The following is a 71,878-nucleotide window of genomic DNA, read 5'->3' on the forward strand; positions in this document are numbered from 1 at the left end:
CAAAAAATAAGAAGAATTGAAAATGTGGACGAAGAGTTTAATCATTTGGTTCAAGCAAGTAAAATGTCAAAGTAAGTTAAGCATCCTTGGTAAAAAAATTTTGAAACCAAAGCACATGCCTTTGTTGATTTGTGTTGATTGCTTCATTTCAGCTGTTAACTGGGATGAATATTATCATGTTTTTATGCACCTGTCCTTTTGGTAAATACATATTCCGCATTTACGTTAAACTTGTGTGTGTGTGTGTGTATGCAATATAAAAGGAGTGGGGTTGAACATCACATCTATCACGTGCCATCCACACCCCTCCTAACAATAGATCGAAACAAGAGGGACCATCATTCTCTTTCACTCCTATTTAGTTTCTTTATCTTGGTTTCTTTCCAATAGTTTTTTTTATTTATTATTTTCTATGAATTCAGATGTCAATTACGTAGTTACTATTGCAGAGAGTAACTGTTTTGATGATTCATGTAACAAAGACGTCGAGTTCATTAAGATCATAAAAGAATTTATTATATGTTATCCTATGAGAATGTGTAAAGAGCAAACTATACATATGATGCTCATGCCATTTTTCAAGAGAAAATGGTTAAATTTATTTTGTATTATTTAACGTTGAGCAATTTTTTTCTCTCGATTTAACTCATTCTTGTAGTAGGAGATTTTTTTATTTTTACCCTTGTACCCTAATGGAGCTCAACCTGAGGGTAATTGTAAACCACAATAGAAAGTTGAATTCCGGTACATAGAGTTCACCCATTTTACGTAAATGGCAAGGACGAATTTTGCTAACGAAAAAAGTATGAACGAACCAAAACTTAACTGCAAGCAAAATTGAGCTATTTCTTATATTAATGGAGAAAATTTGAACTTTTCCCATTTTTCTATGATTAATTTAGTCAAACGGAGTGGTGAAAGAATTTAGAGATGAGGTATTCGAACTATCAAGAACATTTTCATTGAGTTTTTAAAATATATTCAGTTACCTGGTTATAATTTCCTCTCAAGTAAATCGTTATTTGACTTGCGTTGACAGTTTGAAAAGGTATTTTGCAAGTCCAGCACATAATGATTGATCTTCATCAATTAAAAGAATTCCTAAAATCCAGTTTCGAAAGATCTTTAAGATTTCATCGGAGGGGGAAGAAACACTGCTTACATCACTTTGTAATACTGTTTGGTTTAATGGATTGTTGGTACAGAATATGACCTTCAAGCTCATGTCAAACATTGCCAAGACATAGGAATTTAATTGTGATATGACCCTAAAGTTATATTTGAAGGACCATAATTGACTCCAAGCAGTGTGGTGGGGGCACCAAATGGTCCTTAACTATTCATTGATGATATTAAGCAAAAGAGGATATGGTAGTTTTTGATTGATGTCTACATTATACTCTAGTTGAAGGGACATTTCATTTTCAAACCAGCTATATTGCTGAGGCTAGGGTGGTCCATCTTTTTATCTAGGACTAGGAAATTACAGATAATTTTTTTGGTATGGAAGTTCCATAATGTTGTCCCTGGATTTCTACGACAAAGGAGATCTTCCTACACTAATGCTATGCCATTTTTGATTGATTAAAGTTTTATGCTGCTCACCACCCACTCCTCCAGGCCAAGGATGGGTCAAACCGTCATTTCAAGATCTGCAATCCGATACATTTTCATTATGTACCTAGCAAACCCGTCATCTCATGTGCCAAAATCAAACAGTTGTTCTTCCTTCTCCGCTCCTTTGTTATCTACATATATGCAGCGACGGGTTACCAGAAAAGAGGCCACAACTTCATTCTCCTTTGCCTTTGCTCAATCTTCTTTTCTCAAGGAAAGTAGCAAGCCACTCAACTATTGGTACACAAGACAGATAGGAGGTTGCTCATCCAGCCAAGCAGTCCATTATTTATGTGCCAATGCAACGGGGTCGAAATACATACTCAACGTTCAAGTTTTTTTTCAAGAAAAAAAAAAAAAAAATAGTCTACGTTCAAGTTTTTCAAAATAAATATTCTTAATCACCTTTTTCATTTTTCTGGAGGGTGGGGGCTTTTAAGGTTCATTTCTTACCCCGCAACCACAATAATGGGAAATTTACGTATAATGGAAACTGATTTTGGCACTTAAAGCAGTGACGAAAGTTATCTTTCCTACAGCTCAGTCGCCCAAAATACACAACCCTTATGTCCTTTTCCTGTAGTGATTTTAAAAGCCTCTTCCTAGTTACAAGTTACAACCCAGGAATGCCAAGTTACTTTCCTTTATTGTGCTTTCCTCCTCTTTTTAAATTAAATACTGTATTTGATATCTCTAAATCTATGACAAAACAATTAAGCAACTGGACCATAACTACTCAAACCAAGACCAACTACTAGACACACAGGGCCATAGATTAAAACCGACAGTCTAAAAGAAATACTACTAGCATTTAGAACATCATTGGCCATATTCACAATCAATTAGTTTAATGCTATAAACTGTATTAATCCAGTCATGTTTTGTGCGTTTCACAGGGAGGCTCTGAATAGCCAGAATAGCAGGGGAGATCACATACATTTGAACTGCCATATTTTTTCCCTCTCCGAAAACATCTTGCATTTATACCAGATAAAAACTAGCATATATGATTGCTAGATTATGCTGTGTATAACAGAATCAGGATTCACATCATTTTATTTTCTAATTTCTCTACTTTCTCACATTTAATTCCTTTCTGTTGGTGAATGAGGTTGCGGGAGGGGGAAACGGGGAAGGTGATCGGGGTTGTGGTAGTTATCATATAGACCTACCTTAAAGAATGTTGTTGCCATCATCCACCAACGTCTATCAGCATGTTTCTCCAAGTCCCCATGATGCAGTCTATTCCCAGAAAACAAAAGGCCTTCACTGCAGCTACATGGCAAAAACAAGGACAGAACTTCCCAACCACAAGCCCAAGCAGTGAGCAAAAGATAAAGACATGATGCACACCTAAAATAAATATTGCTTATAGAATAATATACATGAATACAAAAATGTACAGACCATTAAAATGCAGCTCGTTATTATCGTCAAGGCAACAGCAGTAGGATATGCGATGCATACACATAGTCAAAAGCATGAAGAGGTACAGAGTAAGGGCAAGAAAAAGAAGAGGCTCAATTTGAATAATAAACAAAGTCCAACACAAAAGCACTTCCAAAGATGAGAAGCAAGACAATTGTGAAATGTTTCCCTCTTTTTTCTAGGCTGATGTAAAATCTAATTATTTTATGAGCTGCCAAACAGACAGTGCAAAAATTCAGAAACAGACATGACAAAAGTTAATCCGACATTACTGGTTTCATAAAACCAATTTCTCATTGAATAAGCGACATAATACAAGAAGAAAGAACAGAAACGGAAGAAGGAACTAAAAAGTTACAATTAAGCTTATATTTACAAACAACAATGTCAATCAGCTTCAAAAAGTATCCTTTTTAATCAGGTAAAGGATTTCATTCATAAGATACAGAAGATGCAAATATTACAACAAAAGAGGTTAGCTCCTATATAAAATCACATATCTCCTAGCAAAAACTGAAGGACCTTAGAAAGTCCAAAAACAACTTGCAGAACTTTTACCTTACTCAGAATCCACCAAGCAGAAAGGTTAGTCAAACACCTAGCTTTTAAATTGTAGTAGGGAGTTGAATCCCATCAAAGCAGCGTTGATGTCTATCCTTCCAAATTGTCCAGATGATGCAGGCATGAATCATTAAGCAAGTGCTTCTGATGGATTTTCCAACTCTCCACCTTCCCCAAGTGCAAAAAGTACTTTAAATTTATAATACAGATGTAGATGTCATTTTTAATTTCGTTTTCAAATTCACTGACTACTTTTCTTATAACTTGTTTAAAAAGAGGTTTTTCATATAAAGTTTTTAACATCCTGTTCTTAATCACTGACGTACCTATTCTTAAGATTTCCAAAACAATTAATAAATCATTTTGCCATCACATTGAGTATACAGTGTTACACCCTTAAGATTGAGCCAATGATAGCTAAGACACACGCTTGAGCATCATGGTGCCTGTGCTAAAACTCCACTTACGCCAGCACACACCTGTGATGCATCTAGCTTTAGGTCTTAAACACGCCTCAGGAGCACCTTTAACAACATTAAGAAAAAAAATAAGAGTTTCCTGCAATACTTCAGGAAATTTTTATAAAGTAATAATTGCATTGACCTGCAATACTCCAAGATAAAGGACTCAACAACCAGCAAGAAAGAGAAAATACAGCTTCACATTGAGTATTGAAACAGGAAGTCATTTAGAAAACCTAATTAAGACTTGTTCCATCACTCTCTCGAGATCTTCCCCGCATGCTTCTTTTTCATTCGTCGCATACTTCCCTATACGTCTATTTTTCCTTTATTATTTGATGATACTTTTTCTCCCCTTTTACTGGATATTGTTGCTCCCTGACGGCTACTATTTGATGCTACTTTTTCTCCTCTTTGCTTATCGCCTTTCTCCCCTCTTCCCTCCTCTTCTTCTCCCCTATTCTTCCTTTCCATCTTTTCTTGAGCCGAGGGTCTACCGGAAACAGCCTCTCTACCTCTTCAGGTAGGGGTAAGGTCTGCGTACTCACTACCCTCCACAGACCCCACCCGTAGGATTATACTGGGTATGTTGCTGCTGTTGTTGTTTTTCAAATATATACCTCTACCCAGTTTCATTGTCCTTGCTGTCTTTTGAAAAATCTGTCATCTCCCTCATTTTCTATTTTTCCAAGCTCCATCATACTAATATATCAATTTTAATTTTAGTAAAAGCCTAATAGGAAGAAGAAAAAACAACTACTGATCACAAAATCAAACCAGAACTGTTTTCTGTTAAATTATGAGTTCAGCATGAGGTCAAGAGGAAGAGATTTACTACAACTAATTGTTACTGATCAAATTGAAAATTGATGTCAACCTCATCTGAACCCTTTTTATAAGAAAGGAAAAAGCTCAAAGGAGGCCAAGTCCTCATTCAAGACAACCATCGACATCCCTGGCAACTTGGCCTCACTGATCCAACAATTCGGCAGAAGGCTAAAACAAAATAACAATTAGATTACCTGATAATTTAAGTGATCCACTTTTACATATAATTCAGATCAACTGTTAATCCATTCAACATGAAATATGAAAATGAATGTTAGAATCTTGTATATATTCTACGATCTTGTAAATATAGTATAGCTTGATTTGCTCCCTGTAATTATGCGTTTGATTCTCTTTCCTTTCTTAGATCATGTACATTTTGCTTTTTAAACCCCAACTACTTAAGGTCCTTTCTTAGTCAAGCTGAGTTTTGCTCTCATTCTTCTCTTCCCTGTCTCAATCTTCACATGGTATCAGAGCAGCAAAAGGTCCTGGTTTTGAATCTCACCACCACCCATTCACGTGCTTGGCCACATGAAAAAAAGAGGGCCCGCACGTGAGGGGGCGTGTTGAGAATATAATTAAGTAAATAAAAGTGTGCTCTCTCAAACAGCTTAAGCTTCTATATGAGATTATGTACTTACATGAACAAACCAATTGCTTGTAGAAGTCATGGGATAATGAATCAGAGAGAGAGAGAGAGAGAGAGTTGCAGGTTTTCTCAACCTTCTGACTTCAAATTTTTCACATCTAATATTGCAAGAGGCCTTGATAACCTCAGAGAGGTAACAACTGTACTATGATACTCTAATTTGTTTCAACACAAAATGACTTTTTCTTTTCACAAGTCTCAACATTAAAGTGACATCAGTTAAAGTATCAAGAATATGCTCCACAAAAGAAAAACTTAGCGGGAAATCAAAGAACAAAGCTAATTAGAGGAACAAACCTTCAATTTCTTCCTCATTGGACCAATGTTAAAGAGATGCAAATCCAAACTGCACATAAGTGAAGCAGCACATACCTTTCAACTTCCATCATCAAATTCAACCTTTCATTTTCTTTTTCTGTCGACAGTATTGTTGATCTACTCATTCACATCCTACCTTATATTCCATCAACGTAAATGAGTTCCATCACTTTGGCTATTATTGCAGATTGTCGTGATATTTCCAAAAGAGATCTATCTTTCTTTGTTTAAACGGGTTCTACTTTACAACAAGATCTTCCTAAAAAGTAGACATTATATGAGCTATCAAATAATTATGATAGCATCTTTATATATATATATATATATATATATATATATAAACAATTATTGAACAGCATTGTGGTTAAAGCTGTTCTACCTTATCTACCACCAACATAAATAAGTTTTATCACTTTGGCAACCCTCAGACGTTCATGATCTTTCAAAACAAGATCCATCTTTCAAAGTGTTTAAGAAAGTTCTGATTTACTACCTTTATGGAAGAAAAACATTATATAAGCTATAAAAATTGAAGTGCTCAATGCAGCTAAAGCTATTTTCTTCTTTGTCCTCCTTAGATTTAATAAAGGACTTCTCACTATATATAAATACCTTGTCCTCAGTCTTTCAGGATCGCTTTGTTAAAAATATAAAGTCATAAATTTTCAGATATTGAACATGCCCTGACAATTTTGCAGCTTCCATTCTCATAACATCAATTGCCAATTTAAATTGAGTATCCTGCTAGTAAGGCGCAACATGTATACTGGTGCTGATATATGTGATTACCGAACCCAATCAGCATAACTTTAAAGGATTGGTAAAGTTCTAAATGGACTTCAAGTAGGTTTACTAATTATTTTTAAGGATTGATAAAGTAGTAATTAGATTTCCCGTAGGTTTTCTATTATACAATTTTATTTTTGAGAAACCAAACAAATGTTGTATGCATGAGCAAAGTGGCAGCTCAACTTCAACTTGAATGGGAAAGTGGAGTCTTTGAGATGGCAAAGCAAATAACAGGAAAATCCGGATCAAGAGAAACCAACTCAACCTCTATTGGGTACCTAAAACAAGAAAAATCTCAAAGAAAGTTTTACTGTGCTTCATATTCTAACGAAAAAGCAGTAGACAGGACAACTTTGAACTCCCATTTGTTATCCCATGATCCTTTCCATTCATAATAACAAGCCATTGATAATTTGCAATTGTATTTCAGATATCAATCAATCAATAAATTACTACAAACCCTATTTAACCATTCCACCATTCTACTTGGCTCCAAATCATTTCTTGGTTGTAAAATTGTCTATTCAGGCAAATTAGGATTTTCTCTAGAACTAGATGTTCTCTAGCGCGTCCTGTCCTTTGCTAAATCAGCAGCATTAATCGCAACAAATTATTGGTTTATTTAGACAACTTCTCGTCCTCTTTTTAGCACCTTCAGCCATCTCAAGCAATTCATTTAGAAGATGACCAGGGGCGGACATACAGTATTATGTATGGGTTCCCGGGAACCCAGTAGCTTTTGTGTAGATCCTATATTTATATTAAGAAATCTATTGAATATATAACAATAATTATATGGGAACCCAGTTCCAAAATGCATTTCTGGTCCAATGGTAAATCTTGGAACCCAGATGTGGCCCGCTTCCCTTCTTGCTGATGCAAGTTCGAGTCCCCATAAGTCCTTTTTATTAAACAGACAAAAACCAAAGTTTTTGAGCAGTACTTCCACTAAGGGAAAACATCAAACAGACAAATATTGCTCCCTTTCTGTCAAGTTAGTACAACTTCCACTTTAGTCTATTTTTTTTAATAATAATAGATGACTAAAGTGAACCTAAAAAGAAACAACCACCTCAAAAAGTCCCCAAAACAAAAAAAGAGTTAGGGTTTCGTTCTTCTTCAATCTTGCAAGCCACTGGTTCTTCGACCTTCGTTCTTCTTCAATCTTGACTTTTCTTCTATTGCCTATCAAAGACAAGCAGTGATCCATTGTAGGTCCTCTCCTTCCTTCATCTTTTGTTTTATAACTATTTTCCTCTTATATTATATTATATAAAATAATATTTCTTAGCTATTTTCCTCTTATATTCATCTGTAATATTTAATTTGTGTCTTATGATTTGTAGGGCATTTTAGTGAGACTCGATATGATCAAGAGATTTTTCAAGCCGCAAACCTCTTCTGGTTCTACTTCTAGTTCTCCTTCGCTAAGCTCTCCTTCCTGTCCAGTGATTAATGATAATGTCAATTCTTCCCAACCATCACACAAAGATATTATATTGGAGCAGAATCTTCTTAAACCTGATCCTAGTGAAAGAAAATAAATTTCAGAATTTCCTCCTAATCTGCGTGACCGAGTGAGAAGACATTACATTCAAAAAGGGCCTTGTCGGCCTCGCAATTTTATTTTTCCAAAAATAAATTTTGGTGGAAAATTGTGTCATTTTAATCCGGAATGGTTTAATACTTCATATTCTGGATGGTTAGAAGACAGAGTATTAAAGAAGATGCAGCATTTTGCTTATGTTGTTATTTGTTTAAAAATGAGATAGGAGGATATGGGAAAAAAGTAAGTGATTCTTTTACAAAAGTTGGTTTTAAGGCTTGGAATAAAGGTATAGAGAGGTTTAACGCAAATGTGGGTGAAAGTGAATAGTGTTCATAATCGGTGTTTCAAGATGATGCTAGATTTATCGAATCAAGCACAATCTATTTTAACATCTTTTGATAAGCAATCCGAGAAAACTAAAAGTGAGTATCGGGTTCGCCTGAATGCCTCAATTGATGATGCAAGGTATCTTTTGAAAGAAGGAATGTCTTTTCGGGGTCACGATGAACGTGAAACTTCTATAAGAAGAGGCAACTTCTTGGATCTCTTAAAGTGGTATGCAAATAAGAAGGATGATGTAAAGAAAGTTGTGTTAGAAAATGCTCCAAAAAATGACATTATGATTTGTCCAAATATACAAAAAGACATTGTGAGTTCTTGTGCGAAAGAAACATTGAAAACAATTGTTGAAGACTTGAACGGGGATTACTTTGGGATATTGGTTGATGAGTCTAAGGCTGTCTCTCATAAGGAACAAATGGCGCTTATTTTACGTTATGTCAACAAAGAGGGTAAAGTTATTGAGTGATTCCTTAACATTGTTCATGTTAAAGATACATCTGCAAAGTCATTAAAAGAAGCAATTTATTTAATGCTTTTGGAACATTCATTGAGTAAATCTCAAATACGGGGACAAGGTTATGATGGAGCAAGTAACATGCAGGGAGAAATTAAAGGTCTTAAAACTTTGATTATGAATGATACTCCTTCAGCATATTGCATACATTGTTTTGCTCATCAATTGCAATTGACTCTTGTAGCTGTTGCAAAAAAACATTATGAGACCGAACAATTTTTTGATATTCTTGCAAATGTTTTAAATATTGTTGGGGGTTCTTTTAAGTGTAGGGAGATGCTTCGAGATGATCAAGCAGAAAAATTAGAGGAACTACTAGTGCTTGGTGAAGTTCATACAGGAAGCGGTTTAAATCAAGAACTTGGACTTCAAAGGGCAAGTGATACTCGGCGGGGTTCTCATTTTAAGACAGTGCGTAATTTTATTAGTTTATTCTCATCAATTGTTCATGTACTTGGAGTTCTTGCAATTGACGGTTCAAATTATCATGAGAGATAAATGGCAAAAAGTCTAGTGGATGACATAAGATCCTATGACTTTGTGTATATGTTACATTTAATGTTGAAAGTATTGGCACTTACATATGATTTAAATACGGCTTTGCAAAAAAAAGATCAAGATATTGTAAGTGTAATGAAGCTTGCTGGTTTCGCAAAGAGACAATTGCAAGATATGAGAGATTCTAGATGGAATTCTTTGATAAAAGACGTCTCTTTATTTTGTGTCAAGCATGGTATTGTGATCCCCGAAATGGATATGAATTATGTTCGTGGAAAGTCAAAGCGTAAGAAATCAAGTGTTACATATTCTTATCATTTGCGTGTAGAGGTTTTCTATGCTATTATTGATTTGCAACTTTCGGAGCTTAACAAACGTTTCAATGAGGTGAATATTGATCTACTTCTTAGTATGGGTAGTTTGAGTCCAGATAATTTTTTTGCAAATTATGATAAAGACAAGATTATGAAACTTGCTACACACTACCCGAATGAGTTCACTGATTCTATGCTTGAGGATCTTAGTTTTGAGCTTGACATCTATATTGACTATGTGCGAGAGACGGGCAATGAATTCTCTAACTTGAAAAGACTTGGAGATCTTTCAAAGACATTGGTTAAAACAAATTTGCACATGACTTGGAGACTTGTTTATTTGCTTGTGAAGTTAAGTCTGATATTGCATGTCGCTACTGCAACGGTAGAAAGAGTTTTTTCTTCGATGAAGTATGTTAAAAATGACTTGCGAAGCAGAATTGGTGATGAATTTTTTAATGATTGTTTAGTTTGTTATATAGAGGATGAAGTATTTGAAAGTGTACCTAATGATGCGATCATTGATCATTTTCAAAACATGACAAGTAGTCGAGTACAATTGTAATGATAATGTTTATATTCATATGTTGTCTTTAAAGTGTTTTGTTATTTTCTAAATATATGTTGGATATTGATATTCGTTCCTTAATTCGGTTATTGTAATATATTGACTTAAAATTTCGGTAGGAACCCATACACTTCCATTTCTAGATCCGCCTCTGACGATGATAGAAAAGCCATGCATTTGACTTCTTACATGCATCCATTTGAGCAACTAACATAAACCACGGATCCTAGCTGGGTTCAAAGTTCAAACACTCGCAACAAGATATTATTTTTCAAAAGAAGAAATGTCAAATATACACTTAACTCTTCTAACCACCTTTGTCATTAGGAAAGGCCAAGAACAAAACACTGGGAACATGGCAATACAACAATAGGACGAGATTAAACCCATCCCCAGCCTATCAGAGAAATTTGTTCTTGCTCTAGAAAACAAGCATCTGAAAATTGGATGCCTAATATAGATATGTACTCGACGAATAAAATCCTTTCACGAAAATCTGGATGAAAATTCTAGTATAAGTTCACTACTTTCCTTGTCTTTTCAAGTATAAACCACCATTTTACTAGAAAAATCTACTCCAACATTGTTTTCTTTCTACTCCCCATCCAAATCTCTTAACACATTTTTCCATATTCGCTGCAATTTGTATAAATACTTTCAAGTATTAAATCTTAAAATATTTTGAGATAATTTTACGAATGGTACTCCCACCGCCCCAATTTATGTGGCACCATTTGACTAGGCACGAAATGTAAGAAAGGAAGACTTTTAAAGCTTGTGGTCTAAAATAAGCATTAGACCTTTGCGTAAAAGGGTAAAGGAAAATTTCAAAGTTACATTGTTTCTAAATATAAACATGCGACGTTCTTTTTGGGACACACTACAAAGAAAAGTGTGCCACGTGAATTGGACCAAAGGAAGTAACATCTTATTCCATTCTTATTTTTTTCAAAGTAAAAAAAAATTAAATAATTCAACACCAACCAAATGTTTGCACATTATAGTAACTTAACTACTATTATTCTTACAAGTATAATAAGCAAGTCAAACCTTTCTTATAGAAGGTTACGACAATTTAAACAATTTAACATAAAATTGGAGTCAGGTTGCATATAATAACTTGAAATGTTGCTAGAAATGCACTATCTTACCACCTATTTGGCCAAACTTACTTTCAAGTATTAAATCTTAAAATATTTTGAGATAATTTTACGAATGGTACTCCATCCGCCCCAATTTATGTGGCATGTAAGAAAGGAAGGAAGACTTTTGAAACTTGTGGTCTAAAATAAGCATTAGACCTTTGCATAAAAGAGTAAGGGAAAAATTTCAAAGTTACATTGTTTACAACAACAACATACCAAATATTATCCCACACTGTGGGGTCTGGGAGAATAGTGTGTATGCAGACCTTACCCCTACATTGTGAGGATAGAGAGGCTGTTTCCAATAAACCCTCGGCTCACGAAAGCATAAGCACCACATTAATGAAAATATAGACAAGGAACAGTACCAAAAAGCCATATAAAAGCAGAATAAAAACAAGATAGTAAGGTAATCAACAATGAAAGAAAACAACGGTTAGTCATAAAAACCTACTACCAACAGAAAGCGAGACTGCGTACCAATACTACTGTTATGAACACTCTAGACTACCTACTCTACTACCCTAATTCGACCTCTATACCTTATTACATTGTTTCTAAATATAAAAATGCGACGTTCTTTTTGGGACACACTACAAAAAAAAGTGTGCCACATGAATTGGACCAAAGGAAGTAACATCTTATTCCATTCTTAATTTTTTCAAAGTAAAAAAAATTAAATAATTCAACACCAACCAGATGTTTGCACATTATAGTAACTTAACTACTATTATTCTTACAAGTATAATAAGCAAGTCAAACCTTTCTTATAGAAGGTTACGACAATTTAAACTATTTAACATAAAATGGGAGTCAGGTTGCATATAATAACTTGAAATGTTGCTAGAAGTGTACTACTATCTTACAACCTATTTGGCCAAACTTCCAAAATTGGATTATTATGCAAAGTGCTTTTTTGTCAAATTCACCTCACTTTTCAAATTTAAACTTAGCTTTTATGCCTTTCCACCTAATGAATACTCCATAATAGATCATAACTCTTTGATGATTAAGCAAGATCAACCACTTTTTCACTTGAAGTGTTACTAAAGCCATGTCTTCATCCGCGATTGAAAGATTTCGAAGTGCATAGTTATCACCTCATGTGTGAAACGATGCACTTTGATCCTTCGAACAATGAAGTTGCAGAGTGATTTCAAGGAGAACTGGTCTATTCTTTAAATTTAACTTTGGAAAACAAAAAATTAAGATTTAAAGAGAGATGGAGAGAAAAAATAGGACCCTTCGTCTTTCAAGTACTAGGAATCCTCTCCCCATATATTCTGCATTCCCTTTATTGCGATTTTTGTTTTCTTTTCTTCGGTTTTGTAATGCCCTTTTTCTACTATTTTTGTTTCTCTGCTTCTTCCAATCAGTGTTGTGAAAAGCGGGTGCTTCCTCGCTTAAAGTGAGAAGCGAAGCGAGGCGACCCATGGAGCGCTTCTGCTATTTGAAGCGTAGCAGGTATTCAAAAACGCTCGCTTCCCACTAAAAAGCGAGAAGCGTGTGCTTCTCTGTTTTAAAGGGCTGCCAGCCCATTTAATTAAAAAAAGATGTTCTTTATTAAAAACATATCGACCAGCAGCAACAGAGAAAGAAAGAGGCGACTAGGGTTCAAGTTTTCTACACTTTTCAACTTCAAGATCATCAAGTTTGGTCCAGGTATGTGATTTCCTCCTCCTCCTCCTTTTTCTTTTTCTTTCACTGTTTCAGCGTCCAAATAGCAGTGAAATGTTGGCGAATTTTTTTTTTCCCTTCAGCTCTTCTTTCTCATTCTTCTCTTCTTCTTCTTCTTCATTTTCTTGTACTGTTTTTTCGTTTGAAATGCTGCCCATTTTTTACTGGAATGGTATACTGCCCTTCCTCTTATTTTTATATCATTTATTCTTAGTTCTTATTGCCTTTATTATGTGTTATGTAGTTGTTCTTTTAATAGCTTTGAAATGCTACTCTTTAGTTTTTACATTGAAGTATTGAATATTTGCTTACAGTTACATGTTGTCTATGCAGTATTTATTTTAATATTTTTTTAAATTCCGTTTCACTTCAAAAAAGCGAGCGCTTCGCTTCTTGCTTCAAGCGAAAAGGGGGTTGTCGCTTTTCCTCGCTTCACGCTCTTCACAACACTGCTTCTGATTCACTTCTTTCTTCATTTTTTGCTCCCAAATCCCAACGATGACTCTTTCTTCTCCTTTCATTTTGCAAGTCGTCTACTTCTGCTACCTCATATCATTTGCTCTTATTCTTTACTTTTAATGAAGAAACTAAATTCATTCTTTGTATGGTCAATCAATTGAGAATTAAAATGTCAATTTTACAAAAGATGTTATCCTTTTGTGTGCTAGTTGAATTACTTTTTTTTAAATGGTGGTATTCGGACCAGTTTACGCACACCTTATCTATCCAATTGGATACCTGCTACCTCTCACCAGCACAAATACAGGGTAACTCTGCCCACCAAAGTTTGGACAGAAGGGAAGAAATCATCATAGTATTTTTTTCCTCCAATTGGGATTTGAACCCGAGACCCCATAGTTCCATCCTCCCTCACTTCATTGATCACCAGGCCATACCCTTGGGTGCTAGGTGAATAACTTCTAATGATGCATTAATTGTATATTTTGGAGGAGTTATTATGAAACATGGGGTTATTGCATATTGGATGCTGAAAGTAGTTGTTTTAATAAGTGTTGTTAAACTAAACACTCATTTCAATCCTCTTGAATCTACCCGCTTAGGAGGCAGTTTAATGGAAGTGTCAAGGCGTTAAAACGCGCAGTTCAACCTTAATATGCTCTATCTTGAAAAAAAAGGCATTAAACAATAAACATAATTAGACAAGATATATTACTTGTTAAGGAATCAGTATGAATGATCGCCTTGCTAGGAAATAGAATATAGAGATTTAGCATAAGAACAAGTCACTATTCCATCGTATGCATCCTCCCACCGGTATAAGTTCTAGGCAACTCTGTCCACCAACGATAAGGCACATGAAAGAGATCATCTAACTTTTTTGTATCTGCTAAAATTTGAACCCAAAATTTTCATACTTTTCATCCCACTTCATCGACCATCAAAGTACAACCTTGGGTGCAATTATTGTTTCTGTCTACAATTATTTTTTCTTGCATTACATATATATTTTTATTTTTCTCACTATTATGCCTTCTTTACTAAAACTCATGCCATAAATCCGCATTATGCTTCAAGCCCCAACAAACAATGGACACTCCCCTACGCCTTTGTCTTCGACGAAACTACAAGTTAACGTTATAGGTCGTAAATTGTATATATTAGATAATACTAATAGTTTGGGTACATTATGCACTTTACTTAAAGAAGCATGCATTTTGCTTCTCGTTTTTCTTGTAAAGCCCAATAAGCCTTGTGATTCTCTCTTTTTTGTATTTTTTTTTCTTTTGCTTTTAACATAATTGCACATCTGAAATTTTATCCCTTATTCAAGTTTCTAAAGCGAGGGGCAAAGAGATGGAGCAATCCGAGGTCGACTCAAATCTTATCAATAGGTAAAAACCTCGTGCATAGAAGTGAGACTTCTCTACTCTGAACGCAATACGTCCTAGCCTCGTGCATAAAAGTGAAACTACCCTAATTTGAATGCAGTACATCTTCAACAATAGCAATTTTAAGTAAAATATTAGAGACCTTACCTCAATTTTATAGGTGCCTACCACAAAAAAGGCGGGGCATAAAAAGGCATTCATGCCTGACCATCATCGTCAAATTTATCCTTGCTTTTGATTTTGTTTTTATCTATTTTTTTCCGCAAGACATTATGTTGTCATCATATAAGTTATATGCCTTATTGAGGATAGTGTGTATGTTTTCATCTGGTGTGATAATGCGTATGAGTTAATATTAATTGTCATGCTAATTTGAAGATAAGAAAATAGTTCAGTCCCCCCTTTCCCTTTTCATACAATAGTGACTTAACGTGGCACTTGCCATTTGCTTTGAACCGCTCATATGTTTGCAGAATTATTGAAGTGTTTATTGACATAAGCAGTCTAAGGCCTCATTTGTTTGCACTTAATGGAGGTCTGAATCTGAATCACTCAACGAGCCAATTCTTTTGCTCCTCAACTAGTGAGATCTCAAAATCTGTCTTTTATTTTTTATGATTACGACACAAAGACCAGAGTTTTGATAGTTTGAGGAATTTGATTTGAGCAGACCCAGTGGCTATAATTGAAGGAGGCCTTTGTAAAAATTGTAGAATTTATTAGGTGGGTTAACTTCAGTACAAAGAAGGGTGTTGTCGATAGTTTGAGGATTTGTGACGGTAGTTTTCTTTCATTCATAGGTGGGTCTTGATTTTGTTGAACAAACAATGTGTTGTTGATATGTTATTACAAAAGGCATGCTGCTGCTTTAAAAACCAAATTGTATACGAACTTTTCTTCTCATATTTAGCACGATGCACAAAGGTTGGTAGAGGGATAACATAGCATGTAAATAAAGAACAGAATAGGGCCATCTGATGATAAATATTTGAAGAGGTCATCAGATCTTTAGAGAAGGTGCTTTCAATTTCAGTTAGAACTTTCAATAAAGAAAAATAATAAACCAAGCGTCATAGTAATTACGATTTTATTTAAATTGCATGTTTATTATGTTTACATATAGATAAGTTATACATATTCAGATGCTTAAAGAGAAAAAGACTTAATCATTCAGTGTTCAGATCTAAAAGAAACATCTTAATATTCAGATATGCATTCAAATTCAGACATCTTAATCTTAATAAAAACAAATGGCCCCTAACTCAGGTTTGAAGCTAGATGAATACATCTATCTTAATCCCCTCAGTAGACTTCTTGAGGCAGCTTTATTACTAATATTCCTTCTCAAAATAGCGCTGAAGCAAATCCTCCAAATTTACATTTCCCATTGAAATGTTTCAAAGACACTATGTGTTAGTGTATAATTAGAAAAAGAATTCCAAAATGCTTCTAGAATCACCAACACAATTAAGTGTATGCATCAATCCAACAGATTACTCCATCTTCATTCCTAGAAGGCAACATCCCGTATACTGAACCTGTTAACACATGTGCCCTTCAAAGCTTCAACCTAATAATTTATTACCTTCCCCAGATTTAATACAGATTCCAAAAGCATGATAAATGATGACAACAAAAACTCATCCGTTACAGAACACTCTCATCAACCAAGTCAACATGTAACTGACCAGCATCAATTATTAACAACTGACAAACACAACCGCTAATCCATCCAAAACTAAAGAAATGCATTCACTTCCAAACTCCCTCTAACAAGCTCAAACCACGTCACAACTTTAAACCATGCTTTTAATTCAATTCTGAACCACCTCTGCAACAAACAATAATTAAGAGATGCTTAACTATAATCAACTACTTACCTAAAGACAAGCCGTAACCGACCATCATTGTCAAGGTTACACAGCTAATCCTTCCAAACCATCAAGATTCAAAACAATCCAATCTAGCAATACAGTCTATCGCTGAACAATCACCTTTTAAATCTCAGCTAATTCTCTCCATTTTTCACTCGGTTAAACATGAATATTCCGAGTTAAGTCCTTACAGGAAACACAAATACTGTACAAAGACTGAATTTCACAAATTCAATATTTCTGCTCTTTGTACCACTAAGTGAAGTCGAATAGGACTAATAAACTCATAGCTATAATCAACATCCAGTGTTCTCCAATTTATCTTATTGATGCAAATAAACCATATTATATGACCAACTTCAACATGAATTATGGATCACCACCGTGATAAAGTTTATTTAATGAGATGCTTATCTAAAATTCAACTGCTCATCTCAAGACAAATAGTAACCGATCACTCATCATCACTGTCAAAATTACAGTATTAACCAATCACTGACCATTAATGTCAAATTTATACACATCCTTCTAAACCCTCACTATTCAGAACCGTCCAAACTTAAATAGAGCAAAACATTAACCTTACAGCCCGGCATTAAACAGCCACTTTCCAGATTCAGCTTATTCTCTCCATTTCAGCGGAACCACAAGGAATCATTGAATGAACAAATGTAGTCTAGGACTAATAAATGCATAATTGTGATTTGGACTTAACATACAAGATTTCCCAATTTACCTTATTGATCCAAATAAATCATACCTTTTAGGTTGAATAAGTGGGGATTTGCCGTCATGTAACAGCCTCTGGTAAAAATGCAAGGTAAGGTTGCATACATTTCCCCGGACCCTGCACACAATGGAGCTTAGTGCACCGGGCTGCCCTTTTAAGTGGGATTACCAGGTGACCTACAGTACTCAAAAGTTGAATGACCAACCTAATGCTCCTGAGTGAGTTATGCAGGCACATTTAAAGGGAATGCATATAAATAAAGGGACACAAAATTAACCAAACTAAAACTTCTTTGGATTAAGAAAAAGGATTGTACAGAAATTCTGAAAATAGAACTCTACATCTACAAGGAGCTACGGAGAAAGGATCTCTAACCCATAGAGAACACCGGCATACTTCTCTGTCAGCGCCTCGTTGTCCTCAAAGTAGACCTCCCTCAGTTTCTGAAACACATGCCAGGTCAGCAAGCTATCAGACCCGGCCTGATGACTCTTCCCCACCATCCGATTCACCGTAAGAGTAGCTGCAACCCGGTCCAATCCACCATAAAGGTTGTGGCAAAACATCATCAAGTGTTTCACATCATAAACCCTGTTCCCAAAAAAGACCGTCAACAATTCATGAAACTCCGTCAATGCACCTGGCAGTTCACGACCTGTTAGGGCCTTAATAAGGTAGCCAAAATCATACGCGCTGTGAAAAGTGATGTACGTCACAGCGTCGTTGCAGACCAATCCGGACGACATCATCAACTCAGCAAAGCGCGTGGTGTTAGCACCACGGTCACGCGTCTTGTCAAAGTCCAGCCCGTGCTGACGGAGCAGCTCTATTGATCCTGGCGCGTGATCGTCACACGCCACGTCAAAATCACAAAAATTGAACTCCCATATGAATCCATAGGCACAGCCGAGGTCTGGCAGGTTACCGGCAGCGTCAGTGAGAGTGAGACCAACCTGGATGAGCTTAAGAGCGTCCACATTGGATTTCAGAGTGTGGTAGTGATCGCTAGGGTTCCGAGAGCGTATATCCTGCCGGAAAATGACGCCAGGGAACTCAGTATCCATAGAAACGAAGGGATAACGGTCGATTAGGCTACGGATCAAGGAGAATTCAGATTCGAGGTTGTTAGACCAAACGGACCGGATCACAACAGTTTTTTTCACCGGCGCCGCCGTGGGGGACGACGGCGGAAGAGGAGGTGGTGGAGGGGCGGTGGCTGAGGATGACATGAGATCGAGGTGATCTTCGGATCCAGTGATGGTGATGGGTTTTTGGACAATGGGTAGGGTTTCTAACATTATTCTTATACACCCTACCAAACGACCCCGTAGTAGTGTGTATGTGGGTGAAGACGTGGAGTCGAAAATAGTGGGGCTACGGCTTTTTCCGATTGGATTATTTATGAGAATATGAGGAAGTGGGTCTATAACATCGGTTTCATGGTTGAATACCTGGTTAGTATTTCCTTTTTAGGCTACATCTTTTTTAAGAATAAATTCCTTTTTTTAGACAGAATTGTCCATGCACGTTATAGTTTTGTTTGTTTCATTTTATGTTTGTGATTATTACCTAAGGAGGAGTCTATAACGTTTATTAGTTAAAAATATTCAAAAAGTTCTTGTGGAAGTTTTTTGCAAAAAAAAAAATATTTATTAAGAGGTTATGAGGGCATTTTTAAAAAAATAAAAAGAATGTTATTTCACTCGTAGTAAAAACAACTATCCAGACACGTTTTACTCAAACAAAATATTCAAAAAAGTATTTCTAAGAACTGTCCAAACAATTCAATCTGAATTTAATGCTAAAAATTTTAAGTATAACCACCATAATTTTCAATATTTTTTCATCTTTTCCTTTCTTGCCAAGTAACGCAATTCAAAATCACTAGAATCCAAGGGTTGTCAAGAAATCTTAAGCAAATTCTAAAAATGTAAACTCAAAAAAACTATAATTAGATATCATGCGATCCAAAATACAACATAAAAATTAAAACTCTTAGAGCATGATTGGAAAGCCAACTAAGAATTAGAGTTGTATATAATTTGATGCAATTGGTTTTGCATGCCTGCTAGCCAAATAATTATCTAGTCAGCATGGAAATAGATGATGTACAATTACACTCTCTAATTTTCAAAAAATAAGTAAATATTGATGGTAAAAATATTGTATAATTACAAACTGATGTAACTTTTCTAAGAACAAGTTTGAAAAGCCACATGGTAATTGAATTTAGGTGTAATTACACACTTTAACATGTTTATTTGACCAAGTAATTACTTGATTAGCGAGAAATCTATATTTATCTATATTTACTTAAAAGAAAAGAAGTCATTCCTAATATTTGCCAAGTGTTGCGTGCATAGAATGACATGTGGCAACTTTAGGACAAATTAGTTATTTTAGGTAAAATTAGTTTCTCTTTTTAAACAAACCTTAGGAAATATCGAAATTTTGTAAACATGAAAACAAAATCCACCAATTTACCATACAACATATCCACATATTAGAAAATAAAATTCATTTTTTTTTACTTTTTTAACTTTATAAATAACAATCAGAAACTCAGTCTTTGAACTGAAAAGTCTTTTAAAAAATTTAGAAAAACAACAAAAAATTCCACAAAGCACCGTATCACAAAGACAAAAAGAAATAATTTCACCCCATATTCTCACAACACATAAAAAAGAGAACCAATTGAATTTAGGTGTAATTACACACTTTAACATGTTTATTTGACCAAGTAATTACTTGATTAGCGAGAAATCTATATTTATCTATATTTACTTAAAAGAAAAGAAGTCATTCCTAATATTTGCCAAGTGTTGCGTGCATAGAATGACATGTGGCAACTTTAGGACAAATTAGTTATTTTAGGTAAAATTAGTTTCTCTTTTTAAACAAACCTTAGAAAATCTCGAAATTTTGTAAACATTAAAACAAAATCCACTAATTTACCATACAACATATTCACATATTAGAAAATAAAATTCATTTTTTTTTTTACTTTTTTAACTTTATAAATAACAATCAGAAACTCAGTCTTTGAACAATTCCACAAAGCACCGTATCACAAAGACAAAAAAATGGAATTTCATCTTGAAACTATAATATATATATATATATATATATATATATATATATATATATATATATATATATATATATATATATATATATATATATATATTATATTTTAAAGAAAGTAGTCTTTAAACAAACGGCAATGAGGAACACCATCTGCCTAAGCGTATTTGCCCTAAAAATACCAATCCCCCAAATTCGCCGCTTCAATCCCACGATCTCTCACCATGATTTCAACTCCTCCCACGAATTCTTCTGCGTTGGATTCCAGTCCTACAAATTTGGCGCTTCAACCACGATTTCATCTCCTAACCCACGATTTCTTCTGCCCTGCATTCTCAGTACAATGATTTCACAATTTTATCAAATCAGTTTTCTACTTTTACAGTATATAGTTCTATTTTTTCTCCCTTGTGTGCATATGAAACAACAACTTTGGACTACAAAAGGTGATTGATATGATTTCTATTTCATGAACAATCTTTATTCCAGTTGAGATTGTATTGAAAATTTCTGTGAAGTTTGTTGGCGGCTTTTGTTATATAAAATAACACGGTATCTATAGAAACTGTTGTTTACCAATCTTGGGGTTAGGAGAGATTCTTGCTCATGTGCCATCGTTGCCTTTCGCATGCATGTTTTGGAGAATCATCAGCAACAAGTCAATTATTTTCAGATGATATATTGCCTTATATGTGTTTCTATAAGCATTTATTTGGAGTTTCTTCTTATATTTATAAATACCTATGTCTATTTCAGGATTTAATGGCGGCTAAAATCAATTTCGTTAGCGAAATTAACAGCAAGTCAATGAATTGAAAATTAAAGGTTCGTATTGTCCGAATCGCGACAGAGATGGCCCTTTTTCAATTGAGATTATTGTAATGGATGAAAAGGTATTGTTTAAAACCTTATAATTACTTGCACTTTATCATTGTTTACTTGTGCGTATGTAAATTACAGTCATTTACGGAATAAGTAAGTCATTTTAACTATTTGAGTTTTTTTGTAGGGCAACCGCATTCACGCAAGTATTGGCAGGTCTTTTATCCAAAGGTTCAAACAAGAAATTAAGGAAATGGGTTTGTACATCATGAAGAATTTCGTGGTTTGTCCAAATAATATGAAGCTGAAGACCAAAGACCACAAGTTTAAGTTGATGTTCACGCATAAGACCACTGTTGATGAAATACATGATCCACATTTCAACATGTCTATTTTCAAATTTAGAACCTATGAGCAGCTTTCAAATCCCCAAGAATTTGACAATACTGAGTTATTCGGTAATTAAATTTATCTCATTTTTTTCCAGTTTCATTTTAATTTGCGTTATTTGTTTTCTACATTATGAGTGCTAACTGTGAACTAAATCAATACTAATTACAGTACATAAGATTAAAGATTAATTTTTAGATTAAAACTGAATTTATTGACATTGTTAATTCCTCTATCGAAATTCATAATCTGATTTCTAGAAGGCCTTTGTATGCGTATTGAACTAAAGAAAGTTTAGTACTGTACCATTTCTCTAAAGATCTCCAGTACATGGGTATAGTCTTGGTACTACTTTACATAGTATTTACAGATAGTTTTTCGGTGATTTTATGAAGACCTAAGGTTAGCTTTTGATCTCTTACTTCCATAGGTAGCTGATGGAGTTCATGCCCACAGTTTTCTTTGCATTCTCTGAAACCTTCCCTTTTAACAAAACTTAGAAAAATTGATACATGCTGCCTTTGGAATATACATCTAAGTATTTAATTCTTTTACAATCTTCATTTATATTGTCTATAATAATTACTAATTTTGCACATATTTCCTTGGTTAATGTTATTGTAGATGTCATTGGCGAAATTGTGAGCTATGAGGACGTACAGTCTATCAAGCAAGATGATAACATCCGTATGTACATGAACATTGAGATACAAGATTATGCGTAAGCTCGCCACAATTTATTCAACTAAGTAAATATTTCAACATTTCTTTATTTTGATTCCTATGCTTAACCTTATAATAATTGTAGGAGCAACAACCTTTCTGCAACTCTTTGGGGAGACTTTGTGGAACAGATCAAGCCATATTTGAATGGATCTAATGATAAGCATGTTGTCGTCGTAATGCAATTGGTTAGAGTACACCGATATCGAGGTTATTAAATTGTCTACTTACTTTGCAATACAATGTCTTTATACAATTAGTAAACTCTTACAAATTACTTTTAAGCGTGCAGAACAATATTCAGTGAGGAACACTTGGCACACATCGAAGCTTTGGATCAATTCAAATCTTCCTCAAGTTGTTGACTTTAGCTCCAGGTCTCTTTAAGTTGTACTAAATTTAAGGCTATTTCATCCTAAATTTTAGTCTTAATATTTATTAACGTATCTCAAGTTAAAAAAAACTGAATGGTTTCTGTGCGTGGAGAAAGCTCACAAAGAATTACTCAAATTTTATCTCACAAAACTCATTCTGTTGCTAATGAGCTAGCATCTGGAAGTATTGAAGTTAAAAATATTGAGGATTTGGGTGACTGTAAGCACGTGAGTACCTACTTTTTAATTTTGTTAATTTTTAATTAGCACAACTTTTATCTTATCTTTCTCTACATAACAATGTATATACAACTTTTATGCTCAGCCAGGAAATTTCTGGGTTGTAGCAACTATTGTACACATTGAATTAGACCGTGGATGGAGTTATTTAGCATGCAAAAATTGCGCAAAGAAAGTAGACAGAGGGGAATAAATTCTATTGTAAAAAATGCGAGCAGATTCAATCTGCCACTCATAGGTATGACCGTATGACCATAATTTATAGTTTCTTTACTATTATATGATTAAAAATTTAAAAATACAAACTCTTTCCAGGTACAGGCTACAAGTTTGTGATGGATTGCACCGGTACAATTTCTTTGCTGCTATGGGATCGGGATGCAACTAAGATTATCGGAAAGTCGGCAAATGATTTAAAAGATGCTGTATTTGAGGTATAATACAACTGCTTAGAAAAATAAGGGCATCAACATCCAAAAAATTGGTGCATGATCTATTCCCCTGCATCTCCTTTCCTTCTTATTTTATGGGGTACTTGACTTTGTGTCTATATGCAGGTGAGGATTGATAAACTTGAAAGAACTTTAGGTTAACCAATATCGTCAAAGTTCTTTTAACTTTAAGTTACAAAGTATTAAGATATGATTTTCAAAATTTCAAATGAGCTTATTGCTAAATCTGTATGCCTTTGCTCTTATTAGATTTACTTGAGAGGTTTGATAAGTTATAAATGCAGGTAATAGTTCTCTGTTTTTAGCTGTCCCTGAGTTTTGCTAAAGCTAAGATAGTTGTAGTTAATCACTGAAAAACCTAAGATCTGTTTTTAATAGTTCTCAGTTTTTAGCTTATCGCTAAAGTTTCACTTTGTTTTGAAGTTTTTTAAAATCTGAGTTTGTTCTTTCGTAGTTAAACACTTAAAAAGCACCATAGACTCAAGGAAATCTACTTTTGTTTGCAAGTATTGTATGAAAGCTAGAATATGTAGATTAATTCATTCTGGAACTAGAAGATAAACCTCATATGTTACTGGGAAAAAAGATTAAAACCTATTCATCCTTCAGATTATATCAAATCAACATCCTGTATTCTTTCATGTATTGCATGTTCTGAAAATTACAGACTACCAGTGCCTGTTTTTTATTTTTTCAATTATTTTTTCTTGGTCTAACAAAGTGGTATATTGTGGTCCATGTGTGGTGTAGATTTTTGAAAGTGAGGTTATGAACTAAGAGGCATTTTGTATCAGGAAACTTATGCTTTCATTTTAGTTTCCCATCTTCTACTTTAGTCTTTTTATATTAGTAGCTTTATTTAGTGTATTATTCCTCGCATTTATCTTATGCTTAATAACACACTTACTATGAGAATTGAAGCATCATCTTTGTAACAATTTTATCCATTCTAATAAGGAACAAACAAAATATGTACACCGTATTACATTTACTTTTTACTTTTGCTGTTGTAGCTTCTGTTAACCACAATTATTATGTCTTTTTTGTTAGACTTCTGGTGCTGCAGAAGACTCTTCATGTCCAATGGAGATAGAAAATATTGTCGAAAAAATGTTCATGTTTAAAGTTGAGGTGAAGAGTATCAACAATCAGAATAAAGATGAAGTCTTAAAAGTTGTTACGCCTACTGACGACGAGGAAATTATAAAGAAATACATTCCTTCACCACAAGAAGACAAATTCAAAGTATGTTTCTATACTCAATTTTTCTCAATTTTCCTATTTGTGATTGAATTACATTTTAATTATGATACACTTTTTTATAGGACCCAGATTTCAATAATAACGAAGTCAGTCATGAAGATAACGAAATCAGGGTGATTTTACAACTCATTATAAATATTTTACATAATTTATTATTTTAATGTAATGATTTGCAGGTTATAAAATAATAATGCAACAAGAACTATAGATTAACTATTGATTTTCACAAGTTTTTCTGTTTTAAATATATAGGATTCGACTGAAGATAATGAGTTGATCGATGTTGCACATACACCTGCCAAGATAGGTATAAATAATCCTGCAACGATGGTTGAAGAAGATTCAAATGCACAGTTATCAGGAAATAAGATCAAGAGAGTATTTAAAAAGAAGAAGACAACATAAGTTGTTTGCATGTGTAACTGTTGGATTACTGGATAAACTAAGAACTGTCTGTTTAGTTAGTTTTATTAGTTATGAACAAGACGATTTGAATCATTTCATGTTTTTTTTCTGGTATTGAACTTTTCCAGTTTAGTTAGTTTGGTATTTTCATTTGTTATGGACAAGATATTTGAATTAGTTCATGGTTAGTTTATAAGGGGGAAAGAATAGACAATTTCTCTAATATTTCTCTTGCCCAATATGAGTTCTGCACAGTATGATACATCATCTAAATCTGCAGTAGCGTCCGAGGACGAATACTCTGAAACTCTCTCGTGTTGGTCCTTGGTTCCAAAAATGGGAAACCTCTGCATGTATCTTACTGGAACTTCACAATAAGGTTCAAAGTAACTACAAACAGGCGACGAAACAAAATAATTCATTTGAGGAAGCAGCAATCTTGTCAGTGGCATATGATGATGCAGAGTATCTTGAAGCAACATGATAATGGAATAGTTGTGAACATATCAGATAAGACAATTCCATGTTAAAAATCTCATACTAATTAATTGTAACCTTTTGAAAGTTTATATAGATTTGGTGGCTGGCCAAAATTAAGGAGACGTATTAATTATTCAACTTTATTTCAATACCTGTCCTTGAGATGTGTCCCTTTGGAGGCATCCATTAATTAATAAGAATATAAAGAGGCCTACAGAAAAGAATGACTTGTGAAATTTTCATTTACCAACAGTTATGTTTTTTCATCATTTTAAAAAGGAGAAAAACTAAAAAGTTGGAAAAAAGGAGAAGGGAGAAAATGAATAGTCACTTGAATGATTCCTACTATGACTCTACGTGTCTTCAATATTTTTTCCTAAATTTATAATTATTAATAAAGTTAACGTGATTGTCCTTTTGTTTACCTGGTGTAAAGAATTTTATTTTATATACTAACAGTGCAAACTCAAACTAATTTTTATACCCATTTATTCAACAAAGGCTACAGTTTACGGTTACATAGTAAGTTTTGCTTTCTCAACAAAATTCCATCTTCTTTGTAACTCCCACTTTGTATCTGTCATAACCACCAACTCACTTCATCTTCCTTCAAAATTCTTTCAAAAAGGTATTCTAAATCAAACTTCTCGGATCCTTTTCTATGGAAAATCAAAAGAGCCTACTTTCCCGACCAAGCATATACAACATACAGGATCATAAACGGCGCAAAAAACACTCGGTTACCAAAGGTATGTTCATTTTCTTATGTAGTGAAACAGACATTTGGGGATATAATCTGGCCTTCTATAGGAAGATCTACTGCAAAACATTAAAATAATATATTCTTATAAATTTACATTCTAAAAGGACTTGATCAAATGAAGTTTCTTGGAGAAGTTCAACAGTTCTTAAAAACAAAAACAACCCCGCAAAGTGTTCCAAATTGTAGAAGGGAATGGAACTATAATGTTTCGCTTATTTCCTGTCGATATTCAAGTAGTGAGACTAACTTTTAAGATAATTGATATATTCAAATTTCTTTTTCTATCATCTTCTAGCTTGTGTTATTTTTTAATTGCTATGCCTTTTAGCATCTTATGTTTCTCTGTCATTATAAATCTTCTAACAATCCTCTTTAGCGCCTTCAATTATGTGGTGCATTCTGTTTTGATGTGATATTAGATAAAAATAGTCTAGGGTGAAAGATGAGAACCATGTGGTTCAGAGTAAGAAAGGGATTAGAGTTAAAGGTTCAACAACAATAACTAAAAAGAAAATAAATTAGATAACTCTCATCATCAATGCAGAGGATGCTCATGCATATAGATAATGATCATGACATGAAAATAAATTTTCAATCTCAGTAGGTGACGCATCTGAAATTTATTTATATAAGAGGTTAGTTCAATTAAAAAATTAATTGCCAAAGGTTGAGGCACTTTTATCTTATACCATAATTACAAGCTTTGTGCCAAATGAACTGATATCATTATGTAAATGAAGAAAGGTAGAGGGGCAGGCTTATCATCTCCGAGTTTAAACAAATGCGGATTGACCTAAAGAGTTGGCTCTAAACAGATTTTTGGGTCAATAAATAACTCAATTGATGTCTCTGAAATTTAGTACATTAGGATTGAATCATACAATAGCTATTTCTAAAATTATGCTTATTATTTATTGTTTAGACAACATAATTGTTCCCCACTAAAAATATCATCATGGTTAATAAAAATAATTTTCTTTATTTCTTCTTGTGTTTGCTTATACATGTGTTAGCTAGCTTTATAGTTATATCACTTTGTAATTATAATTCTTACAACAATTAAGCAAATTGCTGCCTTTATTTTTTTGTGCTTATTAAAGATGAAAAACGCATTTTCAGTTTTTTTTGGGACAAATAGGATTCATAACAAAATGAGTCCATGCATTATGCGAATTAATCTTTGCTTTATATGTATTGTTATTTCTAAAATCTGACCAAAAATAACATACAAATCTCTTCTACAGATAAAGTTGAACCTTCCAAAAACAGAAAATATTCAGTCGAAAGTGAAGAAAGAGTTCCTTCTTTGTCTGATATAACAAATGGTGAGTGACAATATCATTGATTTAATGTATTTATACTTGTGTTATTGTAACTTACTTTACCATAATTTATTCTTATTACAATGTTTGGTTTAGTTGATTAATAGTTGTACAATTAATGATGCATATGTAACTCATTGTGTAGACATGAGAATACATCATCTTCTCCCTGATTTAAACAAAATTCCTATAACTATTAGCATCTGTTGTTTTTATTATATTATTGACTTTCCAAATTTATTATCTTCTGGTGCCTCCAATTTATGTAGTTCATTCTGTTTTAATGTGAGAGTGCATAAAATTAGTTTAGTCCAAAGGATGAGAAACATGTCGTTCTGAGGAAGAAAGGGGCAAGAGTTACAGGTTCAACTAGAACAACTAAAAGGGGGAAAAATTAGATACCTTATACTCTATTTGTTCTCTGTTTCATTGATCAGTAGGAAGGTTGTGCATATTATTGCCTCTTCTTTAAAACAAAATTTTATATACATAATAACATTCTGAAGTCTCCCCCTTTAAAATTCTGCATTTTATACTTTTATATTTTACTATAATTTATTCTTATTAGAATATTTGGTTAAGTATCAGTTATACAACTAATGATGCATATTAAAGACATGAGAATACATCATCTTCAGCCCTCCAACAATACAAACTATTCTGTCGAAAGTGAAGAAAGAGTTCCTCCTTTGTCCGATATAACAAATGGTGAGTGACAATATCATCTATTTAATATATTTATAGTTGTGTTGTTACAACTTACTTTACCATAATTTATTCTTAATACAATGTTTGGCTAAGTTGATTAATAGTTATACAACTAATGATGCATATGAAACTCATTGTGCAGACATGCAAAATAACATAGGATATGAAGATGATGAAGAGTATCCAGGTATGACAACCATACCTTTGCACTTTTCTGTTATTATTAAAGAACAATCTATATTGCCAAATATAGATGTATATATCTACGTACCATCCTATTAATTGATTTAACTACTATTTTTCTTAGAGGTGGATGTTGAATGTGGCCAAATTTACACTGAAGCTACTTATAAAAAACACCTTATTCACACAACACAGTTCGATAAAACAAATCAATAATCCTATGTCTTTCACTTTATATACTATTGCAAGTATAGATTACTGGGATATAGGAGATGCTACATATGAATGCGAAAAGTGCGGGGCTCTTTTTTGGTATGAAGAAAGAATCCGCAAGCATTACAACTCAAAAAAACCTATTTTTACACTGTGTTGTGATCGTGGAAAAATAAAGCTTCCAGATCTTAAGAAGCCTCCTGAAGTTTTGGAGCATCTTTTATTTGGATCAGGTTAGAGGAATTATAACTGTTAATATCAACATGTTCAAATCAACTTATATTCACATTTATCATTTTGCAATGGTTTTAATATAAGTGCTAAAAGTAGCCATTTTCGCGAAAATATTAGGAGTTATAACTCTATCTTCTCATTTACATCAATGGGGGGTAAGGTTGATGTCTCTATCAACCAGAAAAGAGGGCCAAGAACATTCAGATTATGTGGTCAAAACTATCATCAAATTGGGAGCTTACTACCTCCTGAAGGATCTACTCCAAAATTTGCACAATTATATATATATATATATGATACAGAGAATGAAGTTAGAAATAGAATCAATGTTATCAGGTTAGTCTTGTACCTTTATTATATAATACTATGAAAACAAAAATTAACTTAGAAACCTTTATTGATATCATATATATTTTTTTCAGTCGTGGCCAAGATATTAACAAACTTCATGCTGAAATTGTTTCAGATCTGAAACAAATGCTTGATGACAATAATGTTTTGGCAAAGACATTTAGGATGGTCAGAGATCGATTCCAAAAGAATGTAGACTCCAATGTTAAGCTCAGATTAATAGGGAAAAGAGGTACCGATGGTAGAAGATACAACTTACCAACAATACCAGAAGTAGTTGTTTTGGTGGTTGGTGATTTTGAAGTTTCTAGAAGTGACCGCGATATCATTATAGAAACACAATCTGGACAACTACAAAGGATAAATGAACTAAATGCTGCATATTTAGGTCTACAATATCCTTTGCTTTTTCCTTATGGTGAAGATGGGTACAGAGAGGACATTCCTTTAAGTCAAGGTGAAGAATCATCGAGAGGAAGGCAATGTGTTAGCATGCGAGAATTTTTCGCTTATAGAATTCAGGAAAGATAAGATGAAGTTCCCACCATTGTGTCTTCAGGAAGATTATTTCAGCAATTTTTAGTTGATAGTTATACAATGATAGAATCTTCTCGGTTGAAGTTTATAAGGACTCATCAAAAGCAATTAAGAGTTGATTCTTATAAAGTCCTAACAGATGCTATATTGCATGGTGACATCGATCCTTCATCCCAAGGTAAAAGGATAATTCTACCTTCAAGCTTTACAGGGGGTGCACGATATATGGTTCAGAATTATCAAGATGCTATGGCAATATGCAAATGGGCTGGGTACCCTGATCTTTTTATCACATTTACTTGCAATCCTAAGTGGCCAGAGATTACTAGATTTGTTGAGAGCAGGAACTTGAATCCTGAAGATCGTCCAGACATTTTAAGTAGGGTGTTCAAAATTAAATTGAACCGCTTAATCAAGGATTTGAGAGATAATCATATTTTTGGACAAGTAAAAGCAGGTATACAATATTTAAAATTTTATTTAAATAAATATGATGATTTTATATGATTCTTTCCTACGATTCAGATAATTATTTTTTCTAATAAACTTGCATAATTTCCAATGCAGTGATTTATACCATTGAGTTCCAAAAACGAGGGCTGCCTCATGCTCATATCTTACTTTTTCTTCATGAGCATAATAAATTTTCATCTGCGTCAGATATTGATCGAATAATTTCGACAGAAATACCAGATGAAGTGAGTGATCCTAATTATTACAATGCCGTAAAAAATTTAATGATGCATGGTCCATGTGGTTCTGCTAGGAAATCTTCTCCTTGCATGCAGAATGGTAGATGTACAAAGCACTTTCCTAAAAGGTTTGTTGACGCAACAACGGTTGATGAAGAAGGGTATCCTGTTTATAGAAGAAGGGATAATGGTAGAACAATTATGAAAAATGGTATTGATTTGGATAACAGATATGTGGTGCCACACAATCGCTTCTTATTATTAAAATATGGTACTCATATCAATGTGGAGTGGTGCAATCAAACAAGATCCATTAAATACTTATTTAAGTATGTCAATAAAGGTCATGATCGTGCAACTGCTGCTTTTTCTCAAAGTACTCATGACAATGGTTCATCAACCGTTGATGAAATCAACATGTATTATGATTGTCGCTACATATCCCCATGTGAAGCTGCTTGGAGAATATTTAAATTCCCAATTCACCATAGAGAACCGTCAGTGGAAAGACTATCATTCCATCTTCCAAATGAGCAAAGTGTCATTTTCTCTGATGATGATCCAATTGATAATGTTGCCAATAAATCAACTGTAAAGGAATCGATGTTTTTAGGATGGTTTGAGGCAAACAAACTTTATTTGGAAGCTAGAAATTTGACTTACGCCGAATTCCCTCTTAAATTTTGGTGGAACCAAAATAAAAAAAATGGGAAAAGAGGATAAAATCTGTATTTTCTATTGGGAGGATTTTCTTTGTTACTCCAGGGAGTGGAGAGATATATTATCTTAGATTGTTGTTGAATCTAATCAAAGGTCCAACTTCGTATGAACAACTTAGAAGAATTAATAATCAGAGCTATCTTACTTTTAGAGATGCATGTTATGCACTTGGGTTGTTGGATGGCGACAAAGAGTATGTGGATGCTATAAAGGAAGCAAGTACTTGGGGAATGCCATCTTATCTAAGACAGTTATTTGTCATGCTGTTGTTATCAAATTCAATGTCACGACCAGAAATTGTTTGGCAATCATCATGGCAGTTATTGTCAGAAGATATTCTCCATGAAGAAAGAACATTATTGAGTAACCCAGGTATTAGAAGATAAAATTTTCAGATTAAAATAATTTTTTTACTGCTATATGGATTAAACGAGGAATAAATGTTGATATATGATAACTTCTATAATATTCTAGTTTGTTGAATATTATAGAATGATAGATGAAGACAACTCTCTATTTTTAACTTTTGATAAAGTCAATTTGATCATTTTATAATATCAATTTTTTCTCGCTACATTTTGTTCTTATATGTTCTAAACGACATCACAAATTGCAGCTTTCTCTTTTGTCTTATTTTTATACATGTAGTTAAAAGAACTAAAAATAGTACTCCAGATCCATGCTTAGATATGTTATTCTATAAATTAAACCAATGATCTGTATGCTCATACAAACAAACTACATATACATGAAACTACACGATTGAGTTTTAAGTATGACTATATATTTTATTTTGAACTCTAACATTTTTATGTCATGCAGAGGCAGAGCTAACCGATTATGAATTGAAAAATCATTGCTTGAAAAAGCTGGACAGGATTTTAAAAGGTTGTGGAAAAAGCTTTAACGATTTTTCGACAATGCCAAGACCATATTACAATGAGGAAGAATTCGATGGTGCCAACATACTAATTAATGAGGAATTGCGCTTTAATAGGCGTTCTATGACATAAGAACATCAACAATTATTAATGAAATTAACATTCGAGCAGAAGTCTGTTTATGATAAAATCATATCTGCAGTGAATGAAGATAAAGGAGGGTTATTCTTTTTATATGGTCATGGAGGAACTGGCAAAACTTTTATCTGGAAAACATTATCTTCTGGCATACGATCTAAAGGCGATATAGTGATAAATGTTGCTTCAAGTGGTATTGCTTCTCTTTTGTTACCAGGAGGTCGAACTGCTCATTCAAGATTTGCGATCCCTCTAAATCCAACTGAAGATTCAACATGCAATATAAAACAAGGTAGTCCTTTGGCAAAGTTGATTGTGAAGGCAAAATTAATCATTTGGGATGAGGCACCAATGATGCATAAATATTGTTTTGAAGCTCTTGATCAAACTCTTAGAGATATTCTAAGATTTAAAGATCCATCAAATTTAGATCAGCCACTTGGAGGCAAAACAATTGTTCTTGGAGGTGATTTCAGACAAATCTTGCTTGTAATTACAAAAGGTAGCAGGTAAGAGATTGTTAAGGCAACTCTAAATTCTTCATATTTGTGGCCCCACTGTCATGTTTTAAAGCTAACAACAAATATGAGATTGCAAGGAAATATATCTGGTGGTGATTTGGATGATTTAAAACAGTTTTCTGATTGGATTTTGGCAATAGGTGATGGAAATATTGGATGTTCTATTGATGGCATTGAGAAAGTAGAAATACCCGATGATCTTCTCATACATAATTGTGATGATCCAATACTTGAAATTGTAGAAAGTACATATTCTGATTTCTTAACACATTTCACAGATATAAAATACCTTCAAGAAAGAGCAATTCTTGCGACAACTCTTCAGATGGTGGAGTCGGTGAATGATTACATGGTTTCTCTCAACAATAGTCAGGATAAGTCATATTTAAGTTCGGATACAATTTGCATGTCTGATCATGCATTTACATCTTTGGAACATGTACATACACCTGAATTCCTAAATAGTATTAAATGTTCAGGTATACCAAATCACTCTATCACTTTGAAGGTTGGTGTTCCTGTGATGTTGTTAAGAAATATAGACCAATCGTCAGGATTGTGCAATGGTACAAGATTGATCATCACAAGACTTGGAAATCGGGTAATTGAAGACAAAGTATTATCAGGAAAAATGGCTGGAGACAAAGTTTTTATACCAAGAATGACACTTACTCGATCTGATGCAAGAATTTCTTTTAAGTTTCACAAAAGGCAATTTCCCGTCATTGTATCTTTTGCCATGACCATCAATAAATGTCAAGGTCAGTCATTATGTAATGTGGGATTATTTTTGAAGAAGCCTGTGTTTACTCATGGACAACTATACGTTGTACTTTCAAGAGTAACAAGTAGAAAAGGGTTGAAGATTTTATGTTATGATGAAGATGGGAAAATAACAAATGAAGCTACAAATGTAGTGTATAAAGAAGTTTTCTGAAATTTAGAGGATAGAAGTTTTTAATAAGTATAAAATGAGAAGCATCAACAACAAGTTTAGTGTACATACTCGGTATATAGTTGGTCATACTATAGACAGACCTAAAGTTGGATGAGGTAAATATTCTTCTAAATTTAATTTACTTTGATATATCATGTTATAGCTTAACTTTTTTTTAGTCATATAAAATACTTTTATTTGTTAAATTATATATCTATATTTGCAGTCAATCACTTCAGTTAAATCGTGGAGTTGCAAGAATATGGATAACCACCATTATTTCACATTTATCGATTGCTACTAGGTATGCAATATTACTCGGAATGAATTTTATTAGAAAATATATAATAGGAGTAATGCTATCGTTTATCAATCACAGCTCCAAGCTGCTGGAGATCTGAATTTTTTTCAAATTTGGCATCAAATGGGGCACTGATTATTTCTTGAAATCCAGTTCCAACCGTAGTCGCTTCTACATTCATGTTAGTCCCAATAGTTTTCAAGAATATTGAGAATAAATTTTATTCTAAGTTTCTCCATAAACATATGTTTGTTAAATGTTAAACATTTAATTGTGCATTTTTTAAAGGTTGGGGATCCAATAAAAGATCATGAATGTTGGACAAAGCCAGAGAGCATGAAAACACTACAAATTGTACTACTGATAGATCAAAATAATCGTGGAACAAAGATTGTTGTTGAGAGGAACTGATGTTTGGTTGTCTTATAGAAGGTGGGTTTCACTGCTTATTTAAGAAGTATGAGTTCTGTTTTGATGTTATCCTACATGAGCATGTTACAAATGATCGAGTATCTTTTCATCTCATACATAAAAAATTTAGTTACAAATTCTATACAAAATTTAGTTACAATGACTGTTGCTTTAAACAAAGGTTGTGCAAAAATATTTCATAATTGATTTCAACTACCTTTTTTTTCCCTACAAGATGATTTACCACCTGTTAGTTCAATCTTGGTAATTTTTGTTCATAGGGAATGTTCTAATGAGTGCAGAGAAGCTGTCTCATTTTTGATTTTTGCACCAACAAGATTCGCCGACGTGTCAGAATTACGCCAACTAAGAAGTGTATTTATTCAGAGATTTGGAAATTCCCTTGAATGTTATGTCAGTAAAGAGGTACTCACTCATCTTTTCACTGTCATAATATTTGTGCTTAAACTTACAACTGGAACTTTACTTTTTTCCTTTAGCTTTAAAAAACATAACAAATTTCTTTCTTCACAGTTTGTTCAAAACTTAAATTCAAAAGCTACAAAGGAGATGAAGCTTTGGATGATGCAAGACATATCATCAGAATCTGGTATAGAATGTACTTTAGAGCAGAAGCTTTACAATCCACTTATAACAGAACAAGCAAGCCTTGCATAGAACCTCATAATCTCCTCTTTTCTTGCATCAAAGCCAACTTGAATTGCTCTTTAAAAGTAAATTTTACCAGTTAAGAATTGATAGTAGTTTCATTTTTTAACATTCTGCTATCCTTTCTGTTTGGAGTTTCCAGTTTTAAGAAATATATATTCTATTTCTCTTTGACTTGCCTATGCACATTTTAAATATATTTGCTTATGCCTACCCTTTATTTTATTTTTTTCAATACAAGATTTATTTACAATGACTGTTGTTTTATCGAAAGATGGTGCACAAAATTTTCATAGCTGATTTCGACTGCCTTTTTTCTTCTCTTCTCAATACAAGATCATTTACCACCTATTATTTTGCAACTTAATCATATATCCACTATTTGCAGGTTTATAGAACCACAATAGACAAAAGCTACATAATTTGCTTATGGCGATACAGGTAAGCTCCTCATCAACTCTCTATCTTTCGAATCCACCTCACCGAGCCTAAAGCCCTGTGGACTTTTTTACGAAGGCCTAACTTGACAGGACCGGACGGTCGATTCATAAGGGTTTGAGCATTGGTCGGATACCCTACTAGGTAAGGCAAGCGCTCACCGATTTCTTTAGTGATATAGAGATAGGTGTCTGTAGTGCCGCACCTACTGAATGAATTTACTTCATGCACACCTTAAAGCTATTTAATACCTAACTAAAGATATTTCATTTTTGATACTTTGATTACTTTCATACTCAGGCATGTGGCACTGCCCTTGGACTATGCATTGTACGTACCCTTGTGAGTTCAACTCTTTCCTGTTTCAAATAAATAAGTTTCAGGAATTTGAGACTTCGAATTTGCAAGAAAAAATATTTCAATTTGGATTTGGCTTGAAAAAGAGTTCAAGTTCTATCTTTACGATTTACTGTACTTCATGACGTCTTAATCCATTTACAAGCCAAAGGATGGCATAAACATCAACTCTCAAACCAAAATTCCACATTGTTCATCATTGCTAAGAAAGTTCCCCTTGGAATAGGCTTTAAGCATACAAGTGAAGAATATTGACCGTCTTGCCAGTTTTTAATGATGATATGCAGGTTAACAAAATTGGTGGGAGATCAAAGTTGTAAAGAAAAATAGACCAGGGAGAGTGATGCAACTATACCTTCAACTAAATTGTCCTGCAGAGTCACTGGACACCACTGTCAGTTCAATTTTGAAGAACATAAATTGAGGGTAAGTAGAACTATGAAATGATGTGTCTGTAGTGTCACACGTACGAAATGATGTATTTGTAGGAATACATGGAGCATAACCAAATCATCTTAGCATTAGTTATTCATTTTATCATATACATGTACGTGAGTTAGTTGCATTCTCTGCCAAAGAAATCATCTCTAATCCGGTATAATCTGGTATTACCCTCATATCATTCAAATTTCTAAGACACCTAGGCCCAGTATTTACACACATGTAACATTGTTGGTCTTCCAATTGTTGTAATAAGTCGCACTCACGTTGCTAGTCCGCAAGGCTCCTCCATTTCAGTCATCCGGTTTTGAATTCTATGTATTACATCTTCATCTACCATACCATTCTTCTAATGACTGAGTCTGGATATCTAAATTGCTTTCATTTAAAGGACACAATTTGGTGCACCTCTACGAGTGAAGTTGGCAGTTCAAATCTCACTCTGGACTGTTTATTTGCAATTCTATTAAACCAATTCATTTGCTTCATGTTTTTAGTATTCCAATTAGACGAAGGTGATGTAAATCTTATGTTATAGACTGAATTGCAAATTGCAGTCTTATATTGTCATTTAATCACGTTTTATACTTTTCACAAATTGCAGAGTATTTCTTGCAGACAAGTGCTATTCTTTCGACGTTAGTTGATATCGTTGATGAAGAAAGGATTGAAAAGACAATTGCAAAATGTTGGATGATTTACTGGAGATTCATCTTCTCCGGTAAATCACATCTATTCTTTAATATCAGATAGACTCCATATGCCACTAGCAGCTTTTGTGGTTACAAGATTCTGAGCAGACTATAACCTTCAATAGAGCAGACTATAATGAAGTAGTTCTTATCCAATTTAACCCCTGATATTTGAGGTACTTAAAAATTCTATTGATGGTAATTCAAGTAAGTTGGTTGAGTTATTTGATTGACTAATATAGAAGCATACTTAAAGTCCTTATGGATTAGTCGGAGTATTTATTTTGTCTCTCTTTAATTTTCTTTTTATTGTCAGGTAGCTTATTAACAAGAAGTGGCAAGCCGATGGATATATTAGCAAAGCTAAATGAGTTAGTTGGTTTTTCGCCTCATCAAGAAATTAAACTTTTTGAGGTTAATTTTTTTCCTCTTATTATTCTCTTGCTGCTAAGTTTTTAACTCAAGCCCTTTTTTTACAAGTCACTTGGGATTGGTAGTCCTTGGCAACAATAATATAGAGACAACCCGATAAAATTCATCTATTTGTTTTGTTGTCTAAATTTAATCTTCGATCGTTTTTTCTTTGAATCGATCCGCGCATCGCGTGGGTACGTATACTAGTTAAGTGTAATTGGGAGGAATTAATTATACTCCCCAATTCACAAGGGGATAAAAAATTAGTTATAATTACATCATGTAATTATAAGACAACTTTTCCAATCCTTTTTTTTTTCTTTCAATATTTTTTTTATCTTGGAAATAAAAAAGACATAAACTTTCTATTCCACTTCTTCCCAACGTTGTCTCTACAACTTCACTCCAGGTAAGATCTTTTTTGTTCTTTCCCTTTCTTATTGTATATTCTTAGTTTTTTGCTAGTTGATTTACTTGGTTCCTTAATTCCATCTTTGTATCTTTTCTGATTTAGGACATTAAAATAAAATTAGAGAACCTTAATATATTGGTATTTACTTTGAAGTGAGCTGCTTGGTCAGCTCTTGGATGATCAATGACAAATTTTTCTCTGCAATTATATATAAATTACCTATAAAATGACAAGAGAAAAGTATTTGAAGACAAAGTTAACACTGATAAATCATTGTGCTTTATCCATATTCAGCTGCACATATACTTAACATTTGCCTGACTTGATTAAGCATTTATGCAAATCTTATGAACATATAGCAGAATCATATAAAAAAAATGGAGAACATATCAAAGGTAATAATCTCTCATTTTTCTATTGGAATGAAAACAGCTCCTAGTGAATTCATCTTTCGGCATTAATAACTCTCAAACATGGGTAATTGCATTCATATCTTTTCTTCATATAAAACTAGAGTCATTGAATGTAAGTTATTTATTTTTCTAATTTAAAAATAGTGGTTATGTTATAAACTCACCCAAAAGACGTTTAATATAGGATGAAGAAGTTGCCAAATTATAATACTTTGGCTTTGATTTTTGGAGTCATTATCGCTAATGGTAGGAATGGATGTGAAATTAGTGATATGGAGGATTTTCAAAATGATTTTTATGATGACGAAATAACTGGTGAAAAAGTTACTACACCTGCTTCTGAAGATACACAACCTATTGACCATGACCATGTATCTCTTGATCAAAGCACAAACTTTACGAGTACTAAAAGAACTCAATCAACATGTCAAGACAAGAGAGCAGGAGAAGGACGTTTAGCTGAGCAACAAACTTTGGCATATCGTCCAAAAATAATTAGGAACTCTATTGGAAGTATCTTGCTAAATCTATTGATAAATGGACAGCCATATGTGAAGAGCAAATAAGGCTACAATATGAACCAAAAATACTTCTGCGGAGAAATTAATGTCTTTGATAATAAAACTAGAATTAGATGATGCATGGAATATATAAGTTATTGATCTCCTTACAAATAAGAGAAATATTAAATTCTCTGTTGTTATAGCTCTCGTGCTTGGAAAGAAATGGGCGGTGAACAAATTTGGTTTATATGAGCGATGCCGTTAAGGTTGTATTTTTGTTATTCGAATGAAGTAATAAGCTAATATCTTATTTTCTTTTGGATTATGTTAACTATTTGTTTCAGATATAAGCACTTTCTAGCTTCTTCTTATGCTTTATATATGTCACACCTCAAAACTGAAGTGGAACGTGATGGCGCTCAACCTACTTACTCGTCGAGCAAGCTATATTCTATCTAACTGTAAGTGATGATAAGGTCATTAAAATAAAGCAAATATGAATAACTCTTATGTTATACCCATCTGAAAAATATAACTTATAGAAGTTTAGCAAAGTTTTATCCGAAAATCTAAACCCAATAATGACAAGTCATGAGCCTCTAAGGACTAAAACCGAGAACAATATTTTTGGGGCATTCCCTCAAATAATAAAAAAATATATATATAGTTGGAGGTCTGAAAATAGTCAACTGCCGCTGGAAAGAAATCAATGGAGTCTATCTACTGGATCCAAGAAATCTGAACACTAGTCACGAGTTTTGTCACCTACACAGTCAATACCTGTCACATTTCGTGGCAGATCCAAACAGGCTAAGTATCTCCAAGGGTACCCAGTAAGTATGTATAGGGTGTGCCGCGAACAGGAAGGCTTGGCTGGAAATTGCCTTACGCAAACGCGAGCTGGGTTTCACGAATGCATTGGCCACTAACTGCTACTCTTCGCGGATGCGGAGGTCCCTTCATACTATCATATCTTTTGGATTCCCCATATGTCCTACTATCATATCGTCTATTCATGGATCTCATGACATTCCGAGAGATCTTATTGACTTACTTCATTATGCATTTCATCCATTTATACATGTATATTGACCCATGACCAGATGGCGTTATATGTGCGTATAGTATATGTATATATATATATATATATATATATATATAGGGTATGGGGAAAAGTTATGGCATTATATACGCATCACCACCTGATCAGCTGGTATACATTTATGATTTCTCCCACAGAGGCTGAGATGATATGATGGAATGCCCTCAGTGGCTTGATGATGTTATGTATCCATATATCTATGCATGATATGACATTTATATGCATATGCATGGCATTATAAATGTTTCATGGTTCATAGATCTATTCAGACTTACAGGTTGAGTCCTTTACTCTATGTTTCTTTCAAGTCTGTTATATACTAATTTTTATGCCTTACATACTTGGTACATTATTCGTACTAACGCCCCTATTGCCTGGGAGGCCTGCGTTTCATGCCCGTAGGTGTAGGTAGACAGGCTGACAGTCCCCCATCTTAGGATCCTTGCTCAGCGAGAGTTGGTGTGCTCCATTTGATTCGGAGCTGCTATTGAGTTTTGGTACGATACTTTTGTATACATATGGGTATGACGGGGCCCAGTCCCATCCTCTATACAGTTGTACACTCTGTTAGAGGTCTGTAGACAGTCATGTGTGTGTGTGTGTGTGTGTGTGTGTGTGTGTGTGTGTGTGTGTGTGTGTGTATATATATATATATATATATATATATATATATATATATATATATATATATATATATATATATATATCTTTTGGGCATGTTTTCCCACATATGTTGTTCATATGAATCAGTAGTTTATTTTCAGACGTTATGCATGACCTACACTTATTTCATGTTTATATCTTAGACGTATGCATAGGGGTGTTCGATAGGTAGAACTCGAGCACTCGTCACGCCCCATCGATTTGGGTCGTGACAAAAGTGGTATCAGAGCAGTTCCATCCTAGGGTTGTCTACAGACCGTGTCTAGTAGAGTCTTATTTATGAGTGTGTTGTACACCACACTTATAAATATGAGGCTACAAGACATATAGGATATTACCCTCCCTTCTAATCTTAGATCGTGCGATATGAGGATTCATTTTCCTAACGATATGTTATATTTTCAGTGATGCCCAAGAAGGATACAGCCGCCCAGAAGGGCAAGTCCGTGGCTGATGAGACTAAAAGTCGAGCGCCACGAGTTACCAGGGCTCGGGAAGAGTCGCATAGTGGAACTCCATCTCAGACTTTACATACCCTGCCCTCTCCAGAGGAGATCCGAGGGTCACCGACTCTAGGACCCGCTCTAGTACCCCCCAGCTCCTTAGCCAGATACACCAGGTCAGGTAATGAGAGATGCTATTCAGCTATTGACTCGATTAGTGTCCGCACAGGCTCGAGGCTAGGAGGTAGGTATTGGTAATGCAAATAGGGCCATTAGTGCGAGGGTTCGTGATTTCATTAATTTGGACCCTCAGATATTCACTAGAGCAGATCCAAACGAGGACCCTCAGGTATTTATCAATAGGATGCAGAGGACTTTGAGGGTAATGAAGGCCACTGCGACTGAGTCAGTTGAGCTAGCTTCCTATAGAATTCGGGATGTTGCAATTAATTGGTACGAGTCTTGGGAGTTGTCCAGAGGTGAGGATGCCCTTCCAATAGTATGGCAGGAGTTTATAGAGGCTTTTCTTCATCATTATTTGCCACCATAGCTTAGACCGACCAGAGTTGATAGGTTCTTGACCCTTCGGCAGGGTAATATGAGTGTTCAGGAGTACAACCTTCAGTTTGATTCTTTGGCTAGGTATGCTCCCACTATTGTAGCTAAAATGGAGGATTGGGCTCACCGGTTCGTGATGGGGTTGGAGCCGCACCTGCTTAATGACTGTATGTCGGTCTCACTTTATCTAGGCATTGATATTTCTCATATTCAGGCATACGCTCAGGGTGTAGAGGAGCGTAAGCAAAAGCAGAGGGCCGATCGTGAGCATGATAGGGGCAAGAGTAAGAGAGCGTGATCTTCAGGTCCTTCTGGTGAGTTTCGAGGTGGTCAGAGATAGCAGTACCCGAGGTATCTATCCCAGGCATCAGCTAGTGCACCCCCTCAGTTTGCCGGTAGGAGATTTGATCGTTCCACATATCCAGGGCCCAGTCAGAGTTCTAGGGCCTCTAATTCTCAGTATAGGGGTGAGTCAAGTCAGATGAGGCCACCCTTGCCACGATGTGCTCAGTGTGGTAAGCAGCATGCCAGTCAGTGCCTCATGGGGTTGGGTGTTTACTATACTTGTGGTTATCCAGGCCACGTTATGAGAGATTGTCCGACGAGAGGTGGTGCAGGTATAGTTCAGCCAACGGAATCTGTAGCTGGTTCGTCATCATCAGTATGCCCCCATGGGCAAGGTTCACAGTCACCAACCGGTCGTGGTAGAGGCAGAAGTGGAGCATCTAGCTCGAGCATCCTCAGAACTGCGTTTATGCATTAGCGGGTCGACAGGATCAGGAGTCGTCACCTTATGTTGTTACAGGTATATTATCAGTCTCCTTATATGATGTATATGCATTGATTGATCCAGGTTCCACCTTATCTTATATCACTCTTGCTAGCAAGTTTGGGATAGAACCCGAGTTGATAAACCTTTTGAGGTGTCTACACCTGCTGGAGATCCAGTGATAACTAGACGGGTATATAGAGATTGTATAGTAGTACTTCTTAGTTATTCTACAGTAGCAGACCTGATTGAGCTAGATATGGTAGAATTTGATGTTATAATGGGTATGGATTGGTTGGCTTCTTGTTATGCTAACGTTGATTGTAGATCAAAGATGGTTCGGTTTTAGTTTTCAGGGGATCCAGTTCTAGAGTGGAAAGGTAATACTGCATCACCGAGAGGTAAGTTTATTTCCTATCTCAAGGCAAGGAAGATGATCAGAAATGGATATATTTATCACTTAGTTCGGGTACAGGATGTGAAAGTAGAGTCACCGACCCTTCAATCTATCCTAGTGGTTAATGAGTTTCCTGATGTTTTTTCCGATGAGCTTCAAGGCCTTCCGCCAGAGCGGGAGATTGAGTTTGCTATTGACTCATTACCAGATACTCAGCCGATATCTATTCCTCCTTATAGAATGGCACCTGCAGAGCTGAAAGAGTTGAAAGAACAACTGAGAGATTTGCTTGAAAAAGGCTTTATCAGACCCAGTACATCACCGTGGGGAGCACCTAAGTTATTTGTGAGAAAGAAAGATGGTTCCTTGCAGAGGTGTATTGATTACAGACAGTTGAATAAGGCGACGATCAAGAATAAGTACCCGCTCTTGAGGATTGATGATTTATTTGATCAGTTGCAGGGTGCCATATGTTTCTCGAAGATAGATTTGAGGTCGACGTACCATCACGTAAGGGTTAGAGAGAAATATATTTCGAAGACAACATTCAGGACTAGATACGGGCACTTTGAGTTTCGTGCTATGTCATTCGGGTTGACCAATGCCCCAGCAGTATTCATGGACTTGATGAACCATGTCTTCAGATCCTTTCTAGTCTGTTCGTGATTGTATTTATAGATGATATTTTAGTTTATTCTCGTTCAAAGGCTGAGCATGTAGATCATTTGCATACTGTGCTCAGAGTTCTACAAGAAAGGAAGTTGTACGCAAAATTCTCTAAATGTGAATTCTGGTTGAATTCTATAGCTTTCCTTATACATATTATTTCAGATGAGGGTATCCGTGTTGATTCACAAAAGATTGAGGCAGTGAAGACTTGGCCTATACCCACGACACCGACGGAGGTTCGTATCTTCCTGGGTTTGGCAGGTTATTACATGAGATTTGTAGAGAGCTTTTCTTCTCTTTCAGCACCATTGACAAAGTTGACTCAGAAGGCAACTAAGTTTCAGTGGACTGATGCATGTGAGCGGAGTTTCCAGGCATTGAAGGACAAATTGACTTCAGCACTGGTTCTGACACTCCCAGAGGGGATCGATGGTTATGCTATCTATTGTGATGCTTCCGGCATTGGATTGGATTGTGTACTGATGCAACATAATAAGGTTGTATCTTATGCTTCTAGACAGCTAAGAAAGCACGAGAAGAATTACTCGACGCACGATTTAGAGTTAGCCACGGTGATTCATGCACTAAAGATGTGGAGGCACTATTTGTATGGTATTCATGTTGATATCTATACGAATCATAAGAGCCTATGTCTTCAAGTAAAAGGAATTGAATTTATATCAGAGGCGATGGTTGGAGCTACTGAAAGACTATGATGTTGATATTTTATACCATCCAGGGAAGGTGAATGTAGTAGCCAACGCCCTGAACCATAGATCTATGGGCAACCTATCATATTTATAGCTAGAGAAGAGTGCGATAGCCCATGAGATTCATCGGCTAGCTAATCTTAGAGTTCGATTACTAGATTCAGGTGATACCAGAGTTACTATTCAGGACACGACAACATCCTCTTTAGTAACTGAAGTGAATGAATGCCAGTATAAGGATCCTGTGCTAGCTCATTATAGAGATACAACCCGTCAAAAGGAGAAGACACCATTTGAGATTACAGGAGATAGAGTCCCCAGATATCGAGGTCGATTATGTGTTCCTAATGTAGCAGGGCTGTGCCAGCAGGTTATGGGAGAAACTCACTATTCTCGTTATTCTGTTCAACCAGGAGCGACGCAAATGTATCATGATATCAGGGAAATATACTGGTGGGACGAAATGAAGAAGGATATAGCAGAGTTTGTTGCTCAGTGCCCTAATTGTCAGCAGGTTAAGATTGAGCATCAGAAACTCGATGGATTATTGCAGGCTATAGAGATTCTGACTTGGAAATGGGAAGTAATTAATATGAATTTCATCATAGGCTTACCTCGAACCCAGTTTAAGTTTGATTCTATATGGGTTATTGTTGATAGACTTATAAAATCAGCCCATTTTCTGCCTGTTAGGACTACGTATTCATTAGAGGATTATGCAAGGCTTTACATTAAGGAGATAATACGACTTCATGGTTTCCCTATATCTATTATCTCAGATAGAAGTGCTTAGTTTACAACTAATTTCTGGAGGTCCTTCCAAAAAGGATTGAGGACTCAAGTAAGTTTTACTACAACATTTCATCCCCAGATAGACTGTCAGGCTGAGCGTACTATTCAGACACTGGAGGATATGCTACGGGCTTGTGTGATAGACTTCAGGGGTAGCTAGGATGATCATCTTCCACTTATTGAATTCGCATATAATAATATCTATCATTCCAGCATTCAGATGGCTCCATACGATACTCTTTACGGACTGAAGTGTAGGTCACCTATCAGATAGTTCGAGGTTGGGGAAACTAAGTTAGTATGACCAGAGTTGGTATAACAGGTAGTTGATAAGATTAAGCTTATACGGGAAAGGCTATTAGCAGCCCAGAGTCGTCAGAAGTCCTATCCAGATAATTGATTACAGACTTGGAGTTTCAGGTAGATGATTGGGTATTCCTAAAGGTATCACCGATGAAAGGCGTTATGAGATTTGGTAAGAAAGGAAAGCTTAGCCCTCGGTATATTGGACCTTATAAGATCGTACGGAGAGTAGGCCAGGTAGCATATGAGTTAGACTTGCCTTCCAACTTGGAGTTAGTACATCTAGTCTTTCATGTGTCTATGCTCCGTAAGTGTATCAGAGATCCTTCTAGATTCATTCTAATTGACGATGTTCAGGTCACAGAGCAACTATCATATAAGGAAGCTTCCATTGCTATACTAGATAGACAGGTTCGGAGATTAAGAACTAAAGAAGTATCTTCGGTTAAAGTACATTGGAGGAACAATAATGTGGAGGAGATGACTTGGAAAGTTGAAGAAGACATGAAGTGTAGGTATCCTCACTTGTTTCCGCTTCCGGAGGAGGATAGGACTGAGATATCACAGCCTTAGGTATGTATATGGTACTCGATTCTTATGTTAGTTATTGTCATTAGTCGTGTGAGGCCATTGGTGTTATTGATTATTGTGGCCCTGTGTGGCTTTGTATTGTTGGGTTTTCTGTCTGACAGGTTGGTAGTGGTACCATTACAGAGGAGACTCTGCCAAAATTTCTATAGATCTCTCGGAGTTCAACATTCGAGGACGAATGTATCTAAAGGGGGGAGATTGTTACACTTTGTGCGTCCCAAGGTGACGTATAATGAATACGAGAACTTTTAATCATGATTTAAATGAGTTTAAAGTCACACAAGTCATAAATGACATGACAGACCTATTCTAACTTCCAGAATCGGATTCAGACCCGATATCAATAAAGTTAACTCCTGGTCAAACTTCTCAAACTTCCAGATCTTCAACTTCCTAACTTTTGCCCATTCAAGCTTAAACAACCTACGAACCTCTAGATCAATATCCAGACCCGCTCTTAAGTCCAAAATCACCATACAGAACTATTGCAACAATTAAAACTCCATTCCGGAGTCGTCTACACAAAAGTAAAACTATGGTTAACTCTTTATACTAAAACTTCCGACTATATATGATGTTTGGATAGAAAATATAAAGTTTGGGAAAAATCGGATTTAAGTTGCAGAAAAACCGACTAAGGATTTTTCTTATAACGTAGCTTTTTGAGAAATAATTTTTGTATCCTATATGAGGTCTTTTTGGGACATATTATATACCACATTAAAGGTCTTGGAATGTAGTTTCCAATGCACTTAACCGTTCATTCATACAATATCTGAATAAAAAGATATAAGAGTCGGAAGATGGGCCAATGAGAGGGTGCCAAGCTAGCACCTCTTTGACTTTTCAAAAGTTGATATATAGGTCTTAACTCGTCTCTCTCTTCAAGTTTTACATAGAACCCGACCAGAGAAAACCATAAAACATATCCTTGAGCTCTCTAATAGGGTTTCAAAGAATACTAACATCCCGGGTATGAAATCGAGAAGCGATAACATCAGAATGATCCCTACCGACGTAAGTATCATTATACCGCCTCTCTTATCTCAAATGTCTAATTTCTATATTTAAGTGTTTAAATATCAATGAAGGTTGATAAATTGGTTTCCTAATAGTTAGAACTCACGGGACGGTGATCGGAAGCCGTGAGTTTGATTCTTTTTCCACTTTTAGTGGACTGTTTTGTAGTCCACTCATAATGTCCTATTATGCTGCTGATTTATGGAGTTTGGAAGGATAAAAGGGCGTGGAAAAATTCCACATGTGTTAGGGTAGTTGGTTGGTCGCTCGCCATTGCAGTTTCAGGCTAATTAATAACTTGTTGATTGGGTATGTTATGGTATATTTGGGATTTTTGTTGTATTGAAGGTCCCAAATTGGAATTAGGTTGGTTTTGAGTTGCTGATTGTATTGTGTTTGTATCTCACCTATAGTAGGCTTGAGGGAGCAGTAAAATCAGGGAAAATGCTACCCGTTTTACTTGAGAATCGAGTTATCGTTTGAGATACGTAATATACTAGCGCCATCTAAGTCGTACATGTATTTCTTTGTTATAGGGTCGGCGCGCTAGTTATCATAAGCTTGTGGTTGAGTTGCATTGACTACTTGACGTATGTTAAAGCTATCCCTTCCTTCCTTTTGGCATGATCCATGTGATACAACGAAACGAGCAAGCACACAACTTTCATAAATGATTCTATTCTTAGAAGTACTAGGGTTGCCTATGTTCTGGATTCCCCATATGTCCTACTATCATATCGTCTATTCATGGGTCTCATGACATTCCGAGAGATCTTATTGACTTACTTCATTATACATTTTATCCATTTATACATGTATACTGACCCATGACCAGATGGCGTTATATACGCGTATAATATATGTGTATGGGGTATGAGAAAAGGTTATGGCGTTATATACGCACCGCCACATGATCAGCTGGTATACATTTATGATTTCGCTCACAGAGGCTGAGATGATATGATGGAATGCCATCAAAGTCTTGATGATGTTATGTATGCATATACCTATGCATGATATGATATTTATACGCATATGCATAACATTATAAATGTTTCATGATTCACATATCTATTCAGATTTACAGGTTGAGTCCTTTACTCCATGTTTCTTTCATGTCTGTTATATACTAATTTTTATGCCTTACATACTCGGTACATTATTCGTATTGATGCCCTTATTGCTTGGGGGCCTGAGGGTTGTGTTTCATACCCGCAGGTGCAGGTAGACAGGCTGACGGTCCCCCATCTTAGGATCCTTGCTCAGCGAGAGTGGTGTGCTCCATTTGATTCGGAGCTACTATTGAGTTTTGGTACGATACTTTTGTATACATATGGGTATGACAGGGCCCAGTCCCGTCCTTTATACAGTTGTACACTCTGTTAGAGGTCTGTAGACAGTCATGTATAGTTGGATAGTATGTGGCCTTGTCGGCTCGCCCTATCGTATTCCGTATATATATGTCTTTTAGGCATATTTTCCTACGTATATTGTTCATATGAATCAGTAGTTTATTTCCAGACGTTATGCATGACCTACGCTTATTTCATATTTATATATTAGACGTATGCATAGTGGTGTTCGATAGGTAAAACTCGAGTACTCGTCACGCCCCATCGGTTTGGGTCGTGACATAAATATAACTTAAGCAATTTAATAAGTTAACATTGAAATCTAAAAGCTGAACTGTAACATGAAATCTGGAATCTGGACTGTAACATGAAATCTAAAAGTTGAACTATAACATGAAATCTGAGTTAAGTTCTCATAACTAAATATAATTGAGTTTCTTTATTGTAAAAATTCTATCTAACAAGAAATGGTGCTTGCGACTGTGAGAATGGCAGGTCCAATCCCCGGCCTCGACGACTATTACACTTAGGGAGGTTGATCACTTCTCCTAAACACATAAATCTGGTGGCACCTGTAAGTGTGTGGATGGTTGTCCCATTCCCCGGCCCTAGAGGATTTTAAACTTGGGGAGGTTGACCACCTTTCCCTTTATGAATCTGAGTCTGCATATATAACACCTACGAGTGTGGAATAGCGAGCCCTGACCACCACCACACTCACACCCGTTAGGCCCTCGATGATAGGATAGTTAGACCAATTCACGAATACTATGCCCTCATGGATAGTGTATCCACTAGACCAACTCACGCACACTAGGCTCTCGTGAATAAAGTGTCCAATAAACCATTTTTCCTTTTCCTATGTGATCACATATATATTATATCTGAGTTGCTTTGAATATATGCAAGCAATGGCATAACAACCATCAAACCAAACAAGAAATTTTAATTACTTTTGATATTCTGAGTTATCATGCAAGAGAATTCAATTTCTGAATGATAATCTGTATCGCGAATTAATGATAGATTCATAGCATTTAAGCAATCAAAGGTTTTCAAACAAACAACAAAAGTATTTACACTTAAGAACAATTAATAACTTTTTATCAAATAACTTTCTTATCAATTATTCTCTTATCAGGCCCTTGACTTAGAGAAATTATAAACTCAATTTACCTCTAATGGAATGCTTAAGTTTTTTTCTTCGAGGAACTCATGAATTACTCCACAAAATCTACAATTTAAGTAGTTACAATCATTATTCTGTGCTACTAATTAATCACTTTTCATGACTTTTCACCCATAATTCTTACATCTTTTATAGTCTTAAGTTATAATCTATCACAAAGTTACTAACTTTAATACTAAGACGTAACGAAACTCACCTTGCGCGATGCCTCAACAAATCCTAAGTTTTGGATCTTGAAGAACTCGTTGTTTCTTGGGTGAAAACCTAGGTTTTAGGAATTAGAAGGTATTAAACAACGTTAATCTAAAGCTTCTAACTTAAATTAATGATAAAAATCTTATCTTTGATGGACTAGAAAAGCTTTAGGTCGTTCTTGCTCTCAAAAAGTTCTTCAAATTGTTGTTGAAGTAACTAGATTTTTCTCTCCCTGATGTGCCCTTTTATTTTACGTGTTTTAAAGTCACACACGCCAAAATTTGACATACCTTGTCATCTAGGGCGTCGCTCAGGGCACCGCGGTAAGGGAGTATTATTAGAAACTCGACTTTTTATATTTGTTTCTTAAATTTAGTCCACAGTGCTGCCCCACTGTCGCCCCACACATTGCACCAATTCATTATTTCTGAACTAGATTTCCGCTCTGCTATCCTTGAGTAAAAAGGTCATAACTTCTCGTAGGAGTGTTATAATAACAAACGGTTTGAAGTTTTGAAAATAAAACTCAAAGAGCTTGGTATATGGATCATAGCTCAATTCATGATACATAGGGAGATATATCGTTTGAAGTTAGGTCATGTGCGACTATATTCCGTTTCTTCTCTTAAATATTTTTATTTTGTTCAAAACTACTTGTCCTCCTTTATGAATGTCGATATAGCCTTCCAAACATAAGATTTAAGTATTATAAACCTTCATAACTTTCCAAACACCTGTGTGTCCGACGTCCAACTTAAAGATTGAACGAGATCGTAATAGTCAGCAAAATGTTTTATGGGGCATTACATTCTTCTTCCCCATTTATGACATTCGTCCTCGAATTTCAAACTTGAACCCTCCTTGAACTGATAGTGAATGTTTAGGTATTATTCCAAATATTTATATCCTGTGAGTCCAAAAATTTGACAAACTCTTTAAGTTTTCAAAAGTTCAGTAAGATTTTCCCTGATAACTAGAACAACACAAATAAATTTTACCTACCCAAATATCACAATGTAGTACCTTTTACATCTAACTACTTGATCCCACAATATATAACATCACGAGGCATCAATATGCACATCAAGGTTATCACTCTCTCTAATAACAATTGTCAATCAGTCGTTAACCTCTCTTTTTTTCATGCTTAAAAAAAGAACTTGTGCTAACTCATGGAGCCATATTATTTCTACTTTCATATTCCCACATCAACATACGCAATGTTCTTAGTCTTAGTTGTGTCGTGTTCCTTGAACCTCTCCCTCGGGGTTCATTCTCACATGATCAACTCACATACTACCCTTTAAACTAGGACCTTTGTCCTATACCCCCTATATATTTTCCTTCTTTACATATTATGGCACTTCTATTTCTAGTGTTACCATTTAGTCAGCTAGGTCTTATGGACAATCTGTGACTATTCTTGTTGTTAGAGAATATACCATTCTATGTGTAAGGAAAATCATAACGAAATATTCTCTCATGGTTTTCTAACCTTCAAGTTGACTTGATCACTTATTCTGTAACGATACTCAGATTTACATCTTATACAAACCATTAATTTCCAAGCAATAAAAAGTGCTTACGTCTTTAATTCATGTTCCCATAATGCTTCACTTTATTTAAGGTGAGATTGTGACATTAATACAACCTTATGATGCTCATATTTATTCTAACTTGTGGAGGATCAATAGTCTTCTTCCCTTTATTTTCTCTAGCGATTCTAATCTCATTTCTGAAGTCACCTCAAGACATTCTTACTTGGTCAACCTCTCATTGTAATAAGACTGGGTCCATTATCAGATTAATTTGTAGCTTTTTTTCATAACCTACTGCACTGAGTTATATTTCTCTGGTGCACTCTATTTATTTCCATCAACGTAAGATAGTCCTTTCTAACTCTTTCTCCTTTGTTCTTATTGTGCAAGCTTACCACCTCTAGTCTTGTTCATGTTCGAACATCAAAACACTTTAGAACTACTAATCATATTTTGTGTATTTTCTTGTCATCACTTATCACATACGTTAGCTATCTGCTGATACTGAATACCTCTTCACTCATTACCTCTATTACAATTCTTTGCGGTGCAATTATGCTTTTTAACCTTTGCTCTAATAGGTATGAGCAAGTACGGCTTCCTTACTGGTATGCACACTAGTCATACATACAATCACACGTTGCACATTATTTCTTACACCAAGCTATACACATTCATTGGACAATCCATCTTTCACATGTATGTAAGCTTTTAGATCATAGGAAATTAAGTGATTCCTTGAGGATACTCTTTCCAAGATTGTACTATCGGATCTAGGTCTTTCACATAACTGTACCCTACCTATAGGGTTTGAAATTCAACATGTTATAAACTATTTTCTTTCCTCAAACATGGCTATAACGGGAGAATCTCCGTAAATACTACCAGGATCTAACTGAAGCCATCAAACATATGAAAGATCACCACATCTACAAATCGACCATCCAACCGTCAATTAAACTTCTCTTAAGTTCATAAGCTTCTAAACTTTCAACCAAACGTGTGATTCCTATCAAACCAACTCGGAATGCAACTAAACTTTGCACACAAGTCAAAAATAACATAACTAATCTATTCCAAGTCCCGGAACAACAATCCGAACCCGATATCATCAAAGTCAACTCCCGGTCAAACCTATGTACCTTCCAAATCTTCGAATTTCTAACTTTCGACAATTAGAGCCAAATCAATCTAGGAACCTCCAAATCCAAATTCGAATATACGCCTAAGTCCAAAATCACCATATGAACCTATTGAAACCATTAAAATACCATTCTGAGGCCGTTTTAAAAAAAAATAATCAAATATTGGTTAACTCTTATAACTAAAGCTTCCAACCATAGAGCTAAGTGTTCCAATGCACTGCAAAACTTTTTTGAAACAAAACCAATCATCCCTGCAAGTCACAAAATAACAAACAAGCATACATGAAGCATCAAATAGGGGAACATGACTCAAATACACAAAATGACCAGTCAGGACGTTGTATTCTCCCCTTCTTAAGTAAATATTCATCCTCGAATGGGTTTAGAATTTTACCTAAGATACCAAAAGGATAAGCATATCTTCTCTGCATATCATGCTCGGTCTCCCAAGTCCCCTCCTCGACCAATTGATCTCTCCATTAGACCTTTACTGATGCAATATCTTTGGACCACATCTTCCGAATCTGCCTATCCAAAATGGCCATTAGCTTCTCCTCACAAGCCATATTCTCATCCATATGCACTGAACTGAAATACAACACATGTGACTGATCCTCATAATACTTCTGAAGCATGAAAACATGAAACACCGGATGAACTTCCAATAAGCTGGGTGGCAAAGCAAGTCTATAGTCCACTTCACCAACTCTCTCGAACACCTCGAAATGACCAATATATAAAGGGCTCAACTTTCCCTTCTTCCCAAATCTCATCACTCCCTTCATAGGTCAAACTCGGATAAGAACCTTCTCAACTTCCATGAAAGCTGCATCACGAACCTTCCTGTCAGCATAATTCTTCTGCCTGAACTGTGCTGTACGAAACCGCTCCTGAATCAATTTCACCTTCTCTAACGCATCACTAACCGAATCTGTACCCAATAATCTAGCCTCACTCGGCTCAAACTAATCGACAGGAGAACGACATTGCCTCCTATATAATACCTCAAACAGAGCCATTTGGATGCTCGACTAAAAGTTGTTGTTGTATGAAAACTTTGCTAATGGAAGAAACTGATCCCACTGGCCTCCAAAATCTAATACATATGATCTCAACATATCCTTCAAAATTTGAATGATCTGCTCGGACTAACCATCTGTCTAAAGGTGAAATTCATTACTCAACTCAACCTGCATGCCCAACTCACGCGGAACCGCTCTCTAGAAGTGAAAATTAAACTGAGTGCCATGATCCGAGGTGATAGAAACAGGTACACTATGCAAGCGGACAATCTCCCTAATGTAGATCTTAGCCAACTGCTCCGAAATGTAGGAAGTCATAACTAGAATGAAATGCACAAGCTTGCAGTTTGTCCACAATGACCCAAACAACGTCAAATCTCTCTAATCCGTGGCAAGCCTACCACAAGGTCCATAGTGATGTGCTTCCACTTCTACTATGGTATGTCTAACCTTTAAAGCAAACCATCAGTTCTCTAATGCTTATACTTGACCTGCTGATAATTCAAACACCGTGCAACATAACAAACAATGTCCTTCCTCATCTTCTTCCACCAATAATGTTCCTTCAAGTCACGGTACATCCTCATAGAACTGGGATGAATAGAATACCGCAAACTATGAGTCTCTATAAGAATTAACTCTCTCAACCCATCCACATTAGGAACATAAATCTTGACCTGAAGCCGCAACACACCATCATCACCAATAGTCACTTCCTTAGCATACCTCGCTACACTGTGTCATTAAGGACAAGCAAATGTGGATAATCATATTGACAAGCCTTGATGCACTCAAACAAGGACGGCTGAGTTGCAACACAAGGAAGAACTTTTCTAGGCTTTTAAATATCCAATCTCATGAATCTGTTGGCCAAAGCCTAAACATCCATAGCCAAAGGCCTTTCCCCAAGTTGGAATGCAAAACTCCCCACACTCTACGTCTTTCTACTCAAGACGTCTGCTACCACATCAGCCTTCCCCGGCTGATAAAGAATAGTGATATCAAAGTCCTTCAACAGCTCCAAATATCTCTACTACCTCAAATTCAAATCTTTCTATTTAAACAGATGATGGAGACTTCGATGATCCATATACACCTCACAAGACATGCCATATAAGTAATACCTCCAAATTTTGAGGCGTGTACAATAGCTGCTAACTCTAAATCAAGCATTAGATAGTTCTTCTTATGGGGCTTCAACTGGCACGATGTGTAGGTAATCACCCTACCGTCCTGCATCAACACACATGAAATGCCACCCCATGAAGCAACACAATAAATTGTATATGATCCCGATCCTGAAGGTAAAACCAACACTAGAGTTGTAGTCAAAGCATTCTAAAGCTTCTGAAAGCTCTCCTCATACTCATCCGACCACATGAATGGAGGAATCTTCTGAGTCAAATTAGTCAATAGAGCTGCAATAGTTGAAAATCCCTTTATGAAGCGATGGTAATAACCGGCCAAACCCAAGAAGCTCTTGATCTCTATAGCGGTAGAAGGTCCGGGCCAACTCTGAACTCCTAAATCTTCTTTTGGTCCACCTTGATCTTATCACTTGATACCACATGATACAAGAATGCCACCGATTCCAACCAAAACTTGCACTTGGCGAACTTAACACACAGTATCTTCTCACTCAAATTCTGAAGCACGATCCTCAAATGTTGCTTGTTCTCCTTAACGCTACGGGAATACACAAAGATATCATCAATGAACACAATGACAAAATAATCCAAATAAGGCTGGAACACACTGTTCATCAAACGCATGAAAGTTGCTGGAGCATTAGTCAAACCAAAAGACCTCACCAAAAACTCATAATGCCAATAACAAGTCCTAAAAACAGTCTTAGGAATGTTCGAAGCCCTGATCTTTAACTGGTGAAACCCCGACCTCAAGTCAATCTTTGAGATTACCCTGGCACCCTGAAACTGATCAAACAAATCATCATTGCACGGTAGTGGATACTTGTTCTTGATGGTCACCTTGTTCAACTGTCGATAGTCAATACACATTCTCATAGAACCACCCTTCTTCTTAACATATAACACCGGTACACCCCAAGGCGAAACACTAGGCCTGATGAACCCTTTATCCAGTAACCCTTGCAACTGTTCCATTAATTCCTTCAACACAATGAAAACCTCACATACTCACACTCTCAAAGTACTCAATCTGATTGTCTCAATTATCGCTCATCACACTCAGTCACTCAACACTGTACGGTACCTACGCTCACTGCTGGTATGTCAGACTCCGGAAGGGTGCATCCTGTTCAAGTGCTAATAAAACCAATTGCGGCGCGCAACCCGATTCCCTATTAAATCAATAATACATGCTGCGGCGTGCAACCTAATCCCATCATGAGTTAATAGTACCTGCTGCGGCGTGCAGCCCGATCCCATCAATATCACTCACAAATAGGCCCTCGACCTCACTCAGTCATCAATCTCTCCAGTCTCTCGGGCTCACAACACTCATGCCAGTCAGCCCAAAACATGATACATGATGCGAAAATAAATTATAATAGAGGTTGAGATATGATATGCAATGATGAATGCGACTGATTACATAACTGCAAATTAAGCAAATAATTCAATATCAAAAGAACGACTGCTGTGGGTCCCACTAGTACTAGTATATAGCCTAAATAGGATTTCTAACATAATTCACAGCTCAAATTCTGTAACACATAGAGTACACTAATAATATTCAGATAAGATGACTACACAGTCTCACGAAATTGACTAAGTCATAATTTCTATAGTGTACGCCCGCACGCCCGTCACCTAGCATGTGCATCACCTCAATACCGATCACATAACATGAAATTCAGGGATTCATACCCTCAGAACCAAGTTTAGAAATGTTACTTACCTTAAACCGTACAAATCTCTACTCCAATAAGCCCCTGCCTCGCGAATCGGCCTCTGAATGCCTCGAATCTAGCCGCAAACAACTCGATACAATCAACATAAGTTATAGGAATCAATTCTGTATGATAAAGCTAAGTTCTTAATCAAAAGCCAGAAAGTTAACTCAAAAAATCAACCCCGGGCCAACATCTCGGAATCCAACAAAAGTTACAAATTCTGAACACCCATTCAACCACGAGTCCAACCATACCAAAATTACTCAAATCCGACACTAAACTCCACTAAAATTCCCAATTCTTACTCTCCAATCCCTATCCCAAAACTCCCAAAATTCCACCTTAAAAACACATAAACTAGGTGGGAATTCAATGGGTATTCAATATTAATGACTAAAAATGATCAAAAGTGGCTTACCTCAAGAAATCTCGTGGAACCCCTCTCAAATATTGCCTCCAACATAGCTTCAAAAGTTTAAAAATGAGAAAAATCCTCAAACCCTTCAAATTAAATTTTGCCCAGATGTCTCGCATTTGCGCCTTATTTCTCCGCTCCTGCGATACCGTGTCTGCAGTCAAATTCCGCTTCTGCGGACAAACAATGGACGCCTAGCATCGCACACCTGCGGTCCCAAGCCCGCATTTGCAGGTGCGCTTCTTCTAGAAAACTTCCGCTTCTGCGGACCTCATCCTTGCCTCCCAAAATCCGCATATGCGGAGACCCTGCTGTATCTGCGGGCTCACAGATGCGAAAAATCCATCTCCCCTGCGATCACTGCCCAACACACAATGGATCGCACCTGCGATCCTCTTAGCCGCTTCTGCGGCTCAGCACCTGTGGCCTATCCCTCGCAGGTGCGGTTGCACCAGACTTATTTCAATCCAAATCACTCCCGAGGCCCCCGAAACCTCAACCAAATATACCATCAAGTCCTAAAACTTGATGTGAAGTTAGTCGAGGCCTCAAATAACATCAAACAACATCAAAAACACGAATCACACTCCAATTCAAGCCTAATGAAAACTAATGAATTCCAACTTCTACAATCAATGCCAAAACCTATCAAATCAACTCCGATTGACCTCACATTTTGCACAAAATTCATAATTGACACAACATACCTATTCCAATTTTCGGAACCAAAATCCAAGCCCGATAACCATAAAGTCAACTCTTGGTCAAACTTTTCAACTCTCCAAACTTCTAATTTTCCAACTTTCGCCATTTCAAGCCAAAATCACCTACGAACCTCCAAATCAATATCCGGACACACTTCTACGTCACAAATCACCATACGGAGATATCGAAACGATCAAAACTTCATTCCGGAGCCATTTACACATAAGCCACATCCGTTCAACTCTTTCAACTTAGGCTACCAACCTTGAGACTAAGTGTCCCAATTCATTCTGAAACATCCCCGAAACCAAACCAACTACCCCGAAAAGTCACATAACAACAATTGAGCATAGAATGAGCAGTATTTGGGGAAATGGGGATACAACTTAAAATGACCGGCCGAGTTGTTACAACCTCTTATAGCCCTAGCCTACTCAGCTGCACCTGACGATCGAGTCCTCACCATCTGTGAGAGAATAGAAGAGTAAGTATTTAGACTTTAGGGTAAACAAAATATGCTCGACAGAGAATAAATGAGAGAGTGGTTTTCCTAACAGCTCTTTAGCCTCTCGAAGATAAATATAGATGTCTCCATACTGATCTGCAAAATTCTACTAGACTTACTCATGACTTGTGAACCTAAGTAACCTAGTGCTCTGATACCAACTTGTCACGAACCAAAATCCCATAGAAGTCATGATGGCGCCTAACACTACTTGCTAGGCAAGTCAATATTCAATATACAGAAATAAACTTCAATAATAGTAATAAATAATCTCAAAAGAGGAATAAGATATATAATTGTAGCCAAATAGCGATACAACTTAAACACCATCCTAGAACCCGGTGTTAATGAATACATAAGCTTTATAGAATAAATACGTACAACAGTCTGAAAAATGATACAATATTGTCTGAAGAACATAAACAGTAATAACAAAAGTAAGGTATAGGGCTCCAAAGCCTGCGAACGGAACAACACTACTACCTTGAAATCTCCAACAAGTACTGGTACGACTCTCTAGCAATCAACTCTATCAGCAACACCTGGATTCACATATAAAGTGCAGAGTGTAGTATGGGTACAACTGACCTTATGTACTCTGTAAATATCAAGCCTAACCTCAGATTGAATATAGTGACGAGATTGACAAAGTCCTATACTCACTTCCAACAACCAACAATAAAAATAACAGCATAATGATAATAACAAAATGAACAGTAGCTCAAGAGTAACAAGTTCAACTTGATCAAATTAACATGAATATAGGCATGTTGTCTAAACAAATCAATTAAGGGATTAATTTCAAGATATAAAGTATCAATTAGCATGAGGAAGATACGTCTCTATGCCTGCATGACAATTATCAATGTCAAGATCAATTAATTCAGTGTTAAATCATCAAGTAAGCACAATCTCAGCACTATACGGGTGCCTGGCATAAAACTCCTCACTAAGCACATACCAACTACCTGCACTCATATGGTCCAAAGTAACATGGGTTATCTCCTGATTTTGGAGGAGCAGATCCTAGCCTAAGCGTTGATCAGATTCAAATTCAATGATCATCGTAACTCAACCCAAATGGCCTGACGCTTGCGTCACCTTAATATCAATACCACTCATCCCAGTATGGGGCCTGGCGTACGTGTCACCTCACCATCAATATCAACATAGCCCTGTGGCCCTAGTTCATTCATTAATTAGCTCAAATCACAATATGCCAACATCTCATAGTATAAGAAATCAATATACCGTACAACTTATACCAAAGTGCCACAAATCCACTAAAATCCATGTCATACAAGTAAGGACACTAACAACATATGAGATAACATGTAAGAAGTATATCGAGATGGTGATATAACACGCATATATAATATTATGGCTGCAACCAAGGCAAACAACTCAACATATCAAAATAGCCCTATCATGCCTCAAACGGATAAGCATATAGTCTAGACATGATTTCTAGCATGAATAACAGTTCAAGTAGTCATACAAGTAGAGAAAATACGGCAACACGAAGGCGTGTTAGCAAAACAAGGCACATAATAGCCTAAAGTCTACCTGGATAATGAATAACCATGGTGTACACATATACGCTCGTCACCACGTACGTTCGTCACACCCAACACATAGAAAACATCATAGTCTATGAGGAAAAATACCCTCAAGCCAAGCCTAGGAAAGATACTTACCTTAAAGCGCGACAATCAATATTCCAAAGGGCCCTTGCCTCTCAAATCATCCTCTGAATGGGTCTATTCTAGCCAAAATAACTCAATAACGTCAAACAAGGCTATAGAAATCGATTCCAAACAATAAATTCAATCTTTATCAAATTGCACAAAGTCAACCAAAAAGTAAACCCATGCCCGCTTCCCGAAACCCAACAAAAGTCACAAATCCCGACTACTCATTTGAATACGAGTCCAAATATACAAGCTTCATCCAAATTCGACTCCAAATCTGGGTTAAAATCTCCATTTTTCACTCTCCATAATCATAGTTAAAATTCCCTAATTTCTCTTTCAAATTCCATAATCTATGTGTAATAATCCATGGGAAACAAGATATATTATATTAAAATCAAGTAGAAGTCACTTAACCTCTTGCCTTGTGTGAAAATCCTCTTAAACAATTGCCCCTCTCCAAGTCTAGGGATCAACATATGAAATAATGGGTCTAAGTCCTGAAATTAGAACACTTAAAAGTCATCCCAATGATACCCTTCACGAATGCGCCCCATGCCTCGCATTCGCGAAGCAAAAATCAGCTCCTACCTCAAAAGACCCATCGTGAACATGACCAGCCACCCGCGAACAGGGTGCACTGCCAACCCGAGCCTACACAAACGCAATTTGGTTCACGCGAACGCGATGGCTAACCCCTGCCGACTCCCAGCCAGACTCTCCTCGAACATGAACGCGAAGACCAACGTCCCCAGCACTTCGCAAACATGAGACCTTGTTCGTGAACGTGAAGAACAAAAACACAGCTGCCTAAATAAGCCTCCTCGATTGTGAAACTTGCTCCGCGATCGCGAAGCACACCAGAACCATCAATCATCAGTAATAACCAAGCTTTGGGTGATCCGAAACTTACCGAGCTACCCGGAACGCCATCCAATCATACCAAAAAGTTCGTAAGCACTACCCGAACCTAAGCGAAGCCTCCAACCACATGCAAGATCACTACATCTACAAATCAATGATCCAACCATCAATTGGACTTCTCTTAAGTTCATAATCTTCTAAACTTTCAACCAAATGTTTGATTCCTATCAAACCAAATTGGAATGCAACCAAACTTTGCACACAAGTCCCAAATGACATAACGAATAAATTTTGAATCCCGAAACAACAATCTGAATCCGATATCATTAAAGTCAATTCCCGGTCAAACTTATGGACCTTCCAAACCTTCGAATTTTCAACTTTCGATAATTAGCACCAAATAAACCTAGGAACCTCCAAATCCAAATTTAGACATACGCCTAAATCCAAAATTACCATACAAATCTATTGCAATCATCAAAACACCATTCCAAGGTTATTTACTCAAAAGTCAATCCTTGATCACTTCTTATAACTAAAGCTTCCAACCATAGAACTAAGTATTCCAATTCACTCCAAAACTTTCCCGAAACCAAACTAACCATCCCCACAAGTCACAAAAAAATAAAAAAGCATACGGGAAGCATCACATAGGGGAATAGGCTCAAATACACAAAATGACCGACCATGTCATTACAGTTGCTCGAGTCTGAGCTCTTACTGCTTGAGAAGTAGTTGGTTCCATGGTAAGTACACCTGCCTTAGTCATGCTCTCAAAGAAGTCCACTATTCCAACCAAGGCATCCTGAAGTACTGGGGTAGCAATAAAACCCTCAGGAACCCGAGCTGATCCTAGTGAAATAATATAATCTAGAACCTGGTCCATCTCTAGAGCTGCAGGTGGCTCCTCAGAGACTGATTTGGAATGAGCATGAGTGGTTGTAGGTGTTGTTGCATATGCCATGGTTTGGGCTCTCGCCTTGTCTCTACCCCGACCTTTATATGTAGTAGCGTCTACAACCTGGGCTCTAGCTCCTACTCATCTCTGGTAACACGTGTTCTCACCATATGTGAAAGAATAAAAGAGTAAAGATTTAAACTTTAGGATGAAACAAAGTCGGACAATAGAGAAAGAAAGAAAGTAAGGCTTCCTAAGTGTCCCAACGCCTCTCAAAGATAATTATAGACGTCTCCATACCGATCCGCAATACTCTACTAGACATGCTCATGACTCGTAAGACCTATGCAACCTAGGCTCTGATACCTAGCTATCATCAGTGGCGAAGCCAGGAATTTTTCTTAGGGTGTTCAAACTTGAAAGAAGTAAAAACAATCCATGACAAAGGGTGTTCAATATATGTTATATACATCTAAAACCTAATATTTTACATATATATATGCAGTGTAATTTTTCGACGAAGGGTGTTCAATTGACCACCCTTACCATAGTGTAGCTTCGCCCATGGCTATCATAATCCAAAACCTATCAATGCATGTGACGGCACCTAACATGCCGGCTAGGGAAACCAACAATCTCAAACATTAAATAAAATCACTAGTGTGTGTGTGTGTGTATATGTGTGTGTGTGTGTATATATATATATATATATATATATATATATATATATATATATATATATATATATAAAGTCTGTATTTTTTGTTTTTTCTGTGATGGCTTGTAATAGCATTATACAAAATAATACAACATCCCTAGATCTGGTGTCACTAAGTACATGAGCTTCTAAGAGAAGCAAAATACTAGTTCTAAAATAAAATTCACAATATTGTCTGAATGAATTGAGCAATAATGACAAAGAAAGGAAGGCAAATCCAAGGGTCTACGAATGGGTATGCAACACTACCTTAAGACTCCAATATCAACAGCTAAACACCTCCCTGAACTCCACTAGGCTAATACCTAAATCAACACAACAGTTGCAGAACTATAGCATGAGTACAACCGACCCAATATGCTCAATAAGTATTAAGTCTAACTTCTAAGAAGTAGTGGAGAGGCTCAGACCAACAGGATACTTACTTTATAATCAGATAATCAACAGGTAAAAATAAAGAGAAGGAACAACTCAAAAATAGTAAATATCAGTAATATAAATCACAACCAAAGAATATAATAAGCATGCTTCTTATTGGTAATGATCAAGCATAATTTGTACGTTGCGTCTACATAAGATAAATAATATGCAAGAAATAGCATGATTTAAGTCTCCAAATCCGCATATATAGATGAGATGTATCAACTAACATTTGAAGGGGTGCTTCTATATGAGTGCATTATGTATTTGCATGCTCAAAACTCAACCTTTTCACAGAATCAGTAATATCAGTATCAATCAACAATCACCCAACACACCCTATTTTTCTGGCAGAAGTGCCCCTCACAATCACACACACTCAGTATTGTACGGGTACCTGGCATAGTCACCCCTAACTAAGCACAATTTTATGTCCATGTGCTCATAGGGATCAATGCAACATGGGTGATCACATAACTCCGGAGGGACTGATCCATATCCAAGCACAAATAACTATATATCTCAAAGGCTCAGAGATCAGTCATCAATCCGCTTATATGTCTCAATATGCAAAAATATCTCACAGTACCAAAATCACATCAATCTGCACAGGATGTACTATCGTGCCATAACTCAGCTCGTATAATTATATATATATATGCCTAGATGTATGCATGTGAGATAATGTATATATGATGCACATGGGACATAAAATAATATGCAGAAATACGTGCTCATGAGAGTAATGTATGACTACGGCTAAATCAACGTAGACATAATCTCTAGCATGAATAAGAAAATCCATGCAGTCATACAATTAAATAAATCATGTATCAAGAAAAATACATAATCAAACAAGGCATAAAGAAGCCTAAAACTACCCGTAATATAGTATAATCCTTGGTCCGTGTATATACGCTCGTCACTCACATATACACAACCCTAAGCTCAAGTAGCACATAACAATTAAGTCCATTTAAGGTAGATTCTCTCTTAACAAGGGTAGCCAAGAGACTTACCTCTTTTTAGGACCACTTTAACCTTCCACAACCACTTCTCCTCTATCCGAAACCTCCAAATGCTCCAAATCTTGCCAAATACTTTTAGGTATAGAAATCCATAAAAAATCAAGATATATAATTAAAACCAAGTAGAAATTACTTTCTTTCAAGATTAGGATGAAATCACTCTTAAAAATCTCCTCCTCTCGTACTCCAAAACTCAAAAATTGGGAAAATGAGTTAAATGCCAAAATCTGGACATAAAATACCCTTGGAGCCAAAATGTGAACCACGTTCACGACCAGTACCTATACGACAACAAAGATCCACCAACAGACACCTACAATTGCATCCCTCCGCATGCGCTCGCGAAAAGCAACAACCCTTGGCCCTAGAATCCTCCTACGTGATCGCAAACATCCTCACGCAATCGTGATGCCTCTCCAGCCTACACTATGCGATCGCGAGCCTCCCCATGCGATAATGAAGAACAAGACCACCCCTTACAATATCCTTCTATGCGATCGCAGGACATGCCATGCGATCGAGAAGAGTACCATTGACAACAGAAAAATCTGCAATCCGCTTAGCCCAAAATGATCTGAAACCACCCTGCAACTCACCCGAGCCCCCGAGACCCCTTTGAATTATTTTAAAAAGCCCATATACCTTATATAAACTTGTACAAAGGCTCAAAACACTAATAATAACATCAAAACCAAGATTCGCGCATCAAACTAAGAATCTCAAATTCTCTTCAGTTTAAAATTCTAACTCTTGATTAGAAGCGCCGAATCAACTCTAGGCCACCCGAGACCCGAATCGAGTATATGTACAAGTACAAAATTATCATATGAACCTATGAAACCTTCAAAATACCAATTCACGTCGTTTAACAATAATATTAACTTTAGTCAACTCTTCCAACTTTAAGCAAACTTAAGAACTAAATGCTCTAAATCATTCCTGAACCTTTCTGAAACCATACCACCCATCACCTCAAGTCATAAATCATCAAACCAACCTATGAGAAGTCTCAAATAGAGTAATGGACTTCTAAAACTCAAAACGACCAGTCAGATTGTTACAAATTTAAGTAACAATATTATTTATAAATTATTTTATATTTTTACAAAAAATATTTGTTGTAAATTCCTCATAATTAATTAATATTTACTATATTTTATATATATATATATATATATATATATTATAAAAATTATCCACATGTTAATCTAAAAAAAATATTTAACTATGTAATTGCACTTTTTCATCCAAACATGACAATAGAAATTATACTATAATTACGTAGTAATAAATAAATAGATTTTTATAATTATTATATTAAGTCACTGCCAAGGTGTGTAATTACTATCTTGGAAATTACATTGCAATATAATTACACATGACTTTTTAAATAGACTCTTTACATACAAATTCAATTCATAGGTGGCTTTCCAAACATTCTCTTAGAGAAAGGACAAAGGCTTTGTAGAATGGCACAGGTTAGCCACTTTTTATACCAACTATTTAAAGTTTAGCTAGTTTCTTAGATATTGTGCAAAAATTACAGTTTATTGTTAAAATAAGTTTTAATAGCGCTTTTGTCCTTTTTCCTTCAAAAGACACATATTTAAAAGCTCTTCCACTGCAACTATTTATTCATTTTCTTTTTCTTCCCCCTCCTTCCTTCGTTGTTCTTTTTCTTCTATGAAAATTCATACATAAGAATTTAAATATTCAACCTTTATAAGTACATATTATTATACGTTGTGTTATTCTATTTGTACGTTAATCCAAAATAATATGTATCTCATATACCAAATTCAAAATAACTCAGCAATCACAAACTTACCAATGTTCAAATATTACTCCGAAAAAGAAAAGAAGAAAAAATAGATGCGAACAAAGTTCAACTTCACATGCACCTAATAATGAACAAACAAAAACCTAATTGTAGCCTACCGAGAGCTAGAAGGTGAATGGGGAGGATCCGGAGCTGTATGTGTGACTGAAATGATATATTAGTGCTATCACTTTGACTATTACTTGTCGTATCATTTTGTTTACCCGAAAAATCGGATAACGTTAAATTTAGGTATAGTTCTAACGATACGCAAATTTCTTTAATACAAAAATAACAATACTAATATTTTCACGATGAAAATGGGGATGATGAACAGGTAAATTGAATAAGTCGAGACGAAACAAGCACAAAGAAACCTCAATGTATCTGAGAAAAGGAGGTGTTTATTGCAGTGTGTCTTTAGCTTACAAGGATGCTCCATTTTATAATAGAGGGTCATTGCTTTATCTATAACAATATAATAAAATAATACATATAGTGAAGGATCCATGATGATTTGTCGCTTCCTCGGTTCTCGCCAAGATTCTCTCCCTTGGTGCGGTTGTAATGGTTTTTGTCTCCGAGCTTGATACTGGCTCGAGCTCGGTATTAGATCGAGCCCCCGGTCTTGGTTCGAGCTCGATTCTGCCTTGAGGCATTGATATTCGGGGCGAGTATTGGTCGGTCTAGACATCTTCGATGAATTACGAATTCTCTCATAGTTCGATTTGGATATGGGCTCGATACTGATATCGAGTCTTGTCGTTGATCTGTCTATTGACTCGAAGCTCAACGTCCCTACTTTGAAATTCGACTGAGCTCATCATGTAGATATCCTTCGATCGAAAAGTCATCGTCTCGACCGGTCTTTATGACAGAGGATCGGTTTTGATCGTACACAGATAGTCCCCTCGTTTCTCGGAAAAAGAATGTGGTGAGAAACGATATGATTTCCCTACGGCTCGATCAAATTTATGCTGTCGTTTTTATCGATCCCGACCATGTTGTATGTGATAGCTATCCCATCGGCTCAGTTTTACCGAGGCATTTAATATGTGTCAGACGGTGGTCAGCCACCGCTGATACTGAACCGTCAAGCCTCAGTCTATAAATAGCCTTTCCATACAACCTTTACCACTTTGGCGCCTTCTCTTCTTCCAAATTCTCTTATTTATCCTCTCCATTTCGTTACTTCAGAGCCGCCCATACCAGAGCTTTGGTGTTGTTAAATTTTCACTTTTCTTTGCATTCTTTCCTCTCGTATCAATGGCAAAACTTCGAAAACCGTACCTCAGAAGGAGAAAGCTTCTTCCTCGCGGTCGTCCGATGATAAGGCGCCGGTGAAGTTACCCGTTCATGACTATGTTCCTGGCCCGTGCACTATGAAGATCGACTTTAAGGTTGAGAATCCTTCATCCGTTCCGGGTCGATGCGAGCACGTGTCAATGTACATGTGCTCTATAACGGAGGGTCATCTCGAGGTCGTCAGAGAAGACTGCAACTGGGGTCCCGAGGTTGTATTGCAGATCCCATCTTCCGAAGAGAACGTCACCACTCATATGGAGGGTTTTTTAAGTGTTTACACTTATCCCTTCACATTGGGACCCGTCGACCCGGTGATTATTGACTTCTGTAAGAGATATAAGGTCACCCTCGGTCAAATTCATCCCTCTTTATAGCGTATAGTGATCTTACTGCGTTTCTTCTCTATCAAAGCCGGGGGGTTGGATTTTTCTCTGAACCACCTCATACGATTGTACCGGCCTCAGATTTTTCGAGGACTAATCAGACTTCATCATCGGGCATCGAAGGCTTTAATGTCGAGCATCGATGAAGACAAGGATTGGGGTTGGATGGGTCGTTATATTCGAGTGAGGACCCGTGATCTTATTCCGGAAGAGAAGATGTCATTCCTCGAAGAATGGAATTTTGACCGTAAGTGATTCTTGTTTGATTTTCATATCCTTTTTCGATTTTTTCTGATGTCTTTCCCTGATGTTCAGCTACCCTTTGGATTCCACAAGCGGTGCCTGACCTCGAGGATTGGGTTCGTAAGTTAGCCTCGACTTCCTCTTATGCCGAACGCGCTTGACGTGATTTGGCTAAAGGTAGATGGGAGGCCAAGCACCATGGTGAGGTTTGTTTCTTGTTTCCTTCGAAGTATTCTTTGCGTTCTATTTGTTACCGATTTCCTCTTGTGCAGGCGTAACCAGGGATACCGCTTTGAGGCCTTCGAGCGGCGAAGAAGGAAACAAGTCCCTGGTTCCGCAATCGGGGAAGGGTAAGAAGTGAAGAGCTTCCTCTCGGTCTGATGACCCCAAGACCAAAACTCGGAGGGTGAGGAGAAAATCAATTGCCTTTTTGATTGACTCGGTCCAACGACTGAGAGAAGAAGAAGAAGAAGATAACTCCTCAGCTTTGGTAATCCGATCTGCGGAGGCCATCGAGGTTGCTAGAGCTCCCGAACCGATGGAGGCTATGCTTGTCAGGGTTGGTTCTGAAGTCCCGAGTCTCGACCGGAGTGCTCCGAGTGATTTGCTCGGGGCTTTGACAATAGGTCATTCGCCTTCTCTCCCAACATTTTCTAAAGAGGCGTTAAAAGAAGCTCGAGAATTGAAGACTCCCGATATCGGGGCAGGCTCTGGTGTAGGGGACCCTTTTAGGTATTGCTTTACTGGAGTCGATGATTCTTCCGATATCGGTGATGCTTCTCTTTTATTAGAGGAGGCTCAACATTTCATTACTCGGGTAATGATTCTTCCACACTTGGTTTCTTTGTTTTGTTTTTCCATACTTGATTTGTGTTTCTTCCTGTGCAAGCCATTAGTAGGTTTCAAGTCGATCTTAACCAGTGTGAGGCTGAGCTCCGGAAGGTCTCATGTGAGAGAGACGCCATGCGGCTTCTTTGCAGCCAAAAGGACGAGGCTATAAAGGATCTCCAAGCGGATTTGACTAAGGTTCGTGAAGAAAAAGTCGAGCTTGATAAGCATGTGAGCCTCGTTCTGTTAAAGTATAGGCCTGACTCAACTGCGGAAGTTAACCCTTCGTTGTCTCAGTTGCATCAAAATATCAAAAAGATCGGGTTACTTCGAGAAGAAGTTGATCAAATCCGAGCTGAATGCAATCGGTGGAAGGAGACTATCGACCGCCTGGATGCGGAAAAAGACACCATCTTGACAAAATTATTATCGACCGACGTTCAACTTCGAAGTGTCAAGCTAAAGGGTTCGGTTCAAGATAAGAAGATCGATGATCTTGAAACACGGCTTGTTGAGGCTAAGGCGGAGGTTGAGTCATCGAAAGTTTTGGCGGATAAGTCCATTGCTGTATATCAGGCTGATGCTGAGGCTGCTCATATGGAGGCCCGAGAGGCGGCGAATACTGCCGATGCTCGAGCTCATTGGGTTGCCGAACTTGCTAAGTGTAGGTCTCGGAGGGAGACCCTCGAGGAGATACACGCTCGAGGTTTCGACCTTACTGAAGAGATAAAAAAGGCAAAAGAGCTCGAAGCGGAAGCTGAAGCCTTGGCTTCTGATGATGATGATGTCGATGGTAGCAAAAACGGCTCCGAGGATGGGGAATATCTCAATAGTAGAGTGAATGCTCTGGTGGGTGACTAGGAAGCTTAGTTTCTAATTCTTCACATTTGTAAATTAATCATGCAGGCTATCTTGTATATATATATATATATAACAAGGTCGACTTGTTTTTGTTTTGTGAAGACCTTTAATCAAATGTTGATCTCGTAGTCTCTCTGATTGATCAGATTTGAAGTGATGTAGCCCTTAGGTTTGCTAGTTGAGTTGATGATTTAAACTTTGAAGAAACATAATCCGTAGGCATAATGGTCGAGTGAGTGCTTGCTCGAACTAGTAATAAAAGTAGCCCGTAGGCTTAATAGTCGAGTAAATATTTCGAACTTTCAAACTCGAAATAATGTAGCCCGTAGGCGTAATGGTCGAGTGAGTGCTTGCTCAAACTCGTAGTAAAAGTAGCCCGTAGGCTTAATAGTCGAGTGAATGTTTCGAACTCGAAATAATATATCCCTTAGGCGTAATGGTCGAGTGAGTACTTGCTCGAACTCGTAATAAAAGTAGCCCATAGGCTTAATGGTCGAGTGAGTGCTTGCTCGCACTTATAGTAAAAGTAGCCCGTAGGCTTAATAGTCGAGTGAATGTTTCGAACTTTCGAACTCGAAATAATGTAGCCCTTAGGCGTAATGGTCGAGTGAGTGCTTGCTCGAACTCGTAATAAAAGTAGCCCGTAGGCTTAATAGTCGAGTGAATGTTTTGAACTCGAAATAATGTAGCCTGTAGGCGTAATGGTCGAGTGAGTGCTTGCTCGAACTCGTAATATAAGTAGCCCGTAGGCTTAATAGTCGAGTGAATCTTAATTCTGGTTGCACAATAAATCTCAAGTCATAGTACATGTGGTCTTGCTCGAACTCGTAGTAAAAGTAGCCGTAGGCTTAATAGTCGAGTGAATGTTTCGAACTTTCGAACTCGAAATAATGTAGCCCTTAGGCGTAATGGTCGAGTGAGTGCTTGCTCGAACTCGTAATAAAAGTAGCCCGTAGGCTTAATAGTCGAGTGAATGTTTCGACTTCGAAATAATGTAGCCTGTAGGCGTAATGGTCGAGTGAGTGTTTGCTCGAACTCGTAATAAAAGTAGCCCATAGGCTTAATAGTCGAGTGAATCTTAATTCTAGTTGCACAATAAATATCAAGTCATAGTACATGTGGTCATGTTTTACGCCTATGTTCGGGTCAATCTACATGAGCATGGTTCGTTTTGAGCATTTTGGCTCTTACAATGTTTCCTGTTAGAACCCTATTGTTGTGAAATGACTTTCTTGCATCTGAACTTGATGTATTTGAGGGCCTGATGCCCCCACGGTATTCGAGGTCAATTGGAAAGAGGCCTCGGATACTGTTAAAAGTGCAGCACGATCGATGATTGCCTCATTAAAAAACCTTGCCAAAAAACCCATTTGGGATAAAACCGGTCTAAGGAAAAAAGAGTGCAAGACGTGCCTTTAGGTGCAAGACCCACCTCAGTTCTTGTTCGGACTTCTATAGGGGTCAGTTAAATGAATATTGAAAGGTCGTACCTTAGCAGTAGTACCGTTTTAGATGTGATACATTCCAACTACTTGATAACTGTTTGCCGTTTATGATGCCAAGCCTGTATGATCCCTTTCTGACGTTCTCGAGCACCTGATATGGTCCTTCCTAGTTCGGTCCTAATTTTCCTTAGTTTGGGTTCCGGGTAGTGACGGTGACTTTTCTTAACACTAAGTCCCCCGGCTTGAAATGGCGAAGCTTAGTTCTTCGATTATAATACCTTTCGATTTGTTGCTTTTGTGCGGCCAATCGGACGATGGCAGCTTCTCGTCCTTCGTCCAATAATTCAAGGCTGGTGTTCATAGCCTCGTTATTTGATTCTTCCATCATGAATCAAAATCTGGGACTAGGTTTACCGACTTCGACTGGTATCAATGCTTCGGAACCATATACTAAGGAGAATGGGGTCGCCCCTGTACTGGATTTTGATGTTGTCCGGTATGCCCAAAGGACTTCGGGGAGAATTTCTCTCCATTTTCCCTTAGCGTCGTTAAACCTCTTCTTCAGGTTCTGAAGAATAGTCTTGTTTGTTGATTCGGCCTGTCCGTTCCCACTGGGTGGTATGGTGTTGATAGTATCCTTCTTATTTTGTGATCTTCGAAGAATTTTGTGACTTTGCTGCCAACGAATTGCTTCCCATTGTCGCATACTATTTCAGCGGGTATCCCAAATCGGCATATTTCCACTCACACTCTCACTTTTCCCATATACTTCCCTCACATAATCTCTCCACCAATACACACGGACACTCACAAAAAAAAGGAGATCCATCTCTACCCCAAACACATACAATAAAAAGTCAAAAAGGGGAGTTGGAAAATCAAAAAGGGGAGGAGAAAAGTCATAAAGGGGAGGAGAAAAATCAAAAAAGAGGGGAGAGAAAACAGAGGGGACGTTCTCTTCGCAAAGGAGAGAGGATGAATCTAATAAATAATTAGCACCTAAGAACTAAAGCAGGAGAAAAAAAAAATAAAGACCACCAAAATTCCAGCTAAGGCTAGATCTAAAAACAGCCCCAAACTTTGCACCAAAACACACCTGAAACCAAACTCTAAAACCAGCTTCAACTCCACTTCATTAACCTCCAAAAAATGCTGCCCTCAACCACCCCAAACCAGTCCCTCTTTTCAGTCAAGAAAATGCACCCTTTTACCCCTGAA

General features: G+C 36.4%; 8 protein-coding genes across 13 annotated transcripts; 7 read left to right on the plus strand and 1 right to left on the minus strand.

The window, feature by feature from the left end:
- The first annotated feature begins 8,510 nt into the window (after positions 1–8,510).
- Positions 8,511–9,557, plus strand: LOC142166871 (uncharacterized). The gene is made up of 2 exons (XM_075226477.1): positions 8,511–8,994; positions 9,037–9,557. The coding sequence occupies exons 1-2, from the start codon at positions 8,511–8,513 to the stop codon at positions 9,555–9,557; spliced, it is 1,005 nt and encodes a 334-aa protein (XP_075082578.1).
- Positions 9,558–10,436, plus strand: LOC142166872 (uncharacterized). The gene has a single exon (XM_075226479.1). It carries the CDS (start codon positions 9,558–9,560, stop codon positions 10,434–10,436), a length of 879 nt encoding a protein of 292 aa, XP_075082580.1.
- Positions 10,437–17,987: 7,551 nt separating this feature from the next.
- On the minus strand, positions 17,988–18,999 carry LOC107782419 (putative CCR4-associated factor 1 homolog 9). The gene has a single exon (XM_016603303.2). It carries the CDS (start codon positions 18,942–18,944, stop codon positions 18,069–18,071), a length of 876 nt encoding a protein of 291 aa, XP_016458789.2. The 5' UTR covers positions 18,945–18,999; the 3' UTR covers positions 17,988–18,068.
- A 1,897-nt stretch (positions 19,000–20,896) lies between these two features.
- On the plus strand, positions 20,897–23,336 carry LOC107782422 (uncharacterized). Its single transcript, XM_016603306.2, has 7 exons — positions 20,897–21,245; positions 21,556–21,692; positions 21,809–22,079; positions 22,636–22,732; positions 22,820–22,944; positions 23,027–23,111; positions 23,284–23,336. The coding sequence occupies exons 2-7, from the start codon at positions 21,681–21,683 to the stop codon at positions 23,297–23,299; spliced, it is 606 nt and encodes a 201-aa protein (XP_016458792.2). The 5' UTR covers positions 20,897–21,245; positions 21,556–21,680; the 3' UTR covers positions 23,300–23,336.
- A 6-nt stretch (positions 23,337–23,342) lies between these two features.
- On the plus strand, positions 23,343–25,691 carry LOC142161615 (uncharacterized). The gene is made up of 5 exons (XM_075233694.1): positions 23,343–23,586; positions 23,664–23,782; positions 24,851–25,045; positions 25,126–25,176; positions 25,316–25,691. The coding sequence occupies exons 1-5, from the start codon at positions 23,487–23,489 to the stop codon at positions 25,466–25,468; spliced, it is 618 nt and encodes a 205-aa protein (XP_075089795.1). The 5' UTR covers positions 23,343–23,486; the 3' UTR covers positions 25,469–25,691.
- Positions 25,692–26,476: 785 nt separating this feature from the next.
- LOC107782417 (uncharacterized) lies at positions 26,477–30,710 on the plus strand. The gene is made up of 5 exons (XM_075229080.1): positions 26,477–26,697; positions 27,956–28,036; positions 28,649–28,741; positions 28,884–28,928; positions 29,838–30,710. The coding sequence occupies exons 1-5, from the start codon at positions 26,610–26,612 to the stop codon at positions 30,251–30,253; spliced, it is 723 nt and encodes a 240-aa protein (XP_075085181.1). The 5' UTR covers positions 26,477–26,609; the 3' UTR covers positions 30,254–30,710.
- Positions 30,320–32,684, plus strand: LOC142161735 (uncharacterized). Its single transcript, XM_075226482.1, has 4 exons — positions 30,320–30,716; positions 30,827–31,568; positions 31,697–32,043; positions 32,494–32,684. The coding sequence occupies exons 1-4, from the start codon at positions 30,320–30,322 to the stop codon at positions 32,682–32,684; spliced, it is 1,677 nt and encodes a 558-aa protein (XP_075082583.1).
- Positions 32,253–38,121, plus strand: LOC107782420 (uncharacterized). Of its 6 annotated transcripts, XM_075233700.1 has the most exons (13): positions 32,253–33,199; positions 33,490–33,972; positions 34,375–34,452; positions 34,528–34,630; positions 34,738–34,881; positions 35,142–35,286; positions 35,395–35,470; positions 35,918–35,970; positions 36,046–36,111; positions 36,268–36,309; positions 36,612–36,750; positions 37,370–37,633; positions 37,774–38,121. In XM_075233700.1, exons 1-2 carry the CDS (start codon positions 32,703–32,705, stop codon positions 33,554–33,556), a joined length of 564 nt encoding a protein of 187 aa, XP_075089801.1. In that variant the 5' UTR covers positions 32,253–32,702; the 3' UTR covers positions 33,557–33,972; positions 34,375–34,452; positions 34,528–34,630; positions 34,738–34,881; positions 35,142–35,286; positions 35,395–35,470; positions 35,918–35,970; positions 36,046–36,111; positions 36,268–36,309; positions 36,612–36,750; positions 37,370–37,633; positions 37,774–38,121. The 6 variants fall into 6 exon arrangements, with proteins under 6 accessions (XP_075089801.1, XP_075089796.1, XP_075089797.1 ...); XM_075233695.1 differs by having other exon boundaries at positions 32,253–33,972; XM_075233696.1 differs by having other exon boundaries at positions 32,253–33,972; positions 36,268–36,297.
- Positions 38,122–71,878: the final 33,757 nt, after the last annotated feature.

Source organism: Nicotiana tabacum, chromosome 2, assembly GCF_000715075.1.
Source record: "Nicotiana tabacum cultivar K326 chromosome 2, ASM71507v2, whole genome shotgun sequence".
NCBI lineage: Eukaryota > Viridiplantae > Streptophyta > Magnoliopsida > Solanales > Solanaceae > Nicotiana > Nicotiana tabacum.

Bases quoted from the DNA above. Each gene is read 5' to 3' on its own strand.
- LOC107782419 (XM_016603303.2), bottom strand. From the start codon at position 18,944: ATGTCATCCTCAGCCACCGCCCCTCCACCACCTCCTCTTCCGCCGTCG.
- LOC142161735 (XM_075226482.1), top strand. From the start codon at position 30,320: ATGATAGAATCTTCTCGGTTGAAGTTTATAAGGACTCATCAAAAGCAA. The intron at 30,717-30,826 runs GTATACAATATT...TTTCCAATGCAG, and splicing joins TTTTGGACAAGTAAAAGCAG to TGATTTATACCATTGAGTTC. The intron at 31,569-31,696 runs GTTTGAGGCAAA...TTCTATTGGGAG, and splicing joins GAATCGATGTTTTTAGGATG to GATTTTCTTTGTTACTCCAG.
- LOC107782420 (XM_075233695.1), top strand. From the start codon at position 33,276: ATGAGATTGCAAGGAAATATATCTGGTGGTGATTTGGATGATTTAAAA.
- LOC142161615 (XM_075233694.1), top strand. From the start codon at position 23,487: ATGGAGTTATTTAGCATGCAAAAATTGCGCAAAGAAAGTAGACAGAGG. The intron at 25,046-25,125 runs GTATGTTTCTAT...ACTTTTTTATAG, and splicing joins CACAAGAAGACAAATTCAAA to GACCCAGATTTCAATAATAA. The intron at 25,177-25,315 runs GTGATTTTACAA...TTAAATATATAG, and splicing joins ATGAAGATAACGAAATCAGG to GATTCGACTGAAGATAATGA.
- LOC107782417 (XM_075229080.1), top strand. From the start codon at position 26,610: ATGGAAAATCAAAAGAGCCTACTTTCCCGACCAAGCATATACAACATA. The intron at 28,037-28,648 runs GTGAGTGACAAT...TGCATATTAAAG, and splicing joins TTTGTCTGATATAACAAATG to ACATGAGAATACATCATCTT. The intron at 28,929-29,837 runs GTATGACAACCA...AAATTGTTTCAG, and splicing joins AGATGATGAAGAGTATCCAG to ATCTGAAACAAATGCTTGAT.
- LOC107782422 (XM_016603306.2), top strand. The intron at 22,733-22,819 runs GTAAGCTCGCCA...TAATAATTGTAG, and splicing joins ATTGAGATACAAGATTATGC to GAGCAACAACCTTTCTGCAA. The intron at 22,945-23,026 runs GTTATTAAATTG...TTAAGCGTGCAG, and splicing joins TAGAGTACACCGATATCGAG to AACAATATTCAGTGAGGAAC.
- LOC142166872 (XM_075226479.1), top strand. From the start codon at position 9,558: ATGGCAAAAAGTCTAGTGGATGACATAAGATCCTATGACTTTGTGTAT.
- LOC142166871 (XM_075226477.1), top strand. From the start codon at position 8,511: ATGTGGGTGAAAGTGAATAGTGTTCATAATCGGTGTTTCAAGATGATG. The intron at 8,995-9,036 runs GTAAAGTTATTG...TTCATGTTAAAG, and splicing joins ACGTTATGTCAACAAAGAGG to ATACATCTGCAAAGTCATTA.